General features: G+C 35.2%; 6 protein-coding genes across 7 annotated transcripts in view; 2 read left to right on the plus strand and 4 right to left on the minus strand.

Annotated features, from left to right (window-relative positions):
• LOC120637813 (transcription termination factor 5, mitochondrial-like) overlaps positions 1 to 4,860 on the plus strand; it is a 7,426-nt gene extending 2,566 nt beyond the window's left edge. The window contains exons 4-8 of the mRNA XM_039909836.1: positions 1 to 138; positions 1,305 to 1,436; positions 1,879 to 1,997; positions 2,997 to 3,227; positions 4,525 to 4,860. The exon at positions 1 to 138 is cut by the window's left edge and continues 203 nt beyond it. Coding sequence (XP_039765770.1) covers positions 1 to 138; positions 1,305 to 1,436; positions 1,879 to 1,997; positions 2,997 to 3,227; positions 4,525 to 4,789 — 885 coding nt within the window. The 3' untranslated portion in view covers positions 4,790 to 4,860. The remainder of the gene's footprint in view (positions 139 to 1,304; positions 1,437 to 1,878; positions 1,998 to 2,996; positions 3,228 to 4,524) is intronic.
• A 3,139-nt stretch (positions 4,861 to 7,999) lies between these two features.
• On the minus strand, positions 8,000 to 14,699 carry LOC120637814 (retinal homeobox protein Rx3-like). The gene is made up of 3 exons (XM_039909837.1): positions 13,926 to 14,699; positions 9,288 to 9,411; positions 8,000 to 9,172 (listed from the first exon to the last, which is right to left on the minus strand). The coding sequence occupies exons 1-3, from the start codon at positions 14,279 to 14,281 to the stop codon at positions 8,522 to 8,524; spliced, it is 1,131 nt and encodes a 376-aa protein (XP_039765771.1). The 5' UTR covers positions 14,282 to 14,699; the 3' UTR covers positions 8,000 to 8,521.
• A 10,429-nt stretch (positions 14,700 to 25,128) lies between these two features.
• LOC120623514 lies at positions 25,129 to 37,973 on the minus strand. The gene is made up of 13 exons (XM_039889565.1): positions 37,729 to 37,973; positions 36,879 to 37,103; positions 36,354 to 36,548; positions 35,517 to 35,657; positions 35,348 to 35,443; positions 33,832 to 34,007; positions 32,462 to 32,537; positions 32,233 to 32,379; positions 31,232 to 31,382; positions 29,805 to 29,948; positions 28,481 to 28,637; positions 27,422 to 27,608; positions 25,129 to 26,071 (listed from the first exon to the last, which is right to left on the minus strand). The coding sequence occupies exons 1-13, from the start codon at positions 37,971 to 37,973 to the stop codon at positions 25,129 to 25,131; spliced, it is 2,883 nt and encodes a 960-aa protein (XP_039745499.1).
• Positions 37,974 to 39,388: 1,415 nt separating this feature from the next.
• Positions 39,389 to 44,732, plus strand: LOC120623427 (mitochondrial chaperone BCS1). 2 transcript variants are annotated; one of them, XM_039889453.1, is made up of 7 exons: positions 39,389 to 39,825; positions 40,153 to 40,292; positions 40,727 to 40,939; positions 41,680 to 41,818; positions 42,404 to 42,598; positions 43,731 to 43,868; positions 44,424 to 44,732. In XM_039889453.1, the coding sequence occupies exons 1-7, from the start codon at positions 39,503 to 39,505 to the stop codon at positions 44,542 to 44,544; spliced, it is 1,269 nt and encodes a 422-aa protein (XP_039745387.1). In that variant the 5' UTR covers positions 39,389 to 39,502; the 3' UTR covers positions 44,545 to 44,732. The 2 variants fall into 2 exon arrangements, with proteins under 2 accessions (XP_039745387.1, XP_039745388.1); XM_039889454.1 differs by having other exon boundaries at positions 39,564 to 39,770.
• Positions 44,733 to 47,003: 2,271 nt separating this feature from the next.
• LOC120637846 lies at positions 47,004 to 53,964 on the minus strand. Its single transcript, XM_039909881.1, has 4 exons — positions 53,801 to 53,964; positions 53,160 to 53,294; positions 50,432 to 50,560; positions 47,004 to 50,145 (listed from the first exon to the last, which is right to left on the minus strand). Exons 2-4 carry the CDS (start codon positions 53,280 to 53,282, stop codon positions 47,719 to 47,721), a joined length of 2,679 nt encoding a protein of 892 aa, XP_039765815.1. The 5' UTR covers positions 53,283 to 53,294; positions 53,801 to 53,964; the 3' UTR covers positions 47,004 to 47,718.
• Positions 53,965 to 62,539: 8,575 nt separating this feature from the next.
• Positions 62,540 to 68,986, minus strand: part of LOC120637874 — a 7,381-nt gene continuing 934 nt past the window's right edge. Inside the window, exons 2-7 of the mRNA XM_039909920.1 lie at positions 68,003 to 68,218; positions 67,106 to 67,246; positions 66,848 to 66,982; positions 66,154 to 66,274; positions 64,779 to 64,891; positions 62,540 to 64,141 (exon numbers count right to left, since the gene is read on the minus strand). Of these exons, the coding sequence (XP_039765854.1) occupies positions 63,029 to 64,141; positions 64,779 to 64,891; positions 66,154 to 66,274; positions 66,848 to 66,982; positions 67,106 to 67,246; positions 68,003 to 68,218 (1,839 nt within the window). The 3' untranslated portion in view covers positions 62,540 to 63,028. The remainder of the gene's footprint in view (positions 64,142 to 64,778; positions 64,892 to 66,153; positions 66,275 to 66,847; positions 66,983 to 67,105; positions 67,247 to 68,002; positions 68,219 to 68,986) is intronic.

The following is a 68,986-nucleotide window of genomic DNA, read 5'->3' on the forward strand; positions in this document are numbered from 1 at the left end:
GATCCTGTGAACACAAAACTTATATTGGATAATGTTGATTCACTGGGTGGCATGGACATTAGAGACGTTATCCGAGCTGAACCAGCAATCCTGAAGAATAATTACCAAGCAGTTTTGGAAATAAAAAATTTGTTAACGGTAATACTTAATAATTAATGGTAATCTTGTTTAAATGGATCATGGACAATGGTAATCTCGCGATCTTATCATAATCTGGCAATGACGACAGATCACTCTGACATCGAGATTGCATATTGCATTGTATATTCATCATCATAAACTTCACATGGACCCATTACCGGTCCACTACAGGGCACGAGTCTCCTCCCACAATTAGAAGGGGTTAAGGCTGTCCACCACGCTGGCCCAGTGCGAATTTGTGGACTCCACATACCTTTGAGATCATTATGTAGATCTCTCAGGCACAGTACCTAACGAAATTTTCCTTCACTTTTATTTTTGATTACTTAAAACGCACATATATTAGAAAAGTTGGAGGTGATTATTACTTATTATTGATAACCACACCAGATAATAATCAAGAAGCAAATGGTGACGAGTATCATCTAAGGCCGCGTACGTATACGGTATTGTCGAGTGGAATGTGTAAGTTTCATATCCCTCTTTCTTATGATAGAAGGCCTGGATCCAGCAGTAGGACTATAATTAGGATAATTATGGTTATATTGATGATTATCTTAATCTATTCTCTATTAAAAGTTGCCTTATAGGAGAGTTTAAATTTAAACAGATTTTAGAATAAATTTCAATATATTTCACTTTGTTTACCTGAGAAATTTCCCTGATACTTAATTATTATCTATTGATTCATTTTATTTTACTTTTAGTTTACTACGGAAACATTACTTACTACAAATTCTATCCTGATTTCACTGAGGTTTATTTCTTAACAGAGAAAGCTTTAATTGTTTGTTATCAATCTTTTCTGAATTAATAAAATGATAAAATTTGCCATTAACATAAAAAAGTAATCTCTCTTTATCTTGAAATAAAACTAAAAAGTTGTTTAAACCTGAGTAGGTTGAAGTGAAGGCGGAAGTGAAGTATTAGGTACCATAGAAAGCGGCTTATCTTCAATTTGTCTAAAAATCTAGATATTTTTTCCGTAGACTGGGTACAGTGTCTTGTTATTAACCTGTACTCAATGGTTCGCAAATAAAAGCAATAGATTTTGACTATTATGAAATATTTCACTAATCCTACTGCCCTTGTAAAGCAGCGTGTGCTATTTGATATTTCCGATTTTATAATTTAGAAATTTAAATTAATTAAAAATGTTTCAGCAATACAACATTTCGGATGATGCTCAACAACATTGTCTCAGAGTGTATTGCATGCGACCGAAAACTGTTCGAGAACGTCTGGAACAGCTGTCCAACGTGAAGGAATATCAAATTCTATCAACAAATCCTCGAGTGAGTTCTTTTTACAAACTTATTACAGGGTAACGTTCTAAGGAAATTTATAAAAAAATCCTTTGCTACCCGTGCACGGCTTCAACAACCAACCGATTTTGGCGAAATTTTGCACGGGAGCGCTTGCATCCTGGAGATAGACACAGGTATCCTAGAAAAAAAAAACGATTACCACGGGATTTTTAATGTTGTAAATTCCTCTTCCGACCTAACTGATATTTACAGTCAGTTTAGGTTCTGTCTTTCAATTAATATAAAGTCGCCATTCTAGCACTTTGGGACCCCAATCGGTTCTCCGAGCTATGTAAAGCTCCGCCTTTACATAGCTCGGAGAACCGATTGGGGTCCTTATGCCACTTCAGCTTCGCGACTCGCTGAGTTATACTTATCAATAACTAAAAACACTAGAGTGAGTCCAAAACCAAAATCTGTTTTATTCCAGGTGCTTTACATGGTCGTGCACGAACGCAAGATGATGAATCGCCTAAACAAAATCAGAGCAGCTCAGAAACAGTGCTACAGTCTGAACAATTTAGTTTCATCGACAAAGTTATTTAACACGTGAGTATTGGAGCAATAATCCTTTTTTTATAGTAATTATTAACGTTCCTAACAGATGACCTACCTGATGGTAACTGGAAAACCATCGCCTATAAACACAGTAATACTTCACAGGGCATGCAAGGAGTACGTCCTACAACATGTCGCACTGTGTCCATCAATTAGAGGCTTAGGTGTTAAGCCTTATGTGCCTTTAATTACACCGGCATCCACGCTCTTCAGACCGGAACACGGCAGAAATAAGCTTGGCGATAGTACTTCCCTGGATGAGCTGTCACAAAAGCTCTAATACTAACATACAATAACTTACTTCTTGTGCAATAAGTTTGATAATACAGACCATGCAATAATTATATTATGTTTGCCAAATAGCTTCGTCATCTTGCCTCTGTCGAATGTCGCCATGTTCCTTTTTTTTCGAAGATAATCAAAGAGACAAAGAACACAACTCGTTCAGCCTGCCTCTTCCAAACTTATCTTAATATTGCATATCGTTAAATTGTCTTAAAAATTAAATACAACACAAACCTTATATTATTCTACTAGAATGTGTTAATATTGTATAGAAACAGACGTTACTTTGCGGAATTCCATGATATATTATGAAAATTAAGCTTAATTTGCTATAACTCCAAGAAAAGCAGAAATATCTGTATGTTGTAATTTATAATTTTTCAATCTTTATACTCCACACCAAACAGATCTTCGGCAATGTACCCTCTACTCACGTTTCGCTCCGAAACCGGAGCATCCTCAGGACCTGTTGACTTTACAATGAATAATTGTAAAATTATAAATTGCACCTCATCATTGCTTTCTAACGGGCATGATTGTCGTCAAACGCTGGCCTATCGTTAAAAAAAAAAAAATTACACCATACAGATTCTTAGGTGAGATTACAGTCAAGGGCCAAATCGTAGCGAAATAAAAAAAAATTGTTTTGATATACCTACTATTGCAAAGTTTCTTTAGTTACGGCGTAGCTCTGTTTTTTTACAGATATATAAACAGTTTTGGTGAAAAAGTTTGCAGCAAAGATATTGCCATATTAATAAGCACATCCCTTCAGGCGCAAGGAATAACTAATAATTTTGTTTTGGACAAACTCAGAAGGCACAAATACTATCTTCACGCCGCGTTAAACGTTATAGGAGAAAATATACATTTGTTAAAGAAACTGTTTGACGACGATGTAATATTTGAAAACTGCCAGATACTTTTATATCCTGTGTAAGTGCCTTATATTTATTTCAATATATATAGCTGTTGCCTCCGTTCTTCGTTTGCGTTTATCAGGATTTTTTACAAAACGTGGGAACCGTTTCTTAATTGTATGAAAGCCCTATGTTTTCTAGATTAGTCACCGAAATTCGCATTTAGGTTATTAATAATTATTAAAAATAACCAACGTTTTTTTGGATATCACCTTTTAAGGGTGGTAAAATATGGGATGAAAGTCCTTGCTGATTTTTTTTATTACGAAGTCTACAAACTTAAATTTAGAAAATAGATTTATTTTTAGGACGCATTTACGTTAGTTAAGAAAATATTTTATCTAAATCTACCTCTAAAGGCGTAAAACAGCAGTGGCGTGGATAGAGGGTATGCACAGGGTATGCAGATGATATAAAATGAAGAAAATTTCCAGTACGAGTTATAAATACTTAAGGGTAGGCTTTTTCATAACTCTTACAATGCCTATCCTTAGGATTTTTTAAAACTCTTACTGCCGATTATCTTCATTTTATATCATCTGCATATGCATCCCTGTGCATACCCTCTATGCACGCCACTGTAAAACAGAGGTTGGAAGTTTGTATGAAAGTCCTATGTTTTTTGATTAGATCCACCGAAATTTGCATTTATGCTATTAATTGTAAAACAATGATCTAAAAAGTCAAGGAAGCACGTACAACAGACGAAAAGTTTCAAATGCTGTAACCGGCCCAGTTAAAGTAGGATAAGAGAGGCATGACTTCAGATGGTAAAATTAGGACATCAGCTTACGAGATAAACTCATTGTTCGAAACCATCCATGTAACGTACCGTATAGCCGTAACCGTAACCGTATCTACCAAATAAACTATTTACGTGATCTTAAGAAAATTGAAATTTGGATGGACGGATGTTGCATGAGCATATATGTGTTATATATGAGAGATCATTTAAAGCTCCCGGGAAATCACAGATCATGTAAAGCTCCCGGGATATAAGGAATACCAACCAGACGATGTCGCGGGCATGCGCTTAAATCAGCCTGAGATGCACACTATCTATTAATAACCTTTTTTTATATTCCTTTTTTTTATTTCGGGGCAAATCAAAATTTCATCGCGGACCAAGTCGCGGGCAACTGCGGGCATATTTATGAGCTTTTAAAGTGAAATCATATATCATAATCATCCACCACAGCGGTGATAGCCAAATTTGTGGGACCAAGTTCATCCCCGGTACACACCATCTAGCTTTTCTGTTCTTAATCTGCGGTTGATTTCTATAGGTATAATGTATTTTTATGTTATTTCAGATTGGAATTAGAACGTTACGTTAACTTTTTTCTAAAAATCCGCAAAGGAGATACATCAGCGAAAGAAAACAGCAACATCGAAGTCGATAGTACCTACAATAACATTAACTGTCGAATACTTACAGACAGAGAGATATTAAGTCTGGTGTTATACGAAATCGAAAAGAAATATCATTTTAGTGGAGACGGAATATGGACCCGCTTCGACGGAGGCAAGAGTGATACGCCAAGTGTTAGCAAGAAATTAAAGCAGTTTGTTATATGAGTGTCTGGTAAATACTAGTAAAATATAGACTTTCTTGACAAACTTAATAAAACCAATTAAATCCAACTAAAGCCTTTGCATTACTGTAATGTTATGTTTGTTTTAACAAACCTTAAAAATATGGGAGCATTTAGTTGCATTATGTGACTTAATAAAATTGAGTTGAAAATTGCTACACAAAGTATCGCTAAACAGGATTTTTTTTTAAATCGATATTTTCAATACTATGAAGGCTCTCCACGCAAAACTGCCGATTTCAGGTCGTATTGTATTTATTATTTCTGTTAACATACTGATGTTATTTCATTAAAAATACCATCGTTTAGCAGAGAATATTTAAAAAATATCCATAGATATATTTATAAAATAAACATCGTCTGTATTTTCTTGCATTTTTTTTTTAAACTTCTTGATACAGCCAGTGGATGCAAGGCCAATGACAATGTGACTGTCGGTACAATTGAAGGAAGCTGAAACCCACTGAAAATTTCGGAGGAAATGTCTGCCTCTTGGAAAATGTATGACGTCCAAGATACAGACAGAAAGACCAAACGGAAAAAATGTATTTTTTTTAATTTATTGTACTGCCATGGATTCAAGTCCTTAAGGCCTAAACAAATATATATTTTGGCTTCGGTATAGATAGATAGAGGGCCCTGTAATTTTTTTTCACAAAACAGCATTCCTAAAAAGGTTGTCTGTAAGAGACCGCTTTAGTGATAAGACCGCCTTTGGACGCCCTATTTTCTATTCTAAGTTTCTTCTGAATATGTGTTTATTTTGTATAAAATATGTGTGTGCAATAAAGTTTTCAAACAAACAAACAGCCGCGGACTATGTGACCTAAAAAATCTCATCATGCACTTACCGCTAGATTGCTTTCTCTAGATGACCTCTGTATGGCTATCATTACTCTATGGTAAAAAAGGCTTATAAAGGCTTATAGTGGATTGTACTTTCAAACAGTTTGAATTTGTTCCTGAAATCATGGCACCACGTTTATTAAAACCTCAGTCATTTTATCGGGCACAAAAATGCAACTGTAAAACAAAGTAACTTTAGTAGGTACAAGTGAAATATAACGAAAAAAGGTTTGGGTTGCATAAAACTTTTAGTAAATGCATAGACTTATATCAATAATCAGTCAATCTCGATTTAAATTTATGTTAAAGGAGAAGTGTAAATAAAACATGTTATTAAGCACATAGTAATTATTATTATTATCCTCAGAAATATCCATTAAATTCTATCTTATTGCTTTTAAAAACTTAATTTACAAGTTGTCATGCGTTGTCTATAAAATAACTTACGTGTCTAGTAAAAAAAGCAAAATTAAATACATTTCCACTGTAGTGTTATGAGTTACCCTGCAGTTGTAAATCTTTTTAATTTTAAATTTCGCAAGTCGCAAAACAATAGTGCGAGATCTTAGACAAGCTTACATTTTATTATATTTTGAAATTATCTTTGGTTTCTCTATGGTATTTATTAACTCATTCAAATTAATATTGGCGGAGGAGCATATTCTTCGCTATAAAGTTGGTAGTCTTTTTTCAAAGGTTCTAATAATAACGAAACAAAACAATCAATTGCCTTGTAATTTAAATGAGATAGATAACAAAATGCAAAATATTATCCTAAAAAGTAGGTATATCTACGTAAATTTAAATTTATGTAACGTATAACTAAATTTTCTAATATAATCTATTAGCAATACACCTAAACATTGCAAAAAATATATTCCACCTTAACTAAATATTTGGCACATAATTCACTTCGATATTATCCTTATCTTTTATAATTACAAAATGCATTTATAATTTAACAAGCGATGCGATGCGGTACGGTGCCTAGAACAGAAGTTATAAAAGATGTGTTCATAATTGAAAACATTATTATATTTTATTAATAAAAGAACATAGGCATATGAGTGTCTCAGGAACTAATATAGTGTTTTAGTATTTCAAATCTTAGTTCCTTGGACACTCGTGTTAAAGCTTCACAACTTACAGCGCTAAAATGGCGTCAATGAATTGTCGACATAAACAAAGGGACGTGACGGGAAAGTGATTATACTACTTTTTATTCGTATAATTTCTTCCTTTCTATAGGTTGGCATATCATGTCATCGAAATATCGGTGCTAACTATTGGCCTTGGCCTAATAAGAAGGTCTCATCATGACGCAGACGGTTATGCTTGGAGTTTCTATTCGGGATCAAATAAGAAGATCGGTAGAGGAACAGGGTTACTGAAATAGCTCAGCTAGTTGGAAATAAAGGTAGCAATCAGAGCGAAAGGCTGAGTGAGTCTGTGTCCCAAGGTGCTGAGGTGTTCTCTGCGTTCTTTTCCACTGGTTTTTATGCCATATAGATGTTATCACCATACTATCTACCTATGGGTAGGGCGAGGCTTATGTGGACATTGGTCAGGTTAAATTGTTGAGATGGCCCAAAACCATATGGGATATTTATTGATAAATTTATTGAAAAAACTGTCATTATCAGTTTATCTGAATTATATAACGTATGCTACATGAGATTTTCATTTTAGGCTGGGATAGCATGATGGTTGGACCTTTAGCTATTTATCATAGTATATATCTTCCTTACTGTATTATATGTACAACATTTACTATTTATTATTTAATATATAAATAGGTACATACCTACTATTATTTTAGTGATGATAACGTATACAATATATTTAAATAATTAATAAGTATTTTAATACTAAAGTCATAAGTAGAACAACCTATTCCCAATCGAGTTAAACCCGGAATACCAAAGCATTAACAGATTATACTTAACCACTAAGCTATAATACAATAAGGCACGAGGAATGCACGAGTATAAAACTGTACTTAACAATGTTGCTTATTTCGTTGTATAATAACGTACTCGTCAAAAGTAGTCCCACATTTAACAGTAAACATTGAAAATGAATGGCACTACTTTTCGGACTTGCCAGTGACACCTGTGATGTAGACCAGCATATGTTCAACAGGGAATCACCCTGTAAATATATTTAATCAAAAAAGCATATTTATTTTTCCATACAATCGAAAAGACAGTAGTCACATGATTTTAATTTTGAATGTGACATAATGGCTGCATCTGATTTCCTTCAGTGAAAACTATGGCAGTGGTTTACTCAAAAACTATTAGGTTTTCGGTTTCACAGATAAGTCTCTGAGACATTACATAATGTACCTCTAAAGCCTGTGAAATATTATTTCGGCTTTCATTTACACTTTGTACAGCCTGATCCCGGAATCGAATCTTGCCATCCGTAATCAAACATACTAACCACAAGACAAACTAGGCAGTTTGTCTGCTTCCTACTTTCCTATCGTAACACACTCTTACCACGATTTCTTGTGCTATATCAATTAAACTTCCGTAATTTTCTCCAAACGATAGGTTTGCCATAATTTAAAATAACGCCAGCTAGTTCACAGATAATTAATTGGTTATTAGCATTGTACAACGAAATTGGCACCGATATCTTCTAACTTACACATTAATAGATATTATATTGTAATCTAATCAGCATTAACAACTTATCCAGTTAAATCTTAAAATTAAGTTTACTTCTAACGTAGGCAGGTAGGTACATACCTTAAACACACCTTTTTAACTAAGTAAAAAAATCATTACACTAGCTCTTACCGGATATAATACTCCTTTTCGAAATTGATCTAATCATTAGGATAATTTCGAAAAGGAGTATTTCAATTCAAAAAAGGGGGCAGTGAAGTGTACGGTTGACCGGGACTGGGCTCCATTTTCACTACTACCGGCTGGGATAGGTCGGAATGACGGTCGATTTCATAGTGCTTCTCGTGGGTGACCATGCCACATTTTTCATAATCGTCAGGTGGCGCGGCGTAACGTGGGGGCTCCTCTTGTAACGCACATGCCGAATATTTATCCTCATGGTCGTGGGTTCGATATTCCAACTTTTCGTCATGCCCGTGCGTTTCCATGTGTGGCGAGTGAGCAGCTATCATGGGATAATCTCTTACTCCAAGTGGAGGCGGACTGCCTTCACCGTATTCATAAGAGTGTCGAGGAGCAAACATTTGCCCGTCGTGTCCATTGAGTACGGTAGTGTAAGAATAGGCCGGTTGAGTATTAAATCCAGGATAACCGCTGCTCCCCGAAGAAAGCAGGTGATGAGAAGAGAGCTCGTACGAATGTTGGTACGACCAAGAATCCGCAGGTGCCGCTAAACCGTTTTGAGGAAACGTAGGTAAGTTGCCTCCGATGCCGGAAAAACCGCCACTTAGTGTGGTAGAACTTGGTGAACTGGACCCGATGTAGCCAGTCTTGCGAGGAGGTTCGCGTTTGCGCCATTTCGCTCTTCTGTTTTGGAACCATACCTGTTAAAACAGTAACATTTAGCGATATTGTTAACACATCTGCCGAATTCGGCAAATGGAGAGGCGAAGTAGAAGCGCTAAACAAATTTCTAACTGCATATAGGTAGGTACTGACCTGAACTCGTGATTCAGAGAGATTCAACTTCAGAGCTAGTTCTTCTCTGGCAAACACATCAGGATATGGAGCACGTTCAAACGCCCTTTCAAGCTCTTCTAACTGGTAAGCTGTGAATGTTGTTCTGCGGACAAAAATAAATACTTACAATTGGAAAACGTATAAACGTTATAATAAGTAAGTACCTACCTACTTATAATGAATGGACATGTGTTACCACTAGCTACTTAAACTATCTCTAATTTTGCAATTATAACAATTTCCATAATAAAAACAAGGCAAATTTACTCTCGGTGACCAGAAGCTCTGACGGGTTTATTAAAGCTCTTTAGAGAAAACACGCCAAGTCTCTACGTACCTACCTACGTCATTTAAATAAACAAAATTGAGATCGGGGTTTTAATTACAAATTCAGGGATAAATTTACTCTTATCATCATGCGGTGCATCCACCATCTGACGCGTGCAATATGGCTGCGGGCGCACGCGCAGAAATTGATTGAGCGTGAAACTAAATTCACCCCCGTTGCGCGTGACCACCTCTAATTGTGTCCCAATTGACAGCACTTGTATTTTATAGTGGAGTAATATTAATAGTAAACATATTAAAATAATATAAAAGCTTTTAAAAATGTGATTTCACGACTAAGTAGGTATTAATAAGTACTCAGGTCATTCGTTTTTAGGTTACGTTTTCATTTGACAAGAAATTGATTGCGTACTTTGACTTTGCTTCGATTTTACTTCGTGCGAGTAGTAAGTCAAAATTGTATAAAGACATTAAATAGTCAATAGTGTTTTTTCTTTCAGCTGTTAAATGGCTTTTAAAAATTTTTCCCATCCGCTATATCGAACTAATACATACATTTTTAAATAAACCATATAATACCAAAGCGTTTAATATACAAAAAAAAAGGTGAATAATCATAATATATTTTGCAATAAAAATACTACATGTTTCTTAACTAAGTACTTCCACTGAAGAAAATAAGATCCTACCGGATATCAAGATAAAGCAATTGACTCCCTGTGGTTATACGGGTAATTAACTGCTATGTCGCGTTTCGTACTCAATAGCTAAGGCGCCTGCATCAAGTGTTTTGTTACTGCATCCATATTCACGGAAGGGTGATATTAATTTCTGATAACAATTATTGTGAAATGGCGGGGTGCCAAAGTATAAAATTCGAGTGGGTATCCGCTATAGGGAATATTTAAGAATAATCTGTTCGACGCGACTACGGCATGAATTACTTATTAGATCTTATTTCTCGTAGTTCTATACGCGAATAATGTTACACTCCGTAACTTAAATCGCAATCATTAAAATTAAAACAGACAGTAACTAAGTACGTAAAATACAATCAAACCACGTATTACAACACACCTTTTAAATGCCGAATTTTATGCCGATCTTGAACTTCTGACTTAGAACAGTCAGGGTGTGAGTGTGACTCACTTATCGAGAAGCGAACTCCTAATTAACTAAAAAAAACTATATTATAGAAATCTATTAAATAACATAAAAAACTTCCAAACTGAATTGACACTAAAACTTATAAGAAAGGATAACTTTTACTATTGCACTCTTTTTTATCGCAATAAATTAACTACCTATCATTTTAATAACTGCAGTGTGGTGGAATGTATGGTGATGGAATGTAGTATATACCATATGTCGCTTATCGCGTTTTAAAAATCATCGCATTAGTTATGCAATGGGGAGAATAAAGTGCCATATTTATAGAGCAAATATCTTTAGGTAGGTCGCTCTATTTTAGAAACTTTTACAATATCATGTTATGTGGGGTTCAATAATGGAGCTCATTCATTTTCATTCGACATTTGATACGTTGTCTGTGTTGTTAAGGACTTGTGCTTGAAGTAGTGAATAATAATGCTAGAAGCGGGTAACGCAATGGAAGCGTGCTGGGACCATAGCCTGTTGTAAATAATACTGCTGGTGATATATATACTTATATGTGATATATATATGTAGTTCAGAACACCAAAAGTTGCATAAAAATCATCATCTATTTATTGTTGGCTAGTATTTATTTATTACTATTAATTACATAAGTACGTACTTATTCTACACTTCATACACGTACCTATCATAACGGGATATATATCAACATTACTTATATACCTTTATGGTTAATATTAAATGGATCTTAAAAAACAAGTTGAGTTACTATAAACAATGTCTTTGCTAGTCGGTTGACAGCACTATTTAATTCAGATTCTTCGCTTTGCAAACTTGAGAGAATAAAGAAGGAATGGAAGTAGTTGTTGACAATTATTGAAAAACTATGTGGTGCTAATAAAGTCCTTTCTTCTGAAACCTTACTTTTAATCTAATTTGTTTTGCTAGCAAGTTAAACAAGTGCTATTTATACTGTTCTTACTTTAAGTCGATAACTTTAATGTATAATAGAGAGTAGAGTATGAAGAGAATCAGTTGTGACAGAAATTCAAAGTTGCACAATAAGATTTATTGTTTTTAATCTTGGTTACTCGCAATATTATATATAATAATTCTTTGAATGTTTCCAAGGTGCTGGAATGGTAACCCGCCCAGGTACAGCGTTGGTCTGGGTGTACATCACAGCTGTTTGTGTGAGCCGCTGGAAACAAGCAGCTCAGGACTGGATTTTGGAACTCCCTACAAAAGACCTATGTCCAGCAGTGGACTTCAACCGTTTGAAGTGATGATGATGATGATGATAAAAGTTATAATCGGCCTATTAATTTTCCACCTCTGGGCACAGGTCCCTTCTCTCTTAGAAGAGAAAGTTTTAGAGCATAAACTGCTACAAATATGAGTTGGGAGGCCCTTTAACAATTATTATCGCATGTAAGTGATAACCCGGACTGACGACTTAACGTGCTCTGCGAGGCACAGGATGGACACCACCTATTGCCTAACTCTGGGTCCCTAATGAAAATTTTGAATAGAAAAAACATGTAGGTACCTAAGTATAGACACGATGACTAATTTTTAAAAACCGCCCTTTGTTGCTAGGAAGTATCTACTATATTTAAAATATATCTTACTATTGCAGAAATTAAAGGTAAAATGATAAAAATATATTTTTTTTAAAATATTTCCCGTGAAAACGCTCGACGGGATCGATGGCCTTACTCGTGACGTTATAGGTAAATTAGACCTTATTAATATAAAATAAATAACATTATTGATTCAAAAAACTTAGAAAATGATTGCTCGAAATCACAAAATCCTTGATATGTGCAGAGAATTTTGAAGTTCAATCGTAACGAAATTATGTTTATACAACGTATAAATGAAAACCGAAATAATACTTCACATACACACATAGTACACTATGTACTGTCTCTGAGAATTATCTGTGAAACTGAAAACCTAATATTTTTTGAGTAAACCATAGCCATAATTTTTAATGAAAGAAATCAGATACAGCCTTAACATCACATGCAAAATTAAAATCATGTAACTCCTGCCTAAATAGCTACGCGTCGCTCATTGTAGGTACTATGCGCGTATTGGTAATCTACCTTCGATAAGGGTTGTCACAAGTAAACAAATGTTTTGAATTCGTTTGTATGGCAAAATAAATATGCTTCTTATGAAATATACTTATGCATCCTTCAATATTATTTCGTAATTTTGTGTCACGTTGTATAGACGTGACGTCATAATTTTGAATTCGGCGTTTCACCTGTCATGGCGGATCGCTAGATTTACAGTTTTCGTTATTTAAAATAAATCCCGTAAAAATACCTTTTTTTCATACATGAATAATATGTATGTACATATACATTTTGATGAATACAATATTTTAGCGATTCTTTGTAACTGTCATCACGCCGATTCTTGTTACAATCTGGGAATCGAACCCAAAACAATGTGATCCATAGATGAACATGATCACTAGATCAACGAGGCTGCCATAAAAGGTAAACGTTATCGCTAAATCCGTAACCTTTCAAAGCTACGCAAGTAAGCTCTACAAGTATATTAACGTAGCAATTTGGGCTACACCAAGAAAGCTGTAGCGGTCTGCATCTTCGTAGCAAATTACGCGTAGACAATTTATAACAGTCACATGTTAATTTAAATTAAATTATGTAATCAAATTACATTATTTTGTTTCACGAATTTATAGATATTTCTAGAAAAATATTATTTAGGAAATGATGATTGAAAACTTTTATTTCCGTATTTACACATAAAAAAATTCTAACTAAAGGATTCGTATTTTTTACTTAATGCTTTGTACTTTTCATTCAACTGATATTTTAATAAAGAGTCATCCTGGTTTAGAGTAACACAAGCAATGCAAATGTTATATATTATAAATTTCATATATATTTATCTAAAATAATTAAGTTAGCAGGCTAGTTGCAGGTAGTCACTGCACAAAAGTGACAAAAGCCTTGTATTATGAAATACACTGCAAGACCGAGTTCAAACGTAAATTTCTAATGTTAGTTATCTCTTTATTTTTTTAAATTCTTACCTTGCAACCCAAATTGGAAACCAGTTCTTTACAAAAGGTATTGATTTAAGTTAAGATTTAATAAATCAAGACAATATAATTGAATTCATAAGTATTGAATTATAAAGTAACATTTGAAAGTATTAAGTTAAACTCACCTCGTTTTCTTTTTCTTAATTCCATTGTTGTCACCTTTCTTCTTATCACTCTTCTTCGAGGAGGTGGTAGTGGTGGTCGGGGGCGGGTGTTGCGGCGGGTGTTGGGCAGAGTGCGGCGGCGCGGCGTCTACGGGCTGTAGCAGCAGCGGTTCGTCCTTCCGCTTGTCCGGCGCGAACACGGGCAGCTCGTCACGGTACTGCAGCTCTCCGCTCGCACCTACCACCACCTGCACCTGCCTCTCCTTGCCGAACTCCCCGAACATGTGCTCCTCGAAGGTCGGCTGCTCCATGCCGCCGCCGCCCTCGAAGGAGCACTCGTACCGTGGGCCAGCGCCGGCGTCCCCGCACACGTACATGTAGCCGGCGGCAGCGGGCGGGTGTGCACCCGCTACCTCCGCGCCCACCTCGCTCGGCTCCGTCGCGGCCGCTACCTGCCGCTCCTTCCGCCCTCGGGCTGCGCGAGCCCGTCTTACAATCGAATTATCGACTCCGATATTAAACAATTGAAGCTCATTTAGTCAAGCGCGCGGGATCGACGTTCGCGCCGTTCGTTTCGTCGTCTCCGTCCCGGTTAAATGGCTTTAATCAACTTTAACGAACTAACCGAATTTGCTCTACGGTTGGTCAATTTATATTACCATAATACGATGCTCCGAGGAGAGCTCGAGCCAATGAGTGTACTGACCGAGCTCGGCAAGCGTGCGGCAGGGAATGCTATTTTATTACATCGTCGATGAGCCGAAGTGAGATATTAGATCGGGCGAGGCGGGCGCATAGGACGATAGTACAGCGAGGAGAGAGAGCCAATGGCGTGGCTTGACAGCCACTCCCCCTGCTGAGGTCCGTCGCAAGCCCCTTGCGTTCGGCTGCGGGTACCGGCGCGCCGCGTCTCGCGGACACACACACCATGCGGGATTCCCACAAAATCACCCGAGATGTTTGTTTTCATGGCATTGTGGGGTGCGAACGCCCACATCATTATTTTGAAAGTTCATAGTACTTTATTGTAAATCCGTATCAATACCACTCATATGTCTATTTCATGATTTATAGCCGTGGGAAATGAGAATACTTGTCCATAAGATAGTTTATGATTTTAATACCCAGAAGAAATCACAACAATGATCATCACGGAAATATTACACTTGTGCCACACATTCACTTTGCCACAAAACTTGATAACAATTACTTCATATTTCTTAAAATATTTAAATACGAGAGCGAAATGATCGCGCGATGTCGGCGGTGCACTCAAACTGATGCCGCCGATCAAGTCTACGATCGCTTAATTATTAATTAAGGTTTTATTGCTGGGGATTATTAATAAAACATTTGCCCTGACTATTGGCACTTAGATTAGCGTCGAGGGAGTAATGGCGCATTTCAACAATTTCGGTTGTTATTTAATTGAAGTCAATTTAGATGATCAGAGTCTATTTAGGTTGGTGCTGGCACTCGGCAGCGGGATCTCTCCTTCATTGGGCTCATTGGTGACTTTCAGACAACACGAATTGCACTCGCTGATGCACTTTTAGACGCATTTGCGCTCGACACAACTTCCACCATATAGGTCAAGAAGTCTAACACCTGTTGCGCATATAGCGAAGAGAAGATGACGTTTCTACCACTGGATTTTACTAAAGCAGCAGTGTAAATAGTTGCGTGTAATAGTGGTTTATGTTGAATTGATTGTGGCAAATAGTTTTGCAGTGTAGTGTTTTTTTGTCAGGTGACAGTTCGTACCTAAAGTGGATAGCATAAGCATATACCATATTTGTGAAAGTAAAAGAAGCTTATTTTTTCCCTCAGAATCCGTAAGTGTTATTTCTTTAACTTATTTATTTAAACGAGGACAATATTTTACTACTCTCGGATGTATTGAATAGGTATACTTTATTGAGTTAGCTTTCGAGAGTTAAAAGAAAATTAGATACACAGAAGAAAATATGTATAAAAGTAGATAGATACATTTGTTTCATTAAGTTCAAAAAACTGTTTTCTGTGCAACATCGCAAGCTAAATGTCGATAGATTGGATGGTAGCTCATTATACTGTGTAGGCCAGTGCATATCAGATTGTCGGTACGTCTTTGTCGGTAGGTTGGTGTCTACGGCCTATGTCTTTCACTGGACCAAAACTAATCGAATTTAGAAAATATAAATTTCCAAATTGACCCGCAAGATCTCCCATAACCTCCGCTATGCCAGGAAGGTCGACAAAACATACCTAATACCTATCCGTAGGCGCATAATCACAGTGTAGCAGTATTTTGCTACATTACTAAGATTAAGTATGTGATATTATAGTTGTTGATAGTATTATAGTCACTACCTAAAATTATTAAAGGCCGCGTAAACTCAGTTCTGCTTATTTTAGACGAGGGCCATAAAACTAATTTTGCAAAAGTTTGCAAAATTTGTTTAAGTTAAAAACCATGCAATGGTGCCCATACCTTCATAATATGACAAGGAAAGGAAATATGACTTAAGTTTGAAAAGTTGTTAAAAGAGAAGTTTAGTCTTAAAATTGTTAAGATAGTTGTTGTACGCTTGTACATTTACCGTACTCGTTCTAAGTTTCTAATGCCCTACCTACATAGAAAGTGACTTTAAAATTTGAATCCCATCTTTAATAATGTCAGTTAATGAACGATGTCAAAAAAATTCCCGCAACATTACCTGTGCTCGAACGGCGAACCTATATAAAATTATCATAAAATTTACTAAATCATTATTTTTGCCATCCAGGAGAGGCTAATAAACCGAGGCTAAAAATATACTGAGTGTTTTTTCTACAAAATAGTATGATGTGAAGTCATACATACTTTGAGGATGAGAATGTGGTGAGTTTCCGAGTTGAACATAACACTTTTAATATCGACTATGATGAAAAAGAATGAGATGAAAATTATCATTGTAAACATCCTATTATTGGTCGTATAAAACTATTTGTTAGTTTTTAGGTACCTATTTTAATTTAACGGGTAGTGTTTATTTTATCGGGCTGGAAACGTGCAATTCTATTTTTTGGTTCTAGATCCCTTTTATAGCTGTAAAAAAGTCTAGAAACATAACTATTTTTTTTCCATTTCTGGCTACGTTAGCTTTCCATTTCTGGTCACGTTAGCTAAAATGAGAGCATTGTATCTTAAATATTTTTAATTACCGTATATAAATATTTTCTCTGCTTTAAATAGCTCTAAATTCACGAAGATCGATTAAAATATACGAAGAAACAGCTCCAGCTCAATAGAAAATATTTTAAAGTCTTATTGCATTTTGTTGTATTGGAAGTTAGAGCATGATGTGTGTTTTGCCACTAAGAAGAACTATAGAAATTTCTTCTGTTTTTTGCCTATAATATTTAGCTTACAAATAAATATTTTAAATTTTAATGTAATTTATTTAGATTTTTGCTGCCAATGTTTAATGTGCTAATTATAAAAACCATTAAGTTTGGTTATGTGCGTACATTTTTCTTATCGTAATCGTCTAAAAACATGTACGCACAATTCGTAATCGTGGATAAAAAATATATGATTGAATAGGCTGTACGGTCAATTATCTTTGCCTGTCCTAAAAGGTACAAATGAAAAAACAACAACATAAAAAAATAGTAGAGTTTGAGACGATTCGCTGTCTTTCGAAAAACTTTACCACCCGCGGTAAAGAAATGAGGTGCTTTCCGACCGCGGTAAAGTAATGAGGTGTTTTCCATCCTCGGTTGATATGAAGAACGCCCACTGAATTAAGAACATGCAGAAACCGAGAACACGACTTATATTAAAGCATCGAAAACCTCTCCACTTTAGTCAGGTTTCTCGAACAGATGATTAGTCACTTCATACCATCACTAGCCAGTAAGTTTTTTAACTCTAATATTCTAAACATTCACCATAAAACATTCGTCTTATTCAAATGTTCTCAAATATAGAAGGTATATCATGGAGTACGTTTTCAAATTTAATTTATTTATTTACACACTTATAGTCATATGGTTATAGCCTTAACTTGGCTGCTATTCAATAAACACTCTACAGTTAATAGTAAAGGCAGTCTTAAAAGTTTATAGCATTTAATTAGGTAGTGAATACAACGATAAAATCCACGGGAGATAGTTCAATGATATCATAAATAGATTTTTTCTTCATTTCATAATAGATATATCTACGAAATATGGATTCATGAATAAAAAAGTGAGTATGTTTGTTCTACAAGCAGGTATGTTCGGCTCAACCATTACCGATGATGTAAAACTTGTATCAGAGATAGCTTGCATATTAAAGGCTTATTAAGGCATATTAAGGGACTAAGCTTATTCTATATGCCGAAAACGTTTCCATGAACCTTTCTCACGGGATTTTAAAAGTAAACTTTGTTACCAACCTTTGAAAATTGTGTAGATCCTTGCTCACTGGATACAGATATAGAATACGGTAAAAAACGGATCCAGAAGAATTTTTTAGAAAACTATGATAAACGCAGACATAGTTGTCAATAACTAGGCAATACCTAGTGATTAATATTGCTGATTAGACAGGGAAACATTGTTCTGATTATGACGTCATACACATGCAACACAATTTTCAATTCGCGAAAAAAAAACGAACAGCATAGTCTGGAATATACACACACCGGTAGCGGAACACAAAAAAACGGTTTGATATCAGTATCATATAAGGTTGCTGGCAGGTTTATACGTCATTTAATTTAAAATGAAATATTTTCAAATTAAGAAAACAACTGAACATCACATTTTATGCAATTGTTTTAATTTTATTCAAATACACCTTATCTGGAACGAACTTCGAGTATTTTTTTAATTTTCTGAGTTTGATTTAAAATTTCATTGAAATACTGTTTTTTCTATTTTTTTTTTAAACGCGTATCTTTCTGGAATTGAGGACTGAATTATGCCTGACTTAGCCCAAACGGAGATTGCAATGGCACTCGAAATGAAATGGTCAAACCTACAGAGTGATATCCAGAGATCTTCGTCGACCAGTTTCAACGATCCATCGCAGTATCCAACGGTTCAGGGAGACCGGTACTTATGTGAGAAGCGCAGGATAAGGCAGAAAAAGACGCACTTCAAGTAGGGATGATCGTGTCATTCGGCTTCGTGTACGTAGGTACTCCCGTTTGACGGCCGACATGACTTAGAAGCAGTGCGGAGTGTAACCATAAGTGAGCGTACGGTACGAAGAAGGTTCGAAGAAGCTGTTTTGGGTTAATTCGTGCCCGCCAAGGCTCTAAGGCTCGATGGTAAATAATCGTAGAAACAGGTTAACTTTTGCTCAGGAACAACTTTGGAACGCGGACCAATGGAGTAAGGTATTGTATAGTGATGAGTGCAGAATTCTTTTAAATCAAGAATATACAGACGCAAAGAAGTACGATAAATTCAGACAAATTTTGAAACTACAGTTGCATACGGTGGTGGATCAATAATGGTTTGGGCGGGCATTTGTTTGGGAGCTCGCACAGACTTGGTAGTGATTGATAGAGGGAGTCTGACTGCAGACCGCTATATCAGAGAACTTTTAGAAAATGTCGTAACGTTTGCCTTATCAAGCTTATCTTAACTTACTCAAGCTTATCTTAACGATATGAATATCACTGTTATCTCGGGCCACTCCGGCCGGCGAGATCACCGGATATGAACCCAATAGAGCACGTTTGGGACTTGCTGAAAAAAAAAGTTAAGTCCAGAATTCCAGCTCCTGTCGACGTGGGTGAACTGCGAATCGCCTTAGTTGAGGAATGGCGGAGACTATCCCAGGAGACCATTGATAACATCAATCTCAGTATGCCTACACGGGTAGAAACTTTAATAATAGCACGCGGAGGAAATACGCGATATTAATCACCATTTTTCTAATTTGTTTAATTGTTATTTTAATATTAATTTTCACTTTTCCCGGTTACATGAAAATTTCCATAATCCAAGATCTCATTTTAAGTAAAACAAATGAAACTTTAAATAACAAAACTATATAAGCCAGTGGGTGTATTACTTATTTATTTTTTCACAAAAGAGTTGTTTTTTTTGGATTCACCAAAATGTCAAAACTGATACCGTTATAATTAACTCGGCACAGCAGATTTTATCACAGGAAACCATTTAATTATTTTTATTTGAGAGCTTTGAATCGGCCTACTTTATTTGTACATTTAAAAACTAATTTCAATAAAAAAATACATCGTTTACCACCCCTGAGAGATCGTTAATGAAGAAAACGTTTTTTTAGTAAAATTGACAGTTTCAAAATCCGATCAAATTAATATTATCGATCTACTTTAATCCAACCTTGCATACGACTTATAAATTCGAAAGTGTGTTTTGTTTGATTATTAGTTTCCTTAGTACCTACTTTTTATCACAGTAAAGTCCCAGGGCATTCAGGGGATCAAGAGCCTTTATATCCTATGCAAGGCTTCTCAATAAAACCAATCGTTGCGAAATATTGCATAGCGATACTTTGCTTCTTGGAAAACAGACAGGATACTTTTTATCCCGGAAATGGTAACGGTTCTCGCAGGATTTTCAAAACCCGTCTAGTGTAGAATACAGCTAGATAGTAGGTATAATACGTTTTCTTGGAAGACGAAAGCTCGAATACGGCGCGTATTTATATTCAAATTTTTAGTTTTTATCTATAATATTGTGTGTTATACAAAATCAAGACAGAAGAAGTTATGACCGTTTTCACTAACGACGAATAAGGCAATGTCTTAAAAGGTAACGCCTAATCTAAGGAGATTACTAGGCATACATCAACCATTCACCAATAGTCACATCGAAAACTTGGTGAGAATTTATTTTTCTATAAACATCGCTTAATTCCGTAGGCATTCGATATAGGTAACTTAGGTTTAGTGAAAGGTATGATATGTTGCGCATATCGTATAGAGGTAAGCATAGTTACTTCGCATGGGTATTCACTGTCGGCTAGTTACTGAGAATTTAACATTGCTGTATCTGCATTAATTTTTACTGTATCCGTCGTTCCGCCAGTCTATTTAAGAAGCGATAGCATAGTTATCTGCATGCATTTTAAATCTGTAATATCTTCGATAATATAAATTTAAATGACTTGCTGTAAAGGGCCATATTCGTGTATCAAATGCACAATATATTAAAGTTTATAAATACCTTTACATTTTACGAGAGTATAAGTTTATATATACTCTAGTAAAATGTAAAGGTTAAAAATTGTTATTGTGGGCTATCCCTAAGAGATAGACGTATACCATCGCGGACTTTTTTATAGACCTTTTTAAGGTCTATAAAAAACGTGGTGGACTGCGGCCAATTTTTAATCCTTCTCATTCTAAGAGGAGACCCGTTCCCAGTTGTTGGCCGGTGGTGGGTTGATGTGATGATGATGATGAATGATTTCACACATTTTCAAAAAAGTTCAAAATTCATTTATTTCAAGTAGGCCTAATACAAGCACTTTTGAAACGTCAAGTCTGTCCGTGTGTAGTGACTCTACCACCGGTTCAGAAGGCAGATTCTAACGAGAAGAAGCCGGCAAGAAACTCAGCAGTTGCTCTTTTCCAACATCAAAATTTTCATTTTACATTTTAACATTTATTTTTCTATCTTGTGAGAGATGAAAGCGGAGCCGGATGCTTCCAAGCAACCTTGTCATTAAGAAACTCATCAATTGTATAATAACCTCGCTGTGATAAATGTGTTTTAACACATTCTTTAAACTTATGCATTGGTAGGTCCAAAATTACCTTTAATTTGGTATTACAGTTAAGTTGGTATTACAGTGGGTCTTAAATTTTTCTATTTTAAATAAATAGGACAGCTAATTAAGGTGAAATAACGGTAAAAAAATATTAATCATTGACCTAGTTACATGTGTAATGAGTGGGAGAAATAAAATTAAAAAATTATAGCAGATAATTGCGCCGATTCTCTGAACTGAAAGAAAACTTAATATTATTTTATTCATCATTTGTAATGTCCTTTTCACCCTGTATCTCATGGAAAAGGTATCACTTGTAAATTAGCTACCTTCGTGTCATCTTTCAAAATTGTAATCATTATCTAAAACGTAACTTTTAAGTTTAATGATGTTTTAGTAAGAAGTACTATGGATTTTTACAGCAGACTGATATTTTTGTATTAAAGGGTTTTTACCTGCGATAAATTCTAAATATTCAGCTTTAAAATAAATATCATATTTGCAAACATTTCAATTCCTACCGGTTTTCTGTGTGAGACACCAGTCACTCGCTATAAGTTTTAATTTGATACCACAAGCCGATATTGAGACAAACGGCCTTAATACAAATACGGGCAGACAAATATACAACAAAGCGATCCTATCGATCGATAAGGGTTCCATTTTTCCATTCGAGCTTATGCACGAAGCTCGGTTAAAAATTGACTTTTTTCATTGGAATTTAATTATATGGTATGATGGCAGAAGGATTTATCAAATACCTAATCATATCCCAATACCAACAAAAAAGAATTCCAACTTATTTTATACCTACTTACCTTACTTTACTTAGGAAGACAGCCTGAAAAATAATTAATTTCAAATAAATATACGTATCCAAAACGCTTGATTTGCTAGAAATTGATAAAAAACAATTACATTGGTAATTAAAAATTATCTTTAGATGGTAGAAATTAACTAATGCTCTTCCTTACTCTTCCTTCCCTGTAGATAAGGATAGTACTACTAAACATAATCTGCCATCCAAAGATATTGGATTAGATCAATCATTACCGTGGGGTTTTAGTTATTACGCGCTTGTGTGTTATGTTTTCGGTCACAAATCACCTTAGGCGTGGATACATTTTTGGACAACAACTTTACCTATTGAATTCCAAATTATTTTGGTTTATCATACCCTAGAGAGTTATGTTACCGAGCTATGCCATCGGTGACGGTTGAAATCTCTTGCTATCTTTATATAAGCTATCTATCTTTATCTAGCTTTATATAAGTTTGTACACCTAGCCAACCCACTTTGGAGTGTTGGCGTGTTCTTTGCTCTACGGTCAATATAAATAAATAAATAAATATACTACGACAATACACACACCGCCACCTAGTCCCAAAGTAAGCGTAGCTTGTGTTATGGGTACTAAGATAACTGATGAATATTTTTATGAATAATATACATAAATATTTATAATATACATATATACACCCAGACACTGAACAACATTCATGGTCTTCACACAAACATTTTCCAGTTGTGGGAATCGAACCCACGGCCTTGGACTCAGAAAGCAGGGCCGCTGCCCACTGCGCCAATCAGCCGTCAAAATATGAAGAGATATTAATGAATAGTACACCTACCTACCAGTGTGAACGCATGAGAATAGCAGGAAAAAAACTGAAATACGCGTTGAGTCATGTGACAGTGAGCGTAGGCGCTTCACATAAAATCTCTCTGTGGACGCAACGACGCTGAATCTGCCGCCCGTTCAATTGAAGCCAATTGCTTTAATTGATTTCAATTGAAATGACCTCGCGCACCGGCTCCCACTTCTAGCTTGACACTCTTGCATCTATCTTTTTTGGAGCTGACATAAAAGCGATGATATACGTCAGTGCCCCTAGATGAACCCAATAAAACACCGCCACTTGCTTCATATTTGTTTTGTCATTCAGTACTATCGTACTGGTAGCTGTTACATAATCCTTTACCTACCTATTGTATTCAGCTCCAAAGCAAAAATATTGAAAGTTTGAATGATTTTATGTCAATGTACCTATCTAAGTAACTACTACCTATCTTGAAGCGTAGCGTTTAAATAGCTAAACAATAATTCATACTCACTTATACGCACGCACATACACCTATAAAAGGGTTGTAATTTTTTTAGGTTATTTCAAATGATAATCAAATTCAAATTCTTTATTCAAATCGAGTATTAGTGAAACATTTTAAAACTGTAGTTACTACTATAGCCTTAAATAACCTAGTGTTGATTGTTGTTCACATTATATGTGGGACACATATATACACTTAAGAAAAAATAATCCGATGCTGAATGCTTAAGGCAATCTTTAAACTTTATTTTGGGATTCATAAGCACTTCCATGCTTTCTTGAGTGAAAAATACATTATAAATAAATAAATATATTACGACAATACAAACACCGCCATCTAGCCCCGAAGTAAGCGTACCTTGTGTTATGGATAACACAATGTAGTAATAATACACATAAATAGTTATAATATTCTGTATAAACACCCAGACACTGAAAAACATTCATGTTCATCACAGAAACATTTTCCACTTCTGAGAATCGAACCCACGGCCTTGGACTCAGAAAGCAGGGTCGCTGCCCACTGCGCCAATCAGCCGTCTATCAGTAATATAAGAAAAAACTATATTGCATTTGAAAAATGGAACAGCTCATAAACGTTTTGTCGGCATTGTTCTAAAATAAATCAACCGACAATGACAAAATATCCTTAAAAAAACACGACACATATTTTGGCACGTGTTCTGTCCGGTCCACAATTGGAGTTAATTAGGAAATGGCGCGCGGAGCGGCTAACGCGCAAATGTCTTCAACTATGTGGGCAGCTGAGTGCAAAGCTCGTTTATGGAAACTATAAATTAGAGCATAACTAAGCTTTAGTTGCTTTAAATTTTCATTCCGTATGAAAAAAATGTTTAAGTGATATTACTTAAATTATAACAGCATATTTTATCCGTAATCATCATAGTCTCTACTGATTGCCGTCCACTGCTAAACATGGGTCTTTCGTTGCGTTACACGTATGTGGTTGTGAGTGGGTGGTCCTGTTTCCGAATATTCTCTGGTCTAGTCTGGTGGGAGGCTTCGGCCATGGCTAGCTACGGGCCGACTTGACTGGCGTGATGCTAAGCAATTCGGCGTTCCGGTACGATAAAGCATAGCAATTAATATAACTGGCAAACCCCTAACAGGTTAACCCGTTTCCATCTCAGACTGCATCATCATTTATCACCAGGTGAGATAAAGGGCAAGCGCTAACTTGTAGTGGTTTAAAAAAAGTCTATATAAGTTTAGGTACAAAGTGCGAGTCTTAGGAAGTAGCTTAATATAGTCTACCAACTTATAGGAGGTCCACTAGTAACTGCGGTTTTTTGTGCGTGGCCGCTACTCCAGCACTTTGGGATGTATGCGAGAGAGATGAGAAAACAAAAGCCTCATCAAATAAATAAGCATTTAATGCATACGAAGTTGCTTTTCTTTCTTCTTTTTACCCTTCTTGCCCTTCGAAGTTCCCCAAAACCGCATGAAATCGCGGCTGTCACTTGTTCCAGGTTCATCCTGTGTTATTGTATCGAAATCTTGATTGCTTTGTTCTCCAGTTCCAAACACACTTATTCTACCGCCCAAAATATCAGTCGTTATTTCTCCACCACTTTCTATTGAAGGTATCATAGTAAGCTCTTCATCAAATCGCAAACGTTTATTAGAGTCAAAGTGTTTTTTTATGTTCTCGGAATGTACTTCACACTTAACACGTATTTTCTCTGGATTAATATTAGTATTTGAAATACGTTCGTAAACTGTACTTCTTATTTCTTTTTCATCGTCTGCAACGACGGCATGCCTTCTTGCCATATTTCCTAAACTTTGATGATCGGCGTTTATTTCATTACATTGAGACGATGACCTAGTTTCTTTAGTAAACTTAATTAATTTTAATTCCTCCTTATAGTTACAACGACTTGCCTGGTCATCGACTGCTTTTAGTTTAACTAATGGATCTTGTTCGATTCCTTGGCGAAGCACATCTTTATGTTCGTCCTTAGAAATTTCAGATTGCATTTCTAAACTCTCTCCAGTTTGGACGGCTTCTTCTCTTAATGTGGATTGTGCAAATCTACGTAATTCATATTCCGTAAAAGAAAATATATTTGATTTGTCTAATGGCACTGAATTTACTTCATTTACATAGTCAGCAGGCTCTTCACGTCTCTTCTTACAAATCAAATATGCGCAACATTTACTTATGATCTTCTTACAAACATTTTCATTTAAATCACCTTTAAACCCGTCACCATACAAAGTGTCATTATCAAAGAATTGCCCTGAATATACAAACTTACTTGATGTTTCATCACCTTCGTTGGGTGAGCGCATAATTGTGTCCAAAAGTAATCTGTGAAAGAATAGATAGTTATTACATATCATGTTATACGACATTTAATAACCTTTATCTATACTGCTATTATTATACAGAAGAAAGATCTAAAAGCTCTTTTTAAAGATTTTTTGAAGAAAGCGTTTGTATGTATTTGATGAACTTATAAAATTACTAAACCCATTTTAATCATTATGATTATGATTAAAAGTAAAAAAGAAAAAAATAATAAAAAAAATAGTTTCCAGTAGTTAGCTATTTTATCTAGATATAACTCAGGCTAATTTGATTTTAAAAAGTTAACGATTTCAGCCTGAACTTAAAGTATATGGATTGCTGCCATCTGCATGCAATTGATCGCTGTCACAGATTGCCTGTATATGGAGCCTAGTGAGTGAACTAAGCTAAAAGCTCGATTGGACTTTAATTTTTAAGAACCTTCCTCCGCGTGCGCCTTTCATTGCTTTAAGCAAACACTCCCTATCATAAACACTGTCGTTACCTAAAATTCGGGAGCGTTAAATAAGAACGCATTAGAGCACAGAGGCCGGGGTATCCTATAAATAGGTAGTTGAGGGTGCCTAGGTCACTGCAGCGGCAGGAGCTAAGGCATAAAGCATTTTTTTTGTTTGTTACAATACGAGCATAAGATTTTTTCTTATCTGTGTTTTTTCGGAAAAATAATGGCCCTGCTAAAGACTCGTGTTTTCTTAGGGTTTTGGAAACCTATGCTGTTTTCCATGTTAAGCATTTAGTCAAAGCGAACAATAATTTCAAACAAGTTTTTATCTGGTGAATGAACCAATAATAAAAAAATAATAAAAAAAATAGTTTCCAGTAGTTAGCTATTTTATCTAGATATAACTCAGGCTAATTTGATTTTAAAAAGTTAACGATTTCAGCCTGAACTTAAAGTATATGGATTGATATAGTGGGGTATTGGGGTAGCAAAATATATTTGAGGAATAAGCACAGGCAGTATGCCTAGTGATCCCACCATGTTTAAGCCGGGCCTGTGCATGATTCAATATCCGCAGCTATGTCTGGTTGGAAGCTTTAACCGTCGCTAGTTACCTCCACAAAAACGTGCTGCCAAGCGATTTAGCGCAAACCGATACTATCTATGTCTTGTAGAAACCATAGGAGTACCTATGTGTTTAATTTAACTCTCACACCTCTAGCAGGTTAGCCGGCTACCATATCTTAGACTGCATCATAACTACTAGGTGTAATTTCAGTTAAGGACTAACTTTTAGTAGGATGAAAATTTAAAAAATCTCCTATGAGAAAAAAAGTCTAAGTTCTGGTGATAACAACCAGTCTGATGTCTCACAATTGTTATTGAATGTGTGACTAAAACAGTATTACGTATTTTCAGTTGCGTCGGTGTATATGAAGAAGGCATCGGATACTTTGGGCACGCATCGCTTGAGCCAGTACTGGATAGTGTATAGTATGGTGAGGATCACCGCGAGGAATGTGAAGGCAGCGAGGTAGACGTTATGTTGCAGTCCTTGAGTCACGCCGCACTTGAGACGATCTTCGTCATAAATATCTAAGGAACAATTATTAAATTTTACATAATCAGCTAACTAAAAATAAACAAGTGGTAAATAAGGCATTCCATCCAAGAAACTGTTATGTTAAGAAATGGAGTATGTAATGAACACTGTGAACTTAGTAAATGTCGTACGTATAAATTTGACTGTGTTTAAAGTGATGATAGACCTAACTAACCTAATCAGAATATTAAACGTTTGAACTTTTTGAATCAAATATGTTTACGGTGATATGATATGTGGTTTGAAATGTCAATCAATCCGCATTTGATCCAGCGTGGTGAACTAAAGCTTTGGCCCTTCTCATTCTGGGATCAAACTCGAGCCCTATAGCGGGCCGATAACGGATTGATAATGATGATGATGAAGCTTAAAGTTGATCATACAACGTGTAACGGAATTACGAAATGCTTTTGAAGGGTGCATAAGGAATCACCCTGTAAAAATATTGAATCAAAAGAAGCATATTTATTTTTCCTTACAAACTTTACTTCTGACAACCCTGTTGAAAATAAAAGACCGACACGTGCATAGTTCCTACGCTACACGACACGTACCTAATAAAGTGTCAGGTTTTACTTGATTTTACTTTTGCATGTGATGTTAGGACTGTATCTGATTTCTTTCAGTAAAAACAATAGCCAATGGTTTACTCCAAAACTATAAGTTTTTTGTTTCACAGAAGTATTATTCGGAAGTATTATTTCGGTTTTTATTTACACGTTGCATATCATTGCATTCCGCAAAGTGACACCTGCTTCCATCTAATAATGATTTAAGGGATGGAAGTAAATCTCCTGAACGTACGTATTAAAATGGCGAATGATAAGAATTAGCATATGTGGAAATAGAACAACTTTAAAGTTACCGTAGGAGCCACAATTAGGAACTGCATCACACGCATTCATGGAGTCAATGCATACTCGAGTTCCGATGATCTGGCACTCCAGATGGCCAGGTTCGCACATAGACATACTGTCGGCTAGGGACTGAGCTGGTGTAAGTACAAGTGTCATACCCTCCAACTGTAATTTATTTATTTATTTATTTGGTATCTATGACCCATCACTAATGTAATGTTAAGAATATATTTTACTGTATTTATTCCGATGACCTTATATACTTAGTGAATATTGAAAATTACTTTAACAGCCAAATTGGTCTATTAGCAAGTATGAACACGAAGTCCAGGGTTCGAAACCGAGTCCATCCAAAAACATTTAGGCACTTATTTGGTTTTTCTGTTTTAAGAACTCTGAATTTGGAAAAGGTTAGGGAAACCGACATAAAGTAACCAACAAAAACAAAGTTTACCTACATGAGAAGGTTTTTCCAAATATGTTAGCACATAAATGTGCTATTAAATTAAAGTTAACATACATGATATGTTAAGTTTTAATTTTATAGCACATTTAGTATAAAAATAAAAAAATGTAAATTTAGTACAATATACGTGTAATTAGTTATTTACACTAGGTCGGCAGTCATGGCTTGACTTGTGACAATAGTTGGTAAAACCCATCAAACTACATTGGAGCAGCGGGGTGGGTCTATGCTCCAAAACCCATTTCTCCTATATGTGAGACAAGGCTTGTGTCCAGCAGTGGGGCGTTAATAGACAAAGGATGAGGAGGGAAATGTGTTTGTTCTATCAGAGCGTCACCTTCAGCTTCTTTATTCAGCTCTCTTCTTATTTACACTTGGAATAAGAGAAAACTTTTTGTGACGCTATTTTTATACCACTGCACGTCAGCCCTTAACTGCATTCTCACAAGATGGTTAGTAATAATGCAGTCTAAGATGGTAGCCGGATAACATTAAAGGGGTATGGTAATTAGAACCCATACCTCTAATCGGTATCTACATCATACCGGAAAGCTAAATCGCTTCGCGGTACATCTTTGTCGGTAGGGGGACTACTAGCCACGGTCAAAGCCTCTCACCATACTAGACCAGAGAGAAAATTTAGAAGTTAGGGATCCTCAATTTTCCCAGCTTTATTAATGTTTCCGCACATATAATACCACAGCGATCTTTACTGCACCACGGAGTTCGTCAAAAACTATGCTTTGAAGTTATATTTTGATGGATCAAAGCGAGGTAAGTATCCGACTGTGATTCGACTTTAGGAGTTGCATTTAGAAAGCAGCTAAGTAGCACAAATAAATAAGTAAAACATTGTATTTACGAACTGTGAAATTATTAATAGCGATAACAATCCTCGAAGTATTGAACAGGAAAACTTGACGAGACTTGGCCTCGTTGAAGTCACAGATATTGAACAGTGCTGAACCAACGTAGTTTCTTATATATCGTAATGCCAAGCGGCCTGTTATCTGAAAAAATAATGTCTTTGACCTAACACAGAGTTCTAAGCAAACTTTGCGGACGCATTTTGTGTATGTTACGAGTGAAGCTCGGTTACACATAGTTTTCCCAGCTAGACTAGGTTAAACTAAGTTAAAATTGGGTGAGGTGTATCCTGTTTATTTGAGGGTAGGTATTATGTAAAGATTAATAAGAGAGACGGAGGAACCTCCAAAAGTCTTCATTCTTATTGCACTAAAAATCTATTCTACCTTGATAGTAAGTGGTAGTGACGGCCGATTGGCGCAGTGGGCAACGACCCTGTTTTCCGAGTCCAAGGTGGGACAACTGGGAAATGGTTGTGTGATGAACATGAATGTTATTCAGTGTCTGGGTGTTTATCTGTACATTATAAGTATTTATATATATTATTCATGCAATAAATAAAAAATAAATAATCAGTCATCTTAATACCTATAAGACAAGCTATGTTTACCTTAGGGCTAGATGGCGATGTGTGTATTGTCGTACTATATTTATTTATCTTATTTAGTTGACATGGACTTTTTTGTGTCTTAATTTAAAAGTTAATAAGATAACTTATACCTGTACAGTGACAATATGTTACTTAAATTCAATTATAGTATTTAGGTTAAGACCTATGAGCATCTTTATAATAAGAAGACAAACTCGGAAAACTAACAACGAGACTTCAACAAAGTTTTAATAAGTGCTAAAAGTAATCAATTACTCCTTCAAAAAATTTTAGTCGATTTTCACAAGAAGTAAATCACAGGTACATTTTTAACCTTCACAATATTACTAGTTTATTTATGCGTAGGCACTTTTCCTTTTTACACGCGAAACGCTAAGACAAAGTAACGTGGCAAAAAAGTGTGGCACTCGGGAACTGCCTCGGTAAAACTATTGCATAGCATTTTTTTATCAACTTATGCAATTATAATTATTTATATATTTTTATTTATGCAGTATTGTTTTTCGTTGAATTCAAGTTACAATTTTTGTGCTTTACTTTGATATTGAGAAAAAGGAGGGCAGTTTATCAATGAAATACTTAATGCTTAAGTGTAACAAAAATGAATTGAGCGTGACTTGCGAAAAATTCCAAAATGGCTGAAACGATTTGATTTCGACGTCACGGATTTTCTTGGTCTCGCGCTCAAAGCCCGCGCGAAAAGCTATGCAATAGCTTAAATAAAAGTGTGTGCTGCTATCTATTTTTGACTTAAGTTGTGAAATAGGTACTACCAAGAATAGTAAAATTAAAAACAAAAAGTCTTAAAAGAGAAACCTCATCGTCTTGTAACTCGACTAGTGCAGCAAGATCCTGCAAGTCCGAAAATTGATACTGCATTTCAGTGCCCCTAGTCAGTGCACGCTGCGTGGTCAAATTGCGTGGACGAGAGTTTTCTACTTCTAATGCATGGATGTGCCGCTTATTCCTGCAACAAATTTAGGATTTAACTAATTTCTAGGGCGAACCAGCTATTATCAACAGCTTTTAAATGTTCCATTGCGGGGCACAAGCGACGTCTCTCTTAAAAGAAAGGGATTGAGATTTTGGACCCTGTCTTGGGTATTACTTTAAAAATCGTTAGACAGTGACAAGAACGTGGCCACAGAATTAAGAACATAAAGAACCTTCATTCCGCTACTATTGAATGCAGTGCATTGTGTCCAAAAACAGTGAAAACGCCCCGGGAAAGTCTCACTTCACAACCGCGGAATGTTGCTACCTCACAAACTTTCCCATATATCCCGTTTTATGGTAAACGTTTAGAACATTAGAGGTAAAATAATAGCTGTCAACTGCTAAATGGAATCAAGTGACTTACAACCTGTTCGAGAAACACTACTAAAGTGGACTGGTTATTGATGATTCAATCTTAGTCGTGTACACGTTTTCTGTATGTTCTTCATTCTGAGGGCGTACGTTATCTAAATAATATCTTATTTCTGTCTCATTCTGAGAGAAGAATACCGAGTCCCTCTAGTGGTGGCCGGTAATGGGTTGATAACGATGTCGGCTCCTCTTCATAAATTACAGTATCTAATGATTTTTACGTCAATTTCAGTAAAAGTAAGTTACTCAAGGTTGTAGCTTAGCAATAGATGTTTTAAAATTTTGTATAACATCAGAGGATTGTGCAATGTCCATACAAACTCAATGGAGTTTCAGGACATCAAGTCACCTATGAATACCTATCTATTTATGATTGTAAGAAATAAATAAAAATAAATGTTGTATTTTGTAAATAGAGAATCAGAGCTATGTCATTATAAAACTCATACCTCTTGTCGACTTTATTGTGTTCTTCTCGGCCTTTTTGAGTTACGTTACTGAATATTTCACTTTTATTTAAAACTACAGCCATAACAGGGGCTGCTTGTACAATATTTTCCCATGATTCATGGTCCACCATCCTTCCCTTTTGTAAACTAAAAGTCCGTTGGATAAATTGGCAAGTATAATAAATACATTTTCATTATTTCAAACGTTTTTTAAATAAGAATTACTTACAAATGTGATTTATCAATGTCATTTTTAATACTTATATTGTTACTTGTTTTATCTAGTTGTAATGGTTTAACATTTTCTGTAAAATAAAAAATTTGTAATTATTTGTATCCTTACATATTATGAAATTGACGTTTTGTAAGGGAGGATATTAATTTAATTTAATTTAAATACAAGATATTTTTTAATCATAGTGTATGTACCATTGCTATCTGTGCACTTTTGCCATCTCATTGATGCCTTTACTAAAAAAAACCATTAGGATGGGAATCAATAAAATCTTTGAAGGCGCTTTGGACTGCCCTACAGGAATTGATTTTTTCCCCGTTCAAGAAGACATCAAAGTTTGAATAAAATGGTGATCTGTGTGAGCCGGGGAGTAGTTTTGTCAAAGACATCCACCGCCACACAAATAAAGCATACCGCGCCTGTTATGTTAAGTACAGGAAGCTAAAACAAAAATTATATCCTAGCTCGCTTCATTACACGCAGTGGCGCAGTGGGCAGTGACCCTGCTTTCCGCGTCCAAGGCCGTGGGTTCGATTCCCACAACTAGAAAAATGTTTATGTGATGAACATGAATTTTTTCAGTGTCTGGGTGTTTATCTGCATATTAAAAGTATTTATATGTATTATATTCATAAAAGTATTCATCAGATATCTTAGAAACCATAACACAAGCTACGCTTATTTTGGGGCTAGATAGCGATGTGTGTTTTTTCGTAGTATATTTTATATTATTTTTTATTTATTTTTATATTATTAATTATTACGCAACTAAAGAGATACTTTCGTAAATTCTTTAAGGGAAATATTGCATTAATTATTGAGAAATGCATGCAACAATTATTTAATTCTTAATTTTTGATCTATTAATTACAAGTGAAGGCCGAGTGACAACTGTTATGCTTAGCAGGCACCCACAATACAGGATTACCTAGAGGGTCCAACCAATATATCATTAGATGTTACTTTGATTTTTAATTTTTAGTAAATATATATATTATATTTTTTGTTTTTCATTTTAATTGAAGCTCTCTCTAATTTTCTAGCCATCTGTTGTGCAGCAGTTTCTTTCGTGACACCGCCGCCATAATAATTAATCCTACGAGCCTTTTCTGCAGCACGGTGCCACGATGAAACTAGTACACGTAAATAACTTGATATTTCAAGTTTTCCATTTTGTAAATCGAGTGACGCAGAGTAAAACCAAAAAGAGGAAAAACAAATGAATTAGGGTTTTCAAAACACAAAAGCATGAGTAAATAGCTGTATAAATTTTAAATTGAAATTCTTAACCAAAGAGTAGAAAGTGAGGTCAAAGCGCCCTAACATTTTAAAACCTTTACAGAAGATATTATACTAGAACCTACCTGTTACGTAATCGGACATATTAACTTTGTATGCAGTCGATTGATCTTCGTCTCTTCTAATATGAGAGTATGAACTATTTTTAGCATGATAGTCAGCTTGCAATGTGGCACTTTGATTAACTATAAACTGTAACTTTTTATCCCTTAACAAATTATTTACTATAGGAAGTTCCCCACTGAAAGAAATTGTATATGTATCAAAGATCTAATAGGCAATTGATAAGGTTGCGGTACCTAACCAACGTAAACTAGGATTAAAATATAAAAAAAATACTTTTTTATAAATTTAATTTCAAACCTTAACGCAATGTGATGCAGATTGTTCCTCCTTACATTTAAATCTATAGTTTTATCAGATTTTTTTTTTCCTTCAAGGTTTTTTTTTTCATAGATTGAGAGATTAGGGGCTAAATACACTGAAATGAAAATATTTCTAAAATTAAGATATATGTAAACAACTTAAGCCACTGTGCAATAATCAAATTCTATGAGAGGAATTGAAGTCGATTACTTTTGTATATATTTATTAATCCCGCCTTTGTTGCGCAGCACTAGTTTAAAGTAAAATAAGTTACGTGTTCGTGTTCGGAAAACAGATATTTAAAACGGCTGGTTTTAAACGACTGGTGGAAAGCATTACAATCCCCATAGAAGATAACTTAGGTATTCAAATAAATATCCTTCGGAGTCTCCAATAATTCACTCTTTGTTACAAAGTGAAATTCAAAGAATTCAAATAGGGTCATAGTTCAATTTCAATTTATTTACCAATATGTTATATATTGGTAAACATAAACATAGCTATAGCAATTTTGATGTGCTCATTACGTATGTATACATTATTACATTATCTACGTCCATAGACCGGGGTTGACCGGGGAGATTAATTAAGGTACCAGCTATAAAAACATTTGCTATGTAGATGTTGTCCAATGCACTTTCGTAACACTACAATCTACGACAAAAATAAATAATCTAAATGTTTAAGTAAAAATTGTTTAAATTAGAAAACGTTAAATTAGAAAGTACTAAAGTAAATAAAACTAACCGCTTCTATTATGGTCCATATTAGAAATATTTTCTAAAATATTATGTATCGTAATATTATATTCCACGGAACTCGGCATTGCAGTCATTCCATAGGCTTTTATAATATCTTCAATCTCCACAGTTGACGAATTCAGTATTGGAGCAACAGTTTTTGTAAAAGAGCGAATTTTTGCAAAATAACTCGTTGAACGTGGTGTATATAATCTAAAAAATCATTTTATCACTATTTACCATACAACTTTCGGCCGCTTGGAAAAGTGCCAAGATCAATGACTGCATTTCTGCAGCAGGCTGATACTTTGCTCAAAAATGAGCCAGCAATTCAGAGGTGTCAATAGAAGAAGGCAACATAGCCTCATCATATATTATTTATACATATATACATATTGTAATTATTGAGGTCAATGAAATAGACAAATGTAAACCTATTTATAATATACCTTATTTAGATTTATTAATAACTTACTTTTGCAATTTTTTCTTTCGAAAATTTAATGTTCTGCGTGCAGACCATTTCCTTTTTCTAGTTGTCAATCTTCTATTAACTGTACTAAATAATAATCTGAAAAAAAACAACTACATATTTAGGAATGTTATTAAAAAAAATCTGTCTAAAATGAAATGAAATATAATACCTAGAATCAAAAGTAAATCCATCAACCGCGTAGTCTAGATCGTAGCGTTGTTTCTTGTCGTAGCTATCTTGTCGAATTGTTTGTTTCTTTATTGAAAACTGCACTAAAGGTAGTATGCTTGTTTCATATTCTACCCCGATCCTTTTGGTGGAATTAAAAAAAAACTAAATTATTAAATACTTTAGCAGATTTAAAAACTAGATCTGAAATCTGCAACCAACTTTAAAAGTAAAACTGGTTACAAAACTAAATTTATATGTCTATGTATCCACCAAATTAAAAATATTGTTTTTAGTTTGACCATAACTACAGTTGCATTTCAATTTTTAATTTTTATTTGATTTTCCAGTTCTTAATGAGGCTATATTTTAATGTCAAACAACATAAAGGTCCGGCCCTTAGCAGCTGAGTAATGTCAGAAATAACATTAAGCGAAAACCAATTAATACCAGACCCACCGAGCCATGCTACGCGGTGGGTCGGGATATACAGTATAGATGAATGTTTTTATGGGAAAGCTCTTTCCTGCAGACTGACTCTGAGTTTCTTATAACAACGAAGTTCGGTGCCATAAGCATACCATGCCATAAGTCTTCACTGGCAACACTTAAGTTTTTGAAGACTTTGGTCATCAGGCAACTCATTAAATATATGCGAGTTAGACTGTAGAACTGCTTACAAACCTCGGCTGCGAGCGGTTGTTCTATTAATTACGAAGCTATTGGTAAAAACTTATATAAAGTCAGTTATGCTTAGTTACGCTTTCAAACAAAAAGACTAGGCAGGTCAGCTAAACTCTGTGTTAATATGTATCTACTCCTCTATAAGATAGTATACTTCGGTGTGACGTCATAGATGAAGTCGAACATCTCTTCTGCATTGTCCGTCTGCAGCGGCGACCCTAATTGGAAATTTCCGGACACATTCACCAGCGGCACTTCCATTCTGATGAAGTCCTTTGGTCTGTCCGTCGCAACTGGAAACGTTTGCATGAGAACGTTTTTTGATGCATCCGTTGAATTATGTTTCGTACTGAAATGGAGTAAGGTGTTATAAATTGCTATAAAGTATAGCTATTTATAACACTTGAAACAACCTTATTGTAACGGATTTAAAGTCGAATTCATTGGGGATTAGAACATAGCAGAATCTTGCGAAGTAGGTGAATAGTAACTAAAATAATTATTATAAATGCTTCTTTTTAGGTTTTTTTATTCTACTAAAAAAATGCTTTAAAGCTTTTTTAAAGTAGGGAAATCTACCAAGACTGTTTAAAATAGGTGTACCTACATACTAATAAAAGAAGCCTGCCAAAATAAGTATAAAGTAGTGTATACTTACTTTGGTGGGATATTGTGGTACCTTTCAGTAGTAGTTGTAGGCTTTGTAGTTTTTAAAGTATAGAACTGAGTATAATTTTTTGTAGTCTTCTTAATCATTGTATGAGGTAGATGCCCCCAGTAGCCGCCAAACGTTTCTCCAAACTCATATATGATCAGCTGATCGGCATTTTGTGCGCAGGCGTCAATTAAACCCATTTCGGATAACAATTGAATAACCAGGATAATATTATTGCCGGACTCTGTCCTAAAAAGTTGTAAATTTGTTAATTAGGTAGTTATAGTATCGTACATAATAGGTCTTAAAAGTAGCGTTAACCTAGTGGTCATGACTTCAGCCTCCTTTTTAGGCTGACCAAACCTGCCTGGCGAGTGGCGCTGTGGTCATTTACGTTGAAAGTCATGGTACATTTTTTCTAGTCTGATCTGGGAGCATTCGGCCCCGGCTAGTTACTCGCTAGGCTAGATGTGCTGCCAAGTGATTTATCGTTCCGGTCCGATGCTGCATAGAACCCAAGACCGGGTATGGAGCTAGGGGTGATAAATAATTTGTTAGCGGGCTAACCTACGGTAGTTATATTTTCTCAATACCCCTCATAGGTTTGTACGTGACATCGTACCGGAATGCTTGGCGGCCTTTATCGGCAGGATGATAACTAGCCACAACCGAAGCCGTCTACCAAACCAAACCAAGCCTCCCACTCATAAGACACTCACAAAAACACCACTTAAATGACTCTTTCAAGAATTTTAGCGAATTTACTTTTGATCCTCATTTATATTGCTTTACAGTTGATAAATGATTATAATTAATATATTTTGCGATTTGCTAGTACTACAAACTTTTGTAATCCGCGCACTCAATAACAAACCTTACGCTCAAAGTGCAACTATATGGCACTTCCAACTGTGAGAAGTGCATGATATGGGAGCTGGCTTCCATGACCTGTTTCCCTAGGAACACAGATGGCGCCACTCGACGCCTGCAATACTCCGACATGTCTTTCTGGTGGTTAAATTTTCGAACAGCAATAGATAAATCAACTTGCGGTTTCACGTGAATCAAGAAAAGGAATATGCTCAAAACTTTACGGTCCATGTCAATTAGATTATCCATTTTAAGCATAGCCAGATAGATTTTTGTAGGTAGGTAGGTATATACTTAATTAGCAACACATGCCTTTTGGCTGGAAACTCTTTGTTTACCTACGAATGAAACCTTATTTTTATCTAATCCTTAATTTACCACTGACCTCTATTATGTTATATAATAAGGGTCAGTGGACTGTACCCATTGATTTAATATTTAACTAAACTGACTATATATGCTTATCTCTGTGTGTAAAGAGACTCAAAATATTGTTATAAAAAAATAGTGGCCATAAAAACGATGCAGATACTAAAAATAAAAGCCGCGAGCAACAGCAATTGTGTAATTTCATAATTTATGAACACACGGAATAACTCAAACAATAAATTAAGACGAACCGACGTCAGTCGTTGACGATAGGGGTCGCGTGACCCGCAGCGCGTGGAAGCTTTTATTGCGGGGAGAGGCCACTCGGTGCCGACATCATTACAAATAATTGACTTCGTAGCAATAAAATGTAGTTTAGACTTAGAACTCTAAAATTCACAGATACTTACTTAGGTTTAAGTTTATTTTTTTTATAACAATAGCTAAGTGGACCAAGCTGATGGTACAATTGTAAGTCGAAACCCACCGCCTATAAACAGAGCAACACTACGCAGGGTATGTAAGGGACACGTGCTGCAAAGTGCTGCCCTGTGTCCATCAACCAGTGGTTCATAACGATAAATTAATTAAAAAGCCAATGCCGTTTCCAAAACCATGATAGGTTATTTGGATGTTTGTATGCGCATTTCTTTGAAAAGCAATGCAAAAGAAAGTTACTTAATAAAAAATAATTATCATAGTGCCATCTGACAAACACAAAAAACAATATAGATAATGGGTTTATCGCTTCCCACCAGATCATAGAAAATTCAGAAATTCTAAATTCCAAAACTGCCCCTGCCGAGGTCGAACCCGAGACCTCACCTTATAAAACCACAGCACTCACCACTGCGCCACGGAGTTCATCAAACGCAGCATAAGTCAAACATGATGAGCTATAATGCAAAAGTCTGGAAAGTACCTAATACATCTTATTCTATAGCCAGTATATATATATATATTCAGTAGGCTAGGCATGACAAGGTATTGAGCATATAAATAGAGGAAACGAATACGAGATAGGAAATGAATAAATTCTTGAGCCTGTTTTTTGAATTTCTATTTATTATCTTTTCTAACGATATAAACATAAACACTTCGGTACTCTCTAAGTTTAATTTATACTTATATTCATTGATACTACACACTACTACATGCTTACTGCTTAAATTTATCTTAAAGCATCACGTTTGTATTCTCTATGGATATGTGGAGTGATAAGTGACAAGTCTGTAGCTGATGATTGTCAAAAATGTCAAAACAAAAATAGAGAGGCTAAGATAGGTATTAGGTATTGTAGGTACATCAGCTGTCATAACATAACCTTACGAAACAGTGGCGTAACGAAATTTAAAAAATTCAATTAAAACAGTTGTTTAACAATTTTAAGTTAGGTAATAGAAGAGACAATGCCATTAGCTGAATATGTAGCCTCACTGTCACAAAATCCATATTTCGGCGCAGGCTTTGGTCTTTTCGGTGTAGGGGCTGCAGCGGCTATTTTACGTAAAGGTCTTCAAACTTCTACGGTTTTATTTCGAAGGCATTGTATGATAACCCTAGAGGTGCCCTGCCGGGATAAATCTTACCAATGGCTATTGCAGTGGATCACACAGAAGGCAGCGAAACAAACCCAGCATCTCAGTGTGGAAACTTCATTCCTTCAAAAGGACACAGGTCAAATAAAAACTAAATATGATTTTATACCTAGTGTCGGCCAGCATTTCTTTAGGTATGCGCCTTATGTATAAAATATATTTTCTTATTTAAGCTCATTGGGGTGCACACAGCTGTATAATCTGAAGTGTAAAAAGAATTTCTTCAATTTTCAAAGTTAAAGTCAAAGACAAAAGGGTGGCACAAATTTTAGACCTGTTAATTTAGTTACATATTGAAGTCAAGGCTGTCTAAACTTAAATTCACAGGTCTAAATGTAAGGCTATCCTTTGCCTAATTTCAGGGTTATATTATTATGTTGTTATCAGATATACACTGTTTGCAAACTAAACCTTTGTACCATACTACTACTGAAATTTCATAGAACATTTGTTATTTACAGATATGGTGGAACATGGATTAAAGTGGATAGAACACGGGAACAACAAACTATAGATTTGCACATGGGCATTCCATTTGAAACTGTTACTTTAACAGCATTTGGACGAAATAAACAGCTTTACTATGATATACTTGAAGAAGGTATAGTGTGATTGTCTTAAACTACTATTATTAACATGTGCAATCTGAGCTATTCTTTGACTTTGAATATACATTGATAGAAACAAATAAAATTACTATGTCTAGTTTTAATGTTAAAATAAAAGGCTTAAATAATGAAACATATGCAAAAAAGAATAACCTGCCTATATGTTACGTCAATCTTAACATAATTTATAGTTAATAAAGGAAATATAGATTTACTATTTTACTTTCGTACTGATGCAACTTGTTTGGGGTATGGCAATCATAAGCCATATCCCTAATCAGTTTTCACATGACCATACCGGAACGCTAATGGCCATTATGTTGTATTCCCTTATGCTCAGTCGCCTCGTATAACACCCGGGTAAAGAAGAGGAAAACTATATATGAACAAATATAATTCCTGCTATAATTAAGACTGTTATTTACAGCTAGAGCAATGGCTTTAAAACAACATGAAGGCATGACAGTGATGTACACAGCAATGGGGTCTGAATGGCGGCCATTCGGACACCCTAGAAGGCGGCGACCCTTAGAAAGTGTTGTGCTAAAGTCTGGCCTTACGGAAAAAATCATAAAAGATTGTCTGGATTTCATTGACAACCCACATTGGTATACTGACAGAGGCATACCATATAGAAGAGGTATATAAAATAACTCATACAGCAATGAATCTTAAAATAATTATTCAAAAGATCACCAGACCACTACAGGGTCTATTCTCAGGATGAGAAGGGTTTAGGCTGTTGTTCACTACGCTGACCAAGTGCAGTTTGGGCAACCACACTGTACACGTTTTTTGAGAATATTATCGAGAACTCTAGAAATGCTGATTTCCTCACAATGATTTACAGTTAAAACTAATGATATTTAATTGCGTTGCTTCTTCTTACATCATTAATTGAATATGCAGTTAAAATAATAATCAAAAGTTCTAACACATCCAGATAACTAGTAATGTGGACATTTTTATGATATCTAAAGTGAAATGGAGGTCTCCCATGTCGCTTTCTCGCAGTGATTCGTGGAAGCGTTTCTGCATCGCTACGGAAGCAATTCATTGGCAGTACAATGGCAATAGTATTACCGACTGTATCTGCAAATTTGCAAACGCTATATTGGACGATATTGGGTAAAAGAATGGGGGGTAATTGTCGATTGTATGAATTATTCATTTGAATCATGAATGATTTAATGAATGAATGGATGAGCATAGCGCATGATTGTATTTATGCTTCCGTATGGATGCTGTACAAAATTCAAACTATAAGTTTTGTAGGGACAGCTAGTCCTCTATGTTAATAATAGAGGTCTGTTGATGAAGATTATGGTAAAAAATAAAGGTGTATAATATAGGTGTAAACAACAATATGTCTGTTTACAGGCTATCTACTTCACGGGCCACCAGGTTGCGGTAAATCGTCCTTCATAATGGCTCTAGCTGGGCAATTGGAATATAACATTTGTGTGCTGAATTTATCAGAAAGAGGCCTTACGGATGACAGACTTAATCATCTTCTCAGGTAAAAAAGTTAAAAACAAAGTTTAAATTTATATATATCTAACAATCAAGATTTTTTTTTGTTATTTTTGTTTATGATAATATTTAATATGAATGAAATCAGGCGGTTTACAAATTATCTTTTTTTTTGTTTTATGAGTTAGGGGCCACATATTGCAGCTAATGAAACGGTGATAGCTTAGTGGTTAGAGCATCGGAATACGTTTTAAGGGGCACTGAGTTCGATCTACAGCACTCGCCTCTAAATTTTTCTAGTTATGTGTTTTTAATACCAGCAATAAAACTAGAATTAGATACTTGCTTTAACGTTGAAACATCATCAGGAAAGAAACCATCGTAAGGAAACCATGCATGCATGCCTTAAGAGTTCTCTATAACGTTCTCAACAGTGTGCGAGTCAATCGATCAAGCTTGGATCGGTAGAGTACGGCCTAAACTGCAAGCCTGGTGGACAACAGCGTACCTTTCTCATTCTTAGAACCGTATAACGGGCCGGTAATGGGTCGATAATCATGACTGCACTCAATAAAGAAAAGGTAGAAAATTAAGAAGTTATTTTAATGTTGAAATTCCATTTTCTACTTAGTGTAGCACCCCAACAATCGATAATACTCCTCGAAGATATAGACGCTGCGTTCGTGTCGAGAGAAGACACGGCCAAGCAAAAAGCCGCTTATGAAGGTCTTAACAGAGTCACGTTCAGCGGCCTTCTCAACTGCCTAGACGGCGTCGCGTCCACTGAAGCAAGAATAGTATTTATGACAACTAATTATTTGGAAAGGTGAGACTTTATAGAACAGCAATCACAATAATCTGTTAGGTTTCCTGATGCGTCCTTACACCAAAGTCTTCCTATGAGGACTCTTTGGAACCCAAAGGATTTTTTTTTCCTTTTTTTTTAAATCCTTTATAAGTTAGCCCTTAACTACAATCCAACCTGGTAGTCAAGGGCCATAGTCATACTAAAATATAGGTATAGACGTTATCAGTGGCGTGCATAGATGGTATGCAGTGGCGGTACTGCCATAGAAGCCGAAAAGCCCGGCTTTAATTATCAATCGAAATTTCTTATCATAATCGCTTGTAGGCCATAATCAGTAGTGTCATTGAGAGCATGTAAGATGAGTTGATGTTTGTAATTTGGCACAACAAAAACTACCTTAAACAGATCATATGATGAGTCAAATAAATTATATATGTAACTGGGCTTGCTCTAATTCAAGACACTAGGAACGCCACTGATGGTATGAACAGGGTTGCATACCCTGTTCAAACCATCTATGATGATATAAAATGAAGTAAATCTCAAGTCTGAGTTATGAAAAACTTAAGGATAGGCATTGTAAGAGTTATTAAAAGCCTACTCTTAAGTATTAATAACTCTTACTGGAGATTTCTTCATTTTATATCATCTGCATACCCTGTGCATACCGACTATGCACGTCACGGGGCATTTTACCAGAACGCTAAATCGCTTGGCGGTAGGGTGGTAACTAGCCAAGATTCCTGTCACACCAGACCAGAGAAAATTTACAAATTGCCCGTGGCGGAGATCAAACCGTGGACCTCCCACTCATAAAACCTCACCTCTACGCCAGGTTGGTAGTTGAAATTAATCATTTATCATCGAAAGATTCTGGTCAACACAAAAAACTTTTAACATCTCAGAACATAGTTCATACATACACATAATTTAATCCAGCGTAGCTTCTCATTTTTTCTGTTCTTTTCAAGTTAGCTCTTGACTGCAAAGACTGACCCTACTGATATTATTACGCAGTTTAAGATGGCTAACCTGTTTGGGTTAAAGCAGTTAGCTTATCGGTTTCCACGCGGCATCTTAGGTACGCTTGGCGGCATTCCTTAGTCTGTGGTTAAGTTTAAAAACACGTAGGTACATGTTAAAATTTCAGATTAGATCCAGCGCTGATCAGACCAGGACGTGTGGATATGAAAGAATATGTAGGCTATTGTGAACGAGATCAAGTAGAGCTCATGTTTCTCAGGTTTTATAAAGACGCCGCAGAACACGCCAAAGTATTTGCACAAAGGTTGGTATGAAATTTACCTAATTAGCTGGTTTTTAAAAGCGAGCAGCCGTTTACCCTTTTACTTGTGCAGCCGATTGGCGCAGTTTGCAACGACCCTGCTTTCTGATTCCAAGGCCGTGGGTCGATTCCCACAACTGGAAAATGTTTGTGTGATGAGCATATGAATGTTTTTCAGTGTCTGGGTGTTTATATGTATATTATAAGTATTTATGTATATTATTTATAAAAATATTCATCTGTCATCTCAGTACCCATAACACAAGCTACGCTTACTTTGGGGCTAGATGGCGATGTCTGCGTTGTCGTAGTATATAAATTAAACCCTCAATTGCTGAACGGAACTTAACTTCTCGCGCAGTGGCGTAACTATCCTAGAACACTGTCTCAATTAATGGCGTTGGAAACTTTTGTATATCTTGAGTTGTCCAATTTGGCCTCTGCGCGTACCTCTTTTCTAGACGGACGAATAAAGTAATGTTCAATTATAAAACTGTAAGTTCTAAAAGTAGTTCTCTCCCATATGGGAGGTTGTTTAAATGTATTTCTCACTTCTAGGGTTATAGAAAAAGAGCGCGATGTAAGTCCAGCCCAAATACAAGGATACTTCATGTTCCACAAACACTCAACACCTGAAGAGGTATTAAATAACGTGGATTCAATATGGACGCTTGGATAATTTTGTGGTGTATTGGTAAAACTAGTCTTAGGAAATAATTGCAATTTATTTAAAAAAAAAATTGTTTTTATTTATAAAAAGAGCAGTCTAAGTCTTGTTTTTTTTTCATACCTTCTACCATGTACGTTTAAACGTTTGTACATATAGTAATAATAATAATATCCATAAATAAATATAGATAATGATTATAATTTTTTTTTTATTTATTTATTTAAACTCTTTATTTGTACACCAATACGCAGTTAGGAAAATAAAAGACGAACAGAGAGAAACATAAAAACTGGAGTAGAATACCAAAGGCGGCCTTATCTCATATAAATTATTTCTAGCTTTTAAAAGTTTTATATTAAGTAATAATATTATTCGTTATAATAACAGAATGATACTAGGTGCGACTTAAATTCGGGTAAAACACGTGATATACTGATAATATAACAACCGTTGCGTAGGTATACCATAACGTCATATACAAAAGGTTCAAACTCTATTAAGGTATCTCTAATCCCATTCTTTATATGCATAGACAGTAACGTCAAATAATAGTAAAAAACCAATTACAAAATTTGCTTTTTTTAGTTAACACGTTCAGTGTACATTAAAGGCACGCGCACTTTTTACAATGGTTTGAATGGGCCATAACGTAACCTTGCTCCTGGGTGTACCAGAGCCATGCTGATGGATTTTTATTAGAACAATAACTATATTTATCCATTTATACATACAAGTTAATACCTACCTACTTACTGCTATGTCATTTTATTCATACAAATTCTCTCTTTGTATTGTAATACACTTTAAACAACTATTTTTTAATTATTTTCAATACATCACCTTATACAATATTTGCAGAACAATAGAATAACTAGTTATTTGAGACTATAAATTACATAATGATATTGACACTGTAGGCAAATTATTATTTTTAATATCTAGGCAGAAAGACTCCCAACAAATTATAGCCCGATTGGGGGGTGCAACATCCAAACTAATATACAAAAGAGGTTTAACAGCCAGCATTCATGCGGAACATTTAATAATTAAAATTACAACCTTACAACAAGGTGACTTGAATACATTTTACTTCTTAATCATCATCAGCCTATCTCAGTCCACTGCTGGACTCAGGCCTCTTCATTCGCACGCCATCTCGGTCTATTGCTGGTTAGCTGCATCCAGTTCTTCCCTATTGCCTTTACAATATCATCTCTCCATCGAGCTGGTGGTCGGCCAATGCTTCTGTGTCCAGTGCGCGGTTGCCAATCCAGAATCACTCGGCTAAACCGCCCGTCCTCCCTTCGACATATGTGACCCGCCCAGTTCCATTTCAGGGCCGCTGCTCTTTGAACGATGTCAGTGATTCCAGTTCGGTTCTTATCTAATAGAGACAAACCTAACATCGCTCTTTCCATTGCCCGCTGTGCCACTTTGTAGCCGGTGCACCACCTTCTTTGTAAGGGTCCATGTCTCTCTTCTTTTTACAGACTTCTTAATACTGACTTTAAATAATTAAAAATGTAATTTTTTTTTAGGGTTTTTGTTCTTACTGAAGTAAAACAACATTTTTTTTTTATTAAAGTTGGGGCATCAATTAATACTTATACAAAGAATAGTATAAGCCTTATGGAGATGATTACAGCAGCAGTCACACAGTCCATCCATACATACAACTACCAGTAATATTTAAATAAACAACATTATATATCTTATACATACTTAACTATTCGTTATTAACACAAACATAAAGCATTTTTGTGAGAGCCGCTGAGAATTTTTAGGTGCTGTGAGTGCAGTGTGAGAATTAATACCTACATTTAATTATTCGATTGCGTGAAAGTTTACTACAATTTATATGGTTTAAAAAGCCATCGATGAAAGTACGGTTTCACAGTATTGTAACTAGATGGCGCTCCTGCTATACCATATTAATCAAAGTTAACTTAAACGTGATCGAATAAATAATCGTAGGTAGAAAATCGAGTGTGACAAACTAAGTTCTCCATAGGTATTGGCGTGAACTCGATACATGCGATAAAGCACTGCCTAGGAACCCCTTTTGTACGTCACTTTTGTATTTTATTTGTATGCGAAAAAATTGCGTTTGACAGCAAAGATCGCGAAATTTACGCCAGTCGCAAACATGTTGTTAGATAAGTAATCACCCTGCGGGACTAGTGACAAGTAACAAACACACAGCGCCCTCTGCATCAAAGTTTTCAGTAATCTTAGGATCAGAGAATAATACACATGGTATTTCTGCACTTTTATCTCAAACATAATAACTTTAAAGTTATTTTTTTTTATTTGTCTTAATAGCCTTGAGTATCTTTAATTGATTATTCCGCACAGATTTAGGCGGAAATTTGGCCAGGTCTTAACTTTTTAATTTGTAAAGAGAAAATAACTACGAACGTTTATACAATCTCTATCAAGTAGGTTTCAGTAAACTAAGTGCAACAAAATACCATCGGTTTAAAAGTATAATTAATGAAAATAGAGAACAATGCAAAAATTCATACACTACAACTTATCAAAATATAATATCATTATCAGTGAATTATCCATATCTGTGGAATATTATAACACAACTAATCAGCTATTGTACACAAAACTCTCAGCTGAATTAGATTGACAAGTCTAAATTAGTGACATCCATTTCATTGTATTCTTTTTTGGAAGAAAGTAGGTGAGTTCGAAACGAGTCGCACCTAATTGTGTCACACTGTTGTTTGATGACTCGTTGGGATTTTTTTCCCATTGTAGGGAACTGTAATTGATAAAATTGTTGCAACTTGTTACATGGGTGACTTGATGGGGAAAGTATGGGTTATATTGATTAGTAAATTAGTTGGGTTATTCCACAAATCTCCATCGACAATCCCTATCATAGGTTGTGCGTCTATGACGGAGCTATTAAATAGATAGATAGATGGGTGCAAATTTATCAAAGGGTAAAAAAACCTAGATTAATTATGAAAAGATTTTTTTTTCCAACTAATTCCTTTGCCATTGATAATTTATTTACCTATCATACAAATAAATAAGTATGGTTGGGAATTTTCTGTCCCATCGAGTCACACCTGCTACGTTATAACCTTCTTTTTTAATTGCGGTTCATAACGAGTCACAGTGTGACACGATTGGGTGCGACTCATTCGAAACTTAACACACTTTCTACTATGGTACTTTTGAAAAAACTATTGACCTTAGCAAATTTATAAAATAAGCTGTTTGATTGTACAGAGAATTATTAATCTTCAGGGCGTTTGCGAGCATTTTAGGCACAACATCTTCGCCTATAAATACTTTTAGTAGTTCCCATTGCCAATTAGCGGTAAATTGGGATACATCTATATTTTTCAGATGTTCATCCATAACTTTTATACAAAATACATTAGTTTCACATAACAAAAACAAACACAGGTGTACAGGTGAATTGGTATCTTGTTCGAAAAGAACTTTAAATTTCATGAGACAATTTAACGACAATGTCATAGTATTATCACCGTCTATCAAATGTATGTTGTGTACTTGCAATAAATTTTTAAAATACCGAAATGGTGAGTCAGTTTTAGTATTTGGCAAGTCAACAGTGTGCAATTTAACAAAATCTTGTTTTTGTCCCAGTTGGTTTGATCCTGACGGATTTACATTAGGATTTAATACAACCCCTTCAATATTCTGCTTTTGTGAATAGAATACATCTTGTTGCAAAGGAATAACATTTGTAAATGATCCGCTTGCTACATAAACCATGTTAGTGGTATTTGTTTGCAGCACAACATTTTGGTTGTGGTTCTCATTGTTTACTGTCCAGCCTGTGGTTGAAACAAAAGTGTTATTTTGTTGGCCTAGTGTCCCTTCAGGCATTAGCTCAGATACAGGTTTGACTTTGATTTTAGGCATAGTAGATTGTGATACACTTTTATTGTTATTTGCATTTGCATTTGCATCCCTACAATTAACATTTGATTGATCTTTATCAACTGGCGCAAGTGATACTGTGGATGTTATAATAGGCATGTTGTGAAAGGTGTCATTTCCTTGATCAGTGTTAGCATTTTCAGCACCATCAGAGTCATTCTGCAATTCATTTGAATATATTTTAACAAGAGATGCTGGTTCATTAAAAGTATTTTTTTTGGGCAGTTGCTTAGGATTTGCCACAGGATTAGCATTAAGCAACTTTGTCCAATTTTTGTCAGCATCCAGAACAGCACGTAAATGGTAATTATCATTTACTTTTTTGTCAATTTTAGAAACTTGAGTCGAAGTATCGTCTGTTGTGTCGTAAAGTTTTGGTTTGCAATTTTGACTCTTCCTAACACTTTGATTTTCCTTTAAATTACCAAGATATGTATTACCCGCTTTGTCGGTTTTATTTAATTGCGGGTTAACTTGATTTAATTGTTTGTCTTCAATTTTTTTTTTAATGGAGTTCTCCAGCATTGAAATTCGTTCAAAATCAACAGCAAAATCTTTAGTTACATAATTATGATTTGGAAGAGATGTAATATTTTCCCAACCAAAATTACTATTATCACTATCCCCACTTTCTTTTGATCTAGTTTTTATTATAACCTTAGTATCTATTTTCGAAATCCAAACTACCTCAAGATTTTTATGTTCCATGTATCTCAATAGTCCAGTTGTGTTTATTCCGTTACTGCAAATTATTTTTCTTCCTATACTCAATATTTTATGTTTAAGAGAGGATTCTTCTTTGCCTTTACTAGTGCTTCCATCAGAAGCATTTAACCTATTCATGTACTTAGTAAAACACATTGCAATAATATTATTTACCATCTTATCATTAGTTGTGCTTATTCTTCCAGTAAGTACTTCTGAATCTAAATCTTTCGTTTGTTCACTACTTTTAGTAGAGTTGCTGTCAGAATCGTCTATATTTACACATTCAATGTCAGAAGCAATTTGTGTATTTTCATTTTTCGTTGGCTTTCTGATATTGTCCACTTTTTCGTCGTCAGAACTCTTACGAGTATTCTGTTCAATTACAACAGTTTCATTTGAGCTTCTAGAAATCAATCTTCGTCTTTTATATTTTTTTCTATCGACAAAAAAGTCCTCATCAGATGATTCAGACGAGTCATTTTGGTAACTAATTTTTGATTCATTGGTGTAAAGAACATAAAAATTTGGTGCACTGGATTGAATAATTTTATTTTTACTGATAACAACATTATCTAAGGAACCAGTACAGTTCAGTTTTTCCCCCATTTTATTTATTCGCACTAAGCAGTATGCTTTATTGATGTTTGTATATTTTTTATAGGTTTTACATTTTTTGTGAATATGTCTGTTAATGTCCCTTATATCTTTAAAAGGTTTAGCACAAAAACGACACACAAAACATTTTTTGTATGTACTTTGCCATGTTTTTTTTGAGTTTTTGCTTTGAGTGCTTTTTTTATTTTTCCTCTGACTACGGATAGAAGTTTCAGATTCTGTGGAAACATGTCTTGCTGGAACAGGTGTTATTCCTCTCAACCTTGTTATCTCTTCCTGTTTATTTTTATTGTCAGTGTCAGCCTGCGTGGAACTTACAGTATCCTGTTGTTGCTGAATGATGTTTTCAACCTTTGCCTGAAAGATAAGATTGCTTTTAAAATATTATAGGATGACTGTAAATAAAATAAAAAAAAATAAAAGTTTTTCAAGACATACAGAACCAGAAATCTTAAAAGTTCCTGTAAAATTAATTACAAAGACGGTTGAATTGTTACTTGTTTTTTTGTACATTAACAGTTATATAGGCAATAACAATGAACAGTATCTGTTTATTTCTTAAATTAATCTGAACTTAAAGTAAATGTAAAGCGTAGTTCTCTTTTTTCTATAATATTCTAGCATTCAAGAAAATAGAACTTACATTTGAAATCAATTTTGACTTAAGATTTTTTTGCTTTTCTTGAAAAATTTGTTTAATACCAGCATATTGGCTTAATATAGATTCACATTTTTTACAAACTAATTGGGGTAAGCCATCAAATGGTTCAACCTGAAACAAACACACAATTGAAATAATTTACGATAACTAGATTCGAGATAGGTGACTTTCCAACGAGTCGCACCCAATCGTGTCACGCCGTGGTCTGTAACTCGTTGAATAGTCATGAGTTGGAATTTCAGGACTAGCTGATAAAATTTCTTTGGTGGAAATTAACGGGGAAGGGGATAAGTAAAGGAAGAAACGTGAGTCATGACTCTCAAAATTTATCATTTTAAAAAAATATTAATTTCATCTTCTTTTCTTTTTCTTTCTGGTGCATACAATTTTTGATGTGGTGCCGTGCGTGTGGTGAAGGCAGATCAGAATACCACCACCACCCCTTCTCTTCCAGTGGGTGTACGTGCGGACTAAGGGAATACATCAGAGAACGGGCAGCAGCGTCTTCTGTGCAACTATTTCGATCACTAACCTGCCTGCCCAACGTGGTGATTATGCTGGGAGAAGCTCGTGACTCGTTGGGAAAGCCTTTAGTCCAACAGTAGACTGTTATAAGATATTGCTTTGATTCACATCATTGTTCATAATGACCAGTAGGTAATAGATCAAACCAATCTTCAGAATTTTAATAATAAGCTAAGTGTGTCTAACGTCTGTAGTATTTGATAGCTCCTCGCTCAGTACGATAAATATTTAGTTGTTATAGAAGATCCAAAAAAGAGAAACTGCAATTTCAAAGTAGTCAACAATATGGTTACTCGATAACTAACTGTATGAGGTGCAAAATCTCTTCTGATGCGCTAAGCGTGACCCAAATACCACCGGATGCAATATGTAATGAAGCCTTTCCCGCCGACTATAAAGGATATGAGTTGGACAGGGATATCCTCGCAAGGAGAACAGCAAGATCACGAACTACAAAGAGAAATGCCGCTCTAAAACTAACGAATTCATTTTCTGTTCCTTGGAACCGACAAACAAAAGGCTTAAATAATGAGAACATAACCATTAATTAGACACCAAAAAGTCAGCAGACATAGATGGTCAAATATAAAGTATATAAAGAGTTCCGAAGATATTGAAGAAGCAAGAAAAAATATCGCCATCCTCATACCTGACGCTTGATGGAAGACTACACCATTGCTTACATGAAACAATGCCACGACACTCAAAAGTCCATCGAGTGGCCAATACAATCCGAGAATCACTCGAAAATAAGGAGTTTTGTTCGTCAGCATTTCTTGATATAGAGCAGGCGTTTGATAAAGTATGACATGAAGGCCTTCATTATAATATTCAGAAATATGTAATACAATATGTATTAACAAAGCGATCCTATTTATCGCAAATGATTTTTCAAGAACAGACATCAGTATTTCATGACGTCAAAAGTGGTGTTCCGCTGGGGCCAGTGTTGGACACAATCTTTATTGCCAATCTGCCAGTAGTGCTGTTAGCGAAGTTGCTTTTGCCCATTTATTTATTGGCAGCAACAGCTTGCCCTCTACCCTTAATTGTTTGGCAAGGCAGCTTTGAAGCCAGACACGTTGAGTGTCTAAAGGGCGTGAAGTACTACAGATGCATGAGAGAGTGTAGCACCCTCATAACAAGTTGAGTATACTCAATGAAGGGCCCCTCATGACGCCTTCTATTGCACAACCTATCTGCTAATTTGATGATGATGATTTGGAATTTAAAAAAGAACGTCAAACAAATAATATGTCCCTACCCCTTTTTTGGTACAAATCCCTTACTTCACTGGCAACTTTCTTGATGGAGGCGGATACATGACACATAAGCTTAACATAAATTGATCATTATTTAAAAGAGGAAATACTTATGTCCAGTTGTTAAATTGTTTTCCTAAAAATTTCTCTTTTACTATGAAGGCAGGCAAGGCTTTTACAGAAGGTAATCTCACTACTATGGTCACCTTTTTATATTTTGGAAAGAAATTATCTAATGATGATCAAATGTTATATGAGTTCACAAATATGTAGCAAAAAGCTTTGATGGCTTTAAACCTTCCAAGCAAGCCAGATTCTGATAGGTCTTTAGTAACGTAAAAACATATTCATATGCTGCAGAAGAATTACCACCCACATTGATTTTTTTAGACTACAAGAAGGGCTTCATCTCACCACAATGGCTTGCTGACCATGTTGTCATTATGGCTGACTCTCTACAATACATAAATACAATAACTAAGCAGTTTCCCAACAGGTACTGCTAAGAATGAACATGAGCAAGATAAAGATCATGTCTACTGCTCATATTCCGCTCCATCCTATTAGACAGCCAGATAACCAAATTTATGAGTTTGCAAGTGAGCGGATGCTTCACAAGCATACATACTACTATTACTATTACAATTGGCCCCATTCACTACAATAAAGGTCTTATAGCTATGAGTAGGGCTCTTAAAACTTGTTTATAAATTTCAAACATAGCTTGATGCAGTTCAGCCCATTTAATTAGGTACATTTCTTTTGATAAAACAGTCACTGAATTCAACACCGTGAATTAAGCTCCATAAATATATAGAACCATTGATGATAATTATTTCAATTTCTTTAAATTTCTAAACAATTACATCAAGCACAGAACTCAACTCGTACAAGCTTCTTGATTGAGGTTTTAAAGCACTTACATTAATATCAAAACAGTATTTGATTTGCATTTGTACATTAGGGACTATTTGATACTGTCCAGTTTCATCCAAACATAATCGACATTTGACAAAGAGCTTTGGATCCACTTCTATCATGTTCATCTTGGCTTAAATCTGAAACAATTAACCTCTTCAGTTTTAAAACATGCTTTAAGAATGAAAGTATCTAAGTAGGCTTTATTAAATATATGATTAGGATTCATAATTAGATATAAAAAAAGTTGTCATAAGTAATGGAACATCTGTCAGTTATGTTGAGCAGTGTGAGTTCTTCTTCTTCAGCTATGCAGGATTGTAAGTCCCTGGGTCATATCAAATTTACCAATTTATTTGGATTGCCATAATCTATTTGTTTGCTGCTAGGAACATCAGCACTTTCATGGCATTTAGCCTACTAAACTACATAAGTGTAACAGTGGCAGATTATATGAAGTGGGGCTTCCACAACTGTCTGCAATAACACTTATGTGTCGTCATGAAATCTAAACCAATACATGAAAGTTCATTACCAAATATGGTGGACAGTTACAGTTAAAGATTGTTATTACATGTTACAATTATAAAAAATAATAATGTTTTAACACCTTTTACTAAGGACACTTGGAATAAAACTTGCTTACCGATGAAATCTTAGAAATGGGATATATTGCTTCCTAGGCTTTCATCTCTAGATCAGGATCTGTATATTAGTGGCTTCCTGCACTCCTGAGTAAATTACATAGTATACACTACTTCGGTATACAACTAACGTTTACGTTCAGACTCTTCTTTCAACAAATCACACTCATTTGCAAAACCTAACATGTCAAAGTAAAATAATAATACAATAAATGGAATTTCAGTGCCATCTATCGACAAGTAGAAAATGTTCTTAGCACCATCTAGTGGATTTTTTTTCTTATATAATATAAAAACAGATGGCGCTAACTATTATTATTATAACGCAGTTAATGTCCCAATAGTGAGTAAGCAATACAGGCACTTAAGTGCCTGTATTAAACGCAGGAAGAATTTTGTAATAAATAATATATGTTTTTGAGATATTATTATATTTTAATACTACTATTCTAATTAGTGTTTAATAAATTGGACCTCTCTTCCAATGCTACGAAATTAAAAATACTACTTATTATTATTTATTTACTACCTAAAAAACAGATAGATCCTAACGGTGATGAAAACTCAATAAAGGTTTTATTGATACCCTAGATGGGTATTAATAAAATCTTAGCGGAGAAATTATAACAGAGGATTAGGGAGGATTGTCAAATAATAAAAAGATGTACGCCGTTTTTTGTTGTTTTTGTATTAAGAAAAAGTAAAAAGTGAGTGTTCGCCACAATTTCATAAAATATCCCACAACTTTTGGGGGCTCGTCCGTGATAGCCCAAAAACTTGAGGCGAAACGAAGACTGAAGATTCGAAGATTTACCGTAAGTCATTCGACGAAAATTTCCGGTGCACCGCCGTTTAACAGCTGCGATGTCGCAGAGTAAAGATGAAAAGGGAAGTGAAGAAGAAAAAGAGTTAGATGTACAGATTTCATTTAGGGATTTGGAGAAGACAATGAACATTTTTAATGGAGATGACACCTACCCTATTAAGTCATTAATCGATGAATTTGAAGATACTGCCCGAGTTATGAAATGGACTAAAGTGGAGAAGCTGATCTATTCAAAAAGACCTTTAGGTGGAACTGCCAAGCTATTTTTACGATCGTGGAAGAATGCATTTAAGGAAGAATTTGTCCCCAAGATTAACAGCGCAATCATACACAAGAAACTTGCATCGCGTAAGATGAAGAGCGACGAAACCTACCAACAATATTTTCTATCTATAAAGGAATCGGCACATCACGGTAGAGTTGAAGACGCTGCACTGATCGAGTACGTCATTGATAGCATCCGTGTCTTATATGGTGCGTCAGATATAAAAGAATTTCGTAAGAAGTTGGATATCTACAGTGCTTTCAGAAAGAAGATTCTTAACAAACCTGCACAGTCTGGTCAATCATCTGGGCATCATTCAACCCGCAAAAGATGTTTCAACGGTGGTGAACTGGACAATCGATCGCCCACATGTCCAACAGAAATAAAGTGCTTTAAATACAATGGACTCTGACTCAAATCCACGGAATGTACAAACAAAGCGAAAAAGACGCTGAATATTCAGAATAACAATGAAGAAAAGAAAGTACCCAACAAAAAGATAAAAATAAGACTTTGTAACCCGAAGAATGAAAAAAGAAACTGGAAGTGATATTATAGTTATAACTAAATCAGAATTTGAGAAGTTTAAAGAAGGTATCGAAAGCTATAAAACAGAATCATCGTGTATTACACAAATAGCGGAAAAATAAGTCTGTACTGAAGGAATGTTTACAGCGAATGTACAAATTTATAATTTTTACACAGACATCAAATTTCACGTTGTGAAAGATAATGAGATACCTGTAACTATTCTGATTGGAAATCCTATCCTAAAAGATTTCGATGTGTGCTTCACACTAGAAGGTGTCTTCATAGAAAAGATAACGCATCTCACACTCCTAATGGAAGAGAAAAAAGGTGAACAAGAATATGATATAGAAGATTCTAAATTCAAAGAAAAGATTCGTAAGATGTGTGAAGAGTACAAGCCTAACGAAAAGACGATCATAATAAATAACTACCTACCATAATGACGAATTTTCAAGATTCCTGTTTGCTTTTCTCTGTGGAGATTTATCTACTGCTAACACTATTAAATGTTTGCAATAAATATTTGCTACTTTCGGTACACCTTTATATATACATACAGGCGGAGGGACTTCATTTTTGTCTTCTGATTAAAAAAAACTAATTTTGTAGGGTTTTAAAACCCAACAATAGTAGTTTTTTTTAACACCATAACACTGTATAATCCTGAAGTAAACCGGCAAGATGAGCTTTAAAATGGGCTGCTATGGAAAGCTATAGAGCCTGCTCTTTGCTCTAAAGGACTAAGTATTGAGAATTGGGAACAGATCCTTCCTCTTGCTCTACATTCTATTAGATCATTATTGTGCACTGCAACAAATGTTATGCAGCACGAGAGCTTGTTAAATTATTGCCGTCGATCTTGTAACGGAGAATCAGTACTAAGTTGGCTTAAGAGCCCTGGTCTATTCTTAATAACTAAGAATGTCCGAGCATACAAATCAACCCTTTAACTGAAGCAGGGGAACTAATAGAAGCTAACCCAAGGTACTCTTTTATTCGGCTCACAGATGGTGAAGAAGTTACAGTGTTGAATCGAAATTTGACTCGTATGTCTCAACTTACTGATCCCAGAGAGAAGCTGATCACGGAGAATCTCAAAATGAATTACAACAATATTCTGAGACGAACGCAAAAGACAATGAATCTTAACATGATATTACCCGCTCTAGGCTTGGACGAGCTTAGCACCTAAATGTCTTAATACCTACAACTATATCACTTATTTTAAGGAGCCCGACTGTTATAGATTTCGAATAATGAAATATTTCATGACATGTCAGTGAGATTGGGTTCAAGTTTTCATATATGTTGAATTTATGTATTAAATAAAACTAGGTAATAATTTTTTGTTCAAGTTTTAGAAGACGCTTGCTTCAATATTGCTATTGATAACTTACCTGCGCAACAACTTACTGATGACCTCATAAAAAACCTCTGATGCACCCAGCGAGCGATTAAGAGATCTACTATTATCTAGAAAATCTTGAAGATCGAATCTTGAGAATCTCAAAAATGAGAAGGTTATTTACACCATTTTGGGAAGCCAAAGTGCAGTTTCCATAAGCCAACTGAATATAAAAGAATTGAATGACAGAATGAACCGTAAGTAGCATTCAAACTATTTTATCTATATTCCATTAGATTCTTTCTGGTTTTTCATTTTTTTTTGAAACCATCCTTTAATTGATCGATACTAAAAAAAAAACAGAATTTTTGCGAGACGGAAATTTTCGTTTTTTAATGTTATAAGTAAGGAGATCTAATAAGATATATACATATAGAACGTAGGCGAAGAAGATAGCAAATAGGAGTGTCAGGTAAATAATCCATTTAATATTCTTCTCTATCCTTTTCAAAATTACCGATGATCTAAATATTTCAAGACTGTAACATGTACATAATCTGTCTTAAAATATCTGCCAACACAAGATCAATCGCCATGTACGCATTGAGATACATTATACTGTTTCTCTGTTACAATAATGGCACCAACAATCTTTAACTTATACATATTTATTGAATCAAATACGCATAACACTGTATTTGATGCATAAAGTATAAGTACCTTTTCTAGTAACAATTATAATTTGACATGATCAAAAATATACTAGAACATTCTATAGGCAGTGACATCTATTGTAGAGCAGTCAGATCAACTTGTCAGAACCTAATCAGAACCATCTATCGTTAACTGTCAGAAAGTATAGAACTGACCTTATGAGTAATAAAAATGTCTCATTTCTATTATTAATGATATTTATGTAATGACTAAATCTAACAATATGGATCCATACAAAAATATGTACCATACAAAAGTATGTGTAGATATAAATATTCTAGAACATTCTATAGGTAGTGACATCTATTGTAGAGTAGCCAAAACAACCTGTTAGAACCCAATCAGAACCATCTGTCGTAAACTTTCAGAAAGTAAAGAAATGACCTTACGAGTACTTACACATGTCTGTTTCCTATTGGTTGATCACCGGATACACCAATAGAAATGAGACATTTGTAATTACTCGTAAGGTCATTTTAATACACAAGTACACCTATTGAGATTTCATATTACATTGATATTGCTATATTGATGGTTATTATAATTATCTATGGGATTCGTCTTTACGAAAATTGGCATACCTAATTTAATTGAGCTTAAATAACACACTTACTACATAAATGGTCACATGTCAAAAGTATGTTAAAACGGAATTTGCATTGCATGATTAAAAATATATATTTTACTTCATAAGCATGACGCCATCTATCAACGAATTCTGTAAGTAGTCACAAGTAAAATTTTATTTTAGTTTGTTTGGTTGTAACTGTAAACTGTATTTTTGGTCACCTAATTTCGATTTTTCCGATATATATCTTTATCGGAAAAATAGAAGTGATTCGAAATATAAAAATTCAATGCTAGTTTATATATCAACTTTAGAAAAAACTGCAACCAAATACACGATACCTACCTAGTAAAAGTGCTCTTAAATAAACCATGTCTTCTCTTTTACTTGTTAAGATCTATTGAAGGAAGGATTCTGGGGAAATCGAGAAAAATCTTTCAATATTCTATGGAAATCTATAGCGATTTGAGTATTTTTTAAAGAAATTTGAGCTTTCTAAAAGCATCATTCGGTCGTGTCAAACTGACGACGTTCACGGATGGCCACCGGAACTACACAGCAATAAGTTTAACACAGATTGCGATTCGACTATGGTATATGGTTGGTAAGCAATTTATATTCGTCACAATAAAAAAGCTGGTGGTGAAGTAGTAGTAGTAGTAGTAGGTAGAACTCCTCAACCATTAACGCACCAGGTTCGGGAAAAGAAAAATTAAAAGTTAAAGATTTAGAGAAATTGAAATTCGGCTGATTTTTTCGGCTGACTATTTATACAGGGTGTCCCGTAATTCAACGTCAAACTGAATATTGGAGGCAGGTGAGTTTATGTCTCTCTAGAAAAATAATAATTTAAAAACTTAGTTCTCTGTTTTTTTGTGATCATAATTTTATTGAAAAATGTCGAAAATCGCCGTACTCACCATTTTATGTACAATGATTACCAATTTGATAATTTGATTGTTTAGATTTTTTAAATGTTAGGCTATTTAATTTTATGTGATCATAATCACAAAAAATAACGAAATTATGCAATAAGTCACATTAAAAAAATATTTTACTTTTTATTTTTCTTGAAATTATAATTAAAATTATAATAACTTGAATATATAATAACTTTGACACGAAATGGTATAAAAAAAATTACCTGCTACCATGGCAAGCTATTCAATAGTTGGCGCATTTAATCAAGTTTCTTTCTACTTTTTGCTTTGACGAAAATAATAATTTTATTTTTTCTAATTAGGAGCAAATTTATAAATAATACCCATACGAATGAATATCAAAATACCTGCCAAAATAATGTCATGAATATTGGTTGTATAAATCAAAATATATCATTTTAATTATTTCTTGAAAACTATTTATTAATCAAATAAGAACTATCAGCACATTTGTTAAAATGCTTAATATCTGGGACACATCAAGTGCTAGTCATCAAAATTTTAATTATTTACCCACTTTATAAAATTACTGTAACAGTTGATAAATATCCAGCCATGCTAGTTAGTTTTATAAAATTTCCCAGACTACCTTTTTGCTTATTTACGTCACTCTACTGCATCATCCGAAACTGTCATTTCCATTATTATTTACAAGGATTTGTCAGATTTTTATTAATAACTGCCTGTCGCCTGCGACTTCGTCCGCGAAAAACCCACGTGCATCTTAGGGTGAATGCCAGAGGCTGCGTATGCGTAGAATTCCTGTGAGTGAATGAATGAGCTGGTTTTTTTCTTCTAAACCTTTAGGAGAAGATTCCTCACGTCTCACAGTTATTATTTTGTGAAAATTTATATATTGTACAGTCTACGACTTTATTATATGTACCTATATAATCAATTAGTTACTTACACGTTATGGAACCCTCAGTTCGCGAATCTTACATGCAACAGGCTGTTTTTTTATTATTAAGCTTCGTAAACCTTCGTGCGCAAGTCATGCTCACAATTGGCCGTTTTTTATTAAGTACTAACGGACCCGCGCGACTTCGTCCGCTAATGAGTCAATTTCAGAAAGTAGTCGTATGTTGTCGCAGACTGTTTTATAGAACTTTAAAGAAACAATTCCGATATACTTACTACATATTTCCGACGTTTGGCGTAACGTTTACCGTTCACGCATCGCACGCATTGTAATCTCTCAATAAGGATATTTTTTGCATACTTACCTTAATTGATACTCCGTTGCGCGGATTTTGAAAGACAAATGCGGAAAAAATAGCGATGCTATCCTGTACGAGCTGTATGCTTTTCCGGGATAAAAGGAAGCCTATGAGCTATTCCAGGATGGTACATGCATTCGATCGTTGTCCCATATGCCTTGCGACGTGCTGTTATCTGTGAAGTGTTATGTCCTTTATCTCCGACAATATTTATCAGACCTTCATTAAAGTTAGACAATACATGCTTAATAGTATACCTACATTTCCAAATAAAAAAAGAATTATTAAAATCGATTCAAATTTAACGGAGGTATGAAGTAAAATTGCTAAAAAAATTTCATCCCATTTCCCGGAGGAAACTTACTGTTTATCAGGATAAAAAGTATCTTATATGTTGACCCGGAATATCAGGTACAACTATTCCAAATTTTATTTAAATCGGTTCAGTAGTTTTCACGTGATGCCCGGACAGATAGACAGACAGACAGAGATTATAAAGTACGTCCCAAAAAGCGGCAGCAGCTGCCGAATCTGCTCAAATGCTTAAGCGCCGTAAATACTCCGTTATTTGTAATGACTACGTTTTTGCGGCGCTTGCGTTTGAGACTCTGGGGCCATGGTCTTCGGACACGAAAAGTTTTATTAACATAGTGTCACAAAAATTGGTCCTTACGTCTGGTGACCCAAGAGCTGGCGCTTATTTAGCCCAACGGCTAACTCTAGCTATACAAAGGGGCAATAGCGCCAGCATTTTGGGTAACATGCCCATAAGTGAACAGTTAGACGGCTTATATTTATTATAAATATTATTTTAGTTTGTAATTATTATTTCCATCTATATGTATTATTACTTAAATAAATAAATAAAAAAAGATTTTTTTATACGATATCGAAAATTCTTTGTACAACTTAGTTATAGTTTAATGATTTAATAAGTAGCTATAAATGTGAAGTTCAGTAGTTTTTGCGTGATAGAATCACAAACCAACAGATACAGACAAACCGACAAAAATTCCAAAACTTGCATTTTTACGTAGCTACATATTTCTAACGTCTCCTAGTTACCTTTTTGCAAAAATCTTTAATGTACTGACACGGCTAGTCTAAGATTTAAGTATATATTATAGACTACACTTGCCTTGCAGCTTCGCCCCCGTAAATTACGGGACGCAGCGTTCTGCTGCTGTTATCTCGTAGCCTTTTTTTATTTGCTGCGAAGTTATTTTAAAACTGCGATATCTCCCAAGCTATTGAATGATGTAAGGGCAATTCTGTTTTTCATTAAACGTACATTGAATTACGTATTTATATGGATGAGGATTAAGATCATGTTTTTAAAAACACCTTCGCAAATAATGCATTATTTTAGAACAAAATTGGTTAGCATAAAAAAGGTTGTAGTGAGCCAACCTTAAAAGATCACGTGCGCGCTTAATTAAAAGGAAAAAAAACCCAAAATTTTAAACTTACTTCATTGGCGCTATGCTACTGTTGGTCTTGATGATGTATAGCCTTCCTCGATAAATGGGGTATCCATAACGTAAAGAACTTTCAAATCGGACACACTCTTTAGCTTTTAAATTTGTATATTTGCCTTGCCTCTTACAGCATGTTATTTGGTTATGTAGTATGAGATGTAAAATTAATATTAGGGAAGATCTGGGATCACAGTTGTAAGATCACTGATACGAGTGACCTTTGAACTATTTTAATAATTTAAATTTTAGTTATTCGGACACTGATTAGAGATTCACAAATGCAGCGAAAAAATTACGCTGCTCAACAAAGCGACAACAGCCTGTCCAGTGGTAGTAAAATACGTCTGTGAAATTAGCAATTCATCATCATATTGCTTATATTCGGTTCTATCGTTCAACACGGTTCAATATTATTTCAATTTATCAAATTGGAAATCGCTGAGGTCGCTGAATCGCACATGTCCGAAGTTCAAGTGTAAACTTTGTCAGCTTGGTAGATTGACTTGAACATTTTATCAAAGTGATCATTTGGTTGGGCCTAGCTAGTGTCATCTCTATCTATATAGTTTCGATGATGTACAGGCAGACGCGGGTGCGGGACCACTGAATTTTTAAGGATTCCGGAAAATTGGCAAGTCTAGGTTTATCTAGTTGTTATTAGTATCTCTCCATACATCCGTCCCGCTTTTGACGACACTACCCCACTCGAAGACGGTTTGTTCCCTTTCTACTGCTAAACTTAAATATTTAGCTGCAAAAAAAAGTGATAATTTGAAATGAAAAGAAGTTTTAATACTTACATTATATTTAAAACTATTTTATATCAATTTGATTAACACATTTAAACATAATGTAATTCTATTTCAGAAAATTCGCTTTTAATGACCAAAAAATACAGCTAATATTATTATCATTATAACCAAAGTATATTACTACCTAAGATATCTTACTACATAGTAACGATGATGTTATCTAATATTATACAAATTTTTATTTATAGTAAATTGTCAATAGTTCATGAAATGTGTAATAAAATAGTAAATAATGACCAACACATTCAAAAATACTCACTCTGGGGATTTCCCATCAATGAAACATTTAAGTAGTAACTTATGTATGAAGCATGAATGTCACACACAATTTTTTATCACAGCACTTGTAAAGATTGCAGTGTCAACAGCTAAAAAATATTTACAATTGACAAATAACTGTTTATCTACATCAGGAGACCCCAGAGGATTCGTCACGAAACTAAAATATTGTAAAGAATAAAACATTACATAATTATCGCTTGTCAATAACTTATATCCATAAGTAACAAAAATTAGAGACTACTTTAAGCTTATCTGCGATGACGGCGCTTTTTCTTATTACTGCTGTTATTTCCAGTTTGTGGCTCCAGTTGTGCTGTGGAGGAGGACGGACCTGCTGGTGGAGGGGCTACAGGTGGAGTTGACTCGGTCACAATGTTAAAGCCACTAAATGAGAGTAACCCATTCTGTCTTGGTTGAGTACCAGAGGTATTCTGTCTTTGTTGATTACCAGAGGTATTCTGTCTTTGTTGATTACCAGAGGTATTCTGTCTTTGTTGATTACCAGAGGTATTCTGTCTTTGTTGATTACCAGAGGTATTCTGTCTTTGTTGATTACCAGAGGTATTCTGTCTAGGCTGAGTAACAGGGGTACTCTGTCGTGGCTGAGTCACAGGGGCATTCTGTCGTGGCTGAGTAACGGGGGGATTCACTCTCACTTCAGTAATTGGGGTGTTTTCTCTCAGCAGAATAGTATTTGGCCTTGGCTGAGTAGTAGGAGTAGTCTGTCTTGGCAGCGTAACAGGTGCATTTTGTCTCGGCTGACTAGATGTATTCTGTCTTGGCTGAGTAACAGGGCCATTTTGTCTAGGCTGGGAAGCAGCGGAGGAAGCTTGAGCGCGATTAGTTGCGGTGGGGGCCTCTGGTGGTATCGTTCCGTCGAGCGCTGCCCGCAATCGCTGCCTCAGGCGTTTTCGTGCGTTTCGCGTCAGCTCCTGACGCTCAGGTTGTGGTTCGCTTTGTTCCGCGGGCGGTTCCGCATCCGAATCTGATATAGAGGTACTCTCTGAAGCTTGTTCGATATTAGCAATTCTAGCCCGCATTTGAGACTCCGACTGCACTAGAGCGTTTGACTCGCGACCCAAGGTAGCGAATGCTTGAGACAACCTCGCAACGTCATTTTGGAGCTCCTGGAGGAAGGGTTCGAGGTCGCTCGACGAATTCTGGTTGTTGACTCTATTGGCAATGCGGAGTACGGCGCGCGGTGTCGTCAGGGCACTGAGCAGGTCGGTAGGCGTGCGGCGTACCGAGAGCTTGCCACTGATGGCGGCGGGGGCAGTTAACGCGCGCGCGTCTTGATTTGTCACCAGCAGGCAATGACCACGCTTCTTTAATGCCCCTTCACAGGATCTGACAGACCATACCTGTAACATAATAAACACTTATAGCTTTTGTTAATTCAAATTAAAAATTTCTCTATTCATGCAGGCCTATCACAGGCACTCATGAAACGTTCATACATATAATATGTTTACATAATTGAAAGGGGATGGTGATAACTTAAATAAACCCGTTTTTGCAGAAATAAGGTGTTATTGATATTTATTGTAAAATATATTTAACAATCCCGCGAAAACGGTCGCCGACACCGCACTCGTGGCGTCATAGGCAAATTAGAGCTATATAGAAAGTCTTTGTCCTATAACGAAAGCTTAGAAGATTTTGTTATTGACAAAACGAAACTAATTAGTTCATAGTTTGTAATCAAAAAATACTTGATATATGCAGCGATTTTCGAAGTACAAGCGGTACAAAATTATGTTTATATAGACGAGACGTCATTCGCCTTTCGCCTGTCATGGCGGATTACTAGAGTTTTATTCATTGAAAATAAATAATCTCACTAAGAGTATAAAAAATACGTTGTTCAGAATACAAGAATCATATTTTATTAAACTGATACAATATATAGCAATTCTTTGTTACTGTATCATGCCTATTCAACAAAAATAGAATTGTACTAGTTAAAATTAAAATGAATGAGTGTTCTACAAAACTTACACTGTCCGAAAATATAGCTTCACGGTCATTACCACATATGGTAATTGTATAACTGAACCCGTGTGCTACCCAGGGCGCAGCAGCCATGGCCAGCCACGCACATACTGAGATAGCTGAAATAAAAGACATATATGAAATAGCAGGTTCGTAGTCAACTCGTTCACGTTCGAGTTCGACTAAGGGGGCGTTCATAAAATACGTGAGATGTATTGGGGGGGGGGGGGGGGGGGGCTCGCTAACTATAACTACTACTACATACTTATTTGATATGATGATATGAAGATGAAAAACCGACACGTGCATAGTGCGTACCTACGCTACGCTTACCTAAGTCATTGATTTTAATTTTGCATGTGATGTTAGGGCAGTATCTGATTTCTTTCAGTAAAAACTATGGCAGTGAGTTACTCAAAAACTATGAGATTTTCGGTTCTACAGATAAGTCTCAGAAACAGTACATAATGTAGTGTTTTCATTTAAGTTTTATATTATACTAGCTATTGCCCGCGACTTCGTCTGCGTTTGATTTTCTTTTTTGATGTGGCATTCAATTTAGTTGTAGTTCTAAAAAAAACAAGTATTCAGTATTCAGTATCGCCAAGCCTTAAATGAGGGGTTTGCTGCTTTCCGTGAGGAGTTCTGTCCTCAATCTCCAACCACATTCATCAGATCTACACAAAGTTTGGCCAAAATTTAACACATAAAATAACCTCTATAGTACAAAAATAATTATTTAAATCGGTTATAATTTGTCGGAGTTATGGTGTAAAATCGTCAAACACTTTCATCCCCTCTCCCAAAGGAACCGAGCTTAATGTCGGGATAAAAAGTATCCTATATTACTTCTAATACTTCCAAGAATATGTGTACAAAGTTTCATGAGGATCGGTCAAGTAGTTTTTGCGTGAAAGCGTAACAAACAAACTTACATTCACATTTATAATATTAGTAGGGATATCTATTTGCCAAATTTCAGCCCAACTCCTTCCATTTATTCATGAATCAGTCAGTCAGTTACCCTATCCTTTTTAAAACACAAATGAAGTGACAATGTAAGATGGTGATAAATAAGACAACACCACCAGTTTTTATCACCTCTATCATCATCATCATCATCTCACAAGAATAGAAAAAAATTGGTGTTTTGAATAAAGTTTAGTCTTAATATTAGATTTTTCATGACTTCAAATACCATTTGTGAGTATTCTGGGCATGTACTATAGACAATAATTTACTGATTATATGGAGAATAAAGCCATGTGTAGAAGAGTACTTAGAGAATTTAAAAGGGAACAGAGGAACATACATACAAACAAAATGTCAGACTGCTGAAAACTATAGCCAGGTAATAAAGATGCCTGTTCAAGATACTTACGGGTTATATCTATTGTCAAGAAGAATATGCCCATATCAGATATTCTGACTGCAGTCACAAGTTTGCCAGGCACAGTTGCAAACTGCCATGCTTGTAAGTACTCTCCATTTTCAGAGCGACCCTAAAAACAAATTGTTGTTTTATTCATAGCAATAATTTTGTTTCTTAGCTATGAAATCATTGTCATATTCATCATCCCGTTACAGTCAGACTGCTGAGCACATACCTCTACAGCCACAATGCTGCTCTTATGTGGGATGATGGGCTTTGTTGTTACCAAATGTTTGTTGTATAACTAGGACCAGTGGCTAACCATACTCCCTGAGAATACTGGTACCAGACTGGGGAGAACAGTGACAATTTCCCAACTTTGAATTTTATAAAATACTGCCCCAAGTTAATTTTAAACAACTTCAATATTGCATTGATAATCGGTTTGTTCACAACATGAAATAAAGTCTGTCAGAAGTTCCCCAAAAATTACAGTTAAAATACATAAAAAACGTGACATATTTTAAGGCCTTCGCAACTACGTTTTTTGAGATAGATTGTTTTAGCTAGAAAGGTTAGGAAAGGGCACGAAAGTTCTTGCTTAGCTTTTTCACATTTAAAAAAAAATCTGCCCACTGACTATGTTATCACTGCATTATACTACTTAGCCAATTTAGGGCAGGTTATTCAACAGCCATCTTACCTCAAGTAAATCTGGAGCATGAAAATAACGAAGATGGTTGAGTAAACGGGCAGATGGCAATCTTGCTGTACTGCCAGTCTTGCAACACAGGCAACGAAATAGTCCACTGCATGGCTGTGGTGGCCTAAGTGGTTGCTGAAAAATTAAAGTTGTTTATAGAACTGTTATTACTATTCAAAAGCTCTAAAACCTGGTGAAACTGTATTTTTTAATTACATAAAAAATTATGTTCACATCAATAACAGTTTTATGGCTCACCTCTGAAACATTTATAGTATTACTTTCTTCTTCAACATCTTCATTTTCACTCTCATTATTCTCATGTTCCACAGAGGTTGTTTCTAAAGCGGGCGAGCTGCTTTGCGAAGAGCCAGAACCAGAAGCTTTACTGCTTAGCTTCTGAAAATTCGATAATATGATATAAAATTATTTATATGTCATCATCATACACAAAAATAATTATTCACTTTTATATTTACTAATTTGAAAGTAAAAAGGTAAACACCAAAAAAAACCAACAGTTTTACTGTCCTCTCTGCATATGAACAGAATACTATGTACATGAACACAATTTTCCTGGCTAATCATGTCGGCCTGAACACTATAAAGATTAAACTCATAACATACCTGCTTAAGTAGTTTTCTAAAACATCTCACAAAGATCTAAAGTAAAAGCTGAGTTATTAATATTAAGCTTTTAAAAAATAACCTCAATTTAAAAAAAACCTAAGGATTGTGGTGTACTTGAAATACTAAATGACATTGACAATAAATGATAAATGACAACACAAAGTTGTTGTGGTATTGACATTTATCATTTTTATAATAAACTAGCTGTACCCTGCCATGCTTCGCTGCGGCACATTGTGATTGAATGAATGAGAAAAATAGATAAAAACAATCCTTGATGCGTATTATATATCATGCTAAAATTTCAGCTTGATTGGTGCAGAACTTTTTGAGTTTTTGAAGCGTACATAAACCACATTATATATATAGATAGGCAGCAGCTTTGGCTAACAAGGGCACACAGTCATAATTTTGCTTATTCTTATTCTGATATTTGTCTACTCTATTCTTGAACAGACTAAGTGAAGTGATGTCATTTGTATTATAACAATTTTAATAAGATTTTGTCTTTGAATTAACACTTACAAGGCTTCGCATTTTTCTGAAGTTTGTTATTAACTCTTCCATAGCATAATTGCGTGTGCCAAAAAAGAGTGCACGACAGACAGGGCACACGTCCAGGCGCATCTTGCACCCCCCACAGACATGATGGCCCTCGTTGCATTGGAAGATCTGGCCCGGTGGTATCTCGTAGCAAACAGGGCATTGTAATAAGTCTTCTAAGTTCAGCACTGACTCAGGCTGCAATAAATATAAATTTTAAAATGTATGTTTGTAATGGTAATCAGTAAAAGCAGCAGTCTGATTTTTAACAAATTCAGACATACATCATTTTCCAATTAAGTATAAGAAATATTTTGTAACGTCCTTTTGCACATGTTGTGCTGCCAGACAAAAAGAGACCAACAATATGATAACTAAATTCAATTGGATTTCTATGAGTGATCAAATGATTTCAAAGCAAAGTAGTTATTGGATATAAAAACAAATTGTCAATAACATGTAATTAAGTACTTTTTTGAATAAATTTTTGAACAGCCCAGTGTGGTAAGATACACCTTTAAGAACATCATAGAGAACTCACAGGCACGCAGGTTTCCTCACAATGTTTTCTTTCAGCGTTGAAGCAATTGATATTTTAATGAATTTAACAGTATCAATCACCACAAATTCACATACAAATGTGTTAATTATCTTTAGTGAAAATGGATCATCAGGTCTCTTTATGAGATACAAACTCTACCCAACATACACCTTACCTATTAGTATTGTTCAACTAATAACAACCCATTTGACTACTGGCAACTACGCATAGGACATATATCAAACACAAACATTGAAGGGATAGACTTAGCATTTTGTAGGAGTGTGAAAAACAAATTAAGAGATATGAAATGTAAAACTACCTAATACCGACATTGGTGCCAATTCTGATGTTCAAAAATTTCCAAGAAAAATTAATCTAATGGTTCTAAGAATAGTGTCATCCTTTTCATAAGATCCTTGTAG

This window comes from Pararge aegeria, chromosome 4 (assembly GCF_905163445.1).
Source record: "Pararge aegeria chromosome 4, ilParAegt1.1, whole genome shotgun sequence".
In the NCBI taxonomy this organism is placed as follows: domain Eukaryota; kingdom Metazoa; phylum Arthropoda; class Insecta; order Lepidoptera; family Nymphalidae; genus Pararge; species Pararge aegeria.

Bases quoted from the DNA above. Each gene is read 5' to 3' on its own strand.
- LOC120637814 (XM_039909837.1), bottom strand. From the start codon at position 14,281: ATGTACGTGTGCGGGGACGCCGGCGCTGGCCCACGGTACGAGTGCTCC. The intron at 9,412-13,925 runs GTGAGTTTAACT...TTTTGTCCGCAG, and splicing joins ATTAAGAAAAAGAAAACGAG to AACAACATTCACAGCTTACC. The intron at 9,173-9,287 runs GTCAGTACCTAC...CTGTTTTAACAG, and splicing joins TCTCTGAATCACGAGTTCAG to GTATGGTTCCAAAACAGAAG.
- LOC120623514 (XM_039889565.1), bottom strand. From the start codon at position 37,973: ATGGATAATCTAATTGACATGGACCGTAAAGTTTTGAGCATATTCCTT. The intron at 36,549-36,878 runs GTACCACAATAT...ACTCCATTTCAG, and splicing joins CCTACAACTACTACTGAAAG to TACGAAACATAATTCAACGG. The intron at 31,383-32,232 runs GTATGAGTTTTA...AATTTGTTGCAG, and splicing joins CACAATAAAGTCGACAAGAG to GAATAAGCGGCACATCCATG.
- LOC120623427 (XM_039889453.1), top strand. From the start codon at position 39,503: ATGCCATTAGCTGAATATGTAGCCTCACTGTCACAAAATCCATATTTC. The intron at 40,293-40,726 runs GTATAGTGTGAT...TGTTATTTACAG, and splicing joins CTATGATATACTTGAAGAAG to CTAGAGCAATGGCTTTAAAA. The intron at 43,869-44,423 runs GTTGGTATGAAA...TCTCACTTCTAG, and splicing joins GCCAAAGTATTTGCACAAAG to GGTTATAGAAAAAGAGCGCG.
- LOC120637846 (XM_039909881.1), bottom strand. From the start codon at position 53,282: ATGAACATGATAGAAGTGGATCCAAAGCTCTTTGTCAAATGTCGATTA. The intron at 50,561-53,159 runs GTAAGTGCTTTA...TGTTTGTTTCAG, and splicing joins AATACTGTTTTGATATTAAT to GTTGAACCATTTGATGGCTT. The intron at 50,146-50,431 runs GTAAGTTCTATT...CTTATCTTTCAG, and splicing joins AGTCAAAATTGATTTCAAAT to GCAAAGGTTGAAAACATCAT.